This window comes from Lycium ferocissimum, unplaced genomic scaffold, assembly GCF_029784015.1.
Source record: "Lycium ferocissimum isolate CSIRO_LF1 unplaced genomic scaffold, AGI_CSIRO_Lferr_CH_V1 ctg67, whole genome shotgun sequence".
NCBI lineage: Eukaryota > Viridiplantae > Streptophyta > Magnoliopsida > Solanales > Solanaceae > Lycium > Lycium ferocissimum.
Genome location: NW_026726462.1, coordinates 221317 through 293405, shown reverse-complemented (window position 1 = coordinate 293405; position 72089 = coordinate 221317). Strand labels below are relative to the sequence as shown.

General features: G+C 36.2%; 6 protein-coding genes and 1 non-coding gene across 18 annotated transcripts in view; 4 read left to right on the top strand and 3 right to left on the bottom strand.

The window, feature by feature from the left end:
* Window positions 1-4071, top strand: part of LOC132045448 (uncharacterized protein ycf45) — a 21215-nt gene extending 17144 nt beyond the window's left edge. Inside the window, exon 10 of one of the 2 annotated variants that reach the window (XM_059436033.1) lies at window positions 3925-4071. The gene's annotated coding sequence lies outside the window, so the exon portion shown is untranslated. Of the gene's footprint in view, window positions 1-2274; window positions 2559-3924 lie in introns of those variants that run through there. The other variant, XM_059436034.1, reaches the window with a different exon arrangement.
* A 2133-nt stretch (window positions 4072-6204) lies between these two features.
* LOC132045452 (glycerol-3-phosphate acyltransferase RAM2-like) lies at window positions 6205-9029 on the top strand. Its single transcript, XM_059436047.1, is given in 4 exon segments — window positions 6205-7054; window positions 7639-8080; window positions 8083-8118; window positions 8589-9029. Coding segments are annotated over 4 exon segments (1506 nt in total). The 5' UTR covers window positions 6205-6442; the 3' UTR covers window positions 9005-9029.
* Window positions 9030-21502: 12473 nt separating this feature from the next.
* On the bottom strand, window positions 21503-25041 carry LOC132045445 (uncharacterized). The gene is made up of 4 exons (XM_059436025.1): window positions 24614-25041; window positions 22988-24496; window positions 22217-22913; window positions 21503-21715 (listed from the first exon to the last, which is right to left on the bottom strand). The coding sequence occupies exons 1-4, from the start codon at window positions 25039-25041 to the stop codon at window positions 21503-21505; spliced, it is 2847 nt and encodes a 948-aa protein (XP_059292008.1).
* Window positions 25042-25166: 125 nt separating this feature from the next.
* Window positions 25167-25745, bottom strand: LOC132045444 (uncharacterized). Its single transcript, XM_059436022.1, has one exon. It carries the CDS (start codon window positions 25743-25745, stop codon window positions 25167-25169), a length of 579 nt encoding a protein of 192 aa, XP_059292005.1.
* A 2498-nt stretch (window positions 25746-28243) lies between these two features.
* Window positions 28244-45000, top strand: LOC132045450 (DNA mismatch repair protein MSH5). Of its 11 annotated transcripts, none has more exons than XM_059436043.1 (28): window positions 28244-28526; window positions 28659-28760; window positions 28832-28859; window positions 28958-28989; window positions 29079-29136; window positions 29364-29450; window positions 29866-29922; window positions 30480-30581; window positions 30686-30730; window positions 31200-31277; window positions 31379-31429; window positions 31522-31603; window positions 32627-32700; window positions 32787-32886; window positions 33209-33305; window positions 33380-33469; window positions 33576-33640; window positions 33731-33789; window positions 37673-37749; window positions 37949-38035; window positions 38394-38455; window positions 38813-38874; window positions 39870-39923; window positions 40025-40110; window positions 43900-43931; window positions 44003-44026; window positions 44520-44635; window positions 44736-45000. In XM_059436043.1, the coding sequence occupies exons 1-28, from the start codon at window positions 28381-28383 to the stop codon at window positions 44832-44834; spliced, it is 2052 nt and encodes a 683-aa protein (XP_059292026.1). In that variant the 5' UTR covers window positions 28244-28380; the 3' UTR covers window positions 44835-45000. The 11 variants fall into 11 exon arrangements, 8 of the variants coding, with proteins under 8 accessions (XP_059292026.1, XP_059292023.1, XP_059292025.1 ...); XM_059436040.1 differs by having other exon boundaries at window positions 38813-38875; window positions 39856-39923; window positions 40025-40111; window positions 43865-43931; XM_059436042.1 differs by having other exon boundaries at window positions 29839-29922.
* Window positions 45001-47553: 2553 nt separating this feature from the next.
* TRNAF-GAA (transfer RNA phenylalanine (anticodon GAA)) lies at window positions 47554-47626 on the top strand. Its single transcript has one exon. It is a non-coding gene; the product is annotated as a tRNA-Phe (tRNA).
* A 1785-nt stretch (window positions 47627-49411) lies between these two features.
* LOC132045447 (protein transport protein Sec61 subunit beta-like) lies at window positions 49412-53819 on the bottom strand. The gene is made up of 2 exons (XM_059436027.1): window positions 53679-53819; window positions 49412-49845 (listed from the first exon to the last, which is right to left on the bottom strand). Exon 2 carries the CDS (start codon window positions 49841-49843, stop codon window positions 49589-49591), a length of 255 nt encoding a protein of 84 aa, XP_059292010.1. The 5' UTR covers window positions 49844-49845; window positions 53679-53819; the 3' UTR covers window positions 49412-49588.
* Between the last annotated feature and the right edge of the window lie 18270 nt (window positions 53820-72089).

Below are 72089 nucleotides of genomic sequence, written 5' to 3'. Positions count from 1 at the left end.
GATTTTTACGTTGTTATTATTGTTTTGTCTAATAAGCAGGTCACTTACCATGTTATATATAATATATGTAAGTTACTATTGAAGACAGTATTTAAATTAATTATATTAGAGTTAGTTACTGATAGTTAGTTAGTGAATGATTAGGAGTTAGTTAGTTAGTTGATGAATAGTTGTAAGTTGTAAATCCTGTATATAACTTGTAGTCAATGGAAAGAGAACTTTGAGTTCTCATTTTACATTCTCCAGATATTTGCATTCTCCTTCTTCTCTCTCTCTCTCTCTCTCGAACTCCTATCAACTGCAACACCTCCATTATTGTAGTTAAAGCTCATGTTTAAGCTTTCTCGTTTCAAATCATTGTTTTTAATATGGTATCAGAGCTATTCAATCTATAATTCCGCATTTTTGAAGTTTTGTTTCTGGAAAAATTCATCAGAATTTTAGGGTTTCGTCTTTTTCAAATCGATTTATCGCAATTTTTTGTTACAGTGCGATTCAACGGAGATCGTATATGGAATTCTTCTTGTGTCAAATTCACACATCGCTTGTTCGATTTACAGTTTCGATTGTCTTGATTCAAAGTTTTCATTGCCCTAATTTCAAGTTTCAATTCTCAATTGACCTAATTTTACATCGAAAATGGCGCTTAAAGTAAATGCAAGTGAGGGAAACACCTCCACCATAGATACGAGCAGTCTTCTCTACATGCTTCCTTCGGATAGTGCTGGTGTAATGTTAGTTACAGTTCCTTTCGATGGAGTTGGATATAGATCCTGAAGAAGAAGTGTTTTACGAGCCCTGTCCGTGAAGAACAAGCTAGGGTTCATCAATGGTGAGTGCAAGAAACCTGATGCGAATTCATCACAACTCCGTCAATGGGAGAGATGTGATGATATGGTAACTTCGTGGATTTTGAATTCCTTGTCCAAAGAGATATCGGATAGTGTAGAATATGTCAATGATTCTATGGAGTTGTGGAATGAATTGGAAGATAGGTATGACCAAACCAATGGGGCAAAACTGTATCAAATTCAACAGGAAATCAACGACCTTACGCAAGGGGTTTTGGACATTACTACTTACTATACACGAATAAAGAAGCTGTGAGGAGAATTGAGTACCTTAAACACTAAGAATCAGTGCAAATGCAATTGTACATGTGGAGCAAAAGAGAGTTTTCACAAAGCAGAACTGGATCGATGTCTAATTCAATTTCTTATGGGATTAAATGAGGTATATACTGTGGTAAGGGGAAGCATTCTCATGATGAATCCCCTTCCATCCATGGCACGAGCCTTTTCTATTCTAATTCTAGAGGAAAAACAAAGAGGGTTTAAACCTAGTAATCGACTAGGAATGAAGCTTACCTCATTGAATGCTTCAACTATGAACTACAAAAACTAGCCTACAAGGAACTTTAAGACAAATTACTCCACTAACAACTATGTTGGGAATAGCAGTTATACAGGACACAACAATTCATTTAACCATCCATCAAGGAATAATCATCATGTAGGCAGTAGCAGTTACTCGGGGAATAGCAGTAATGGACTGTTTTGTGACTTTTGTAAGAGACCAGGACACACAAGGGACAAGTGTTATAAACTACATGGCTACCCTAATAATACTCACACCTACAATTCACAAGGCAATTACCAAAGTTACCCACGGAACAGTGGCCAGAATCCTAGGATTGACAAGGGAAAGAGGACTGCAGCCAATGTGCACGGTGTGTCTAATGACATGATGTAAAATTATGGAGGGGATAATCTGGCAAGTGACACTCAAAATGGAATTCATCCAAGTGCCAGTATTACAAAGGAACAATATGGACAGATCATGAACATGCTGCAGCACTTCAAAGCAGAAAATGCTGGAGAGGATCAAACAAGTTCTGCTGTTAATACTGGTTCTATGAGTTGTGCAGGTATTGTAGTCTGTACCTCTTCTGTTGACTTTGACAAACCTTCATGCAAGTGTTTTGAATCAAAAGCTGATTTGTGGATCATAGACTCAGGAGCATCTAACCACATGACTTTTAATAAATCCTCCCTAACTAATATCACAACTTTACCCTATCCCTTATTAGTTTCTTTACCAAATGGATATAGAGTTAAAGTAACAGGGTTTGTTGATGTTACAATCACACCTAAGATCATACTGCATAAAGTGTTATATGTAGCTTGTTTCAAGTACAATCTTATTTCAGTTCATTCATTGACATTTTTATTGAAATGCGTGCTTCTCTTCACTAATGCATTTTTTCTATTCCAGGTCCCTTCAGTGAATAGGCCTCAGGTGATTGGTAGTAGCAAGGATGGACTTTACTTCCTTTGCTCCAGATGTTTGAAATGTAAAGCTGGTAGCACTAGCAATTATGTTTACTGTTGTGTTTCAAGTGTCAATTCCTCTCCGGTTGGTCATGAACCTTGTATTATAAATAATGGTAGTAAATGTGTCCATTAGGATTTCTGGCAAACCTTTTCCACATGTTTCATCACCTTCTGTAAATGTTTCCACTTGCCACAATGATAATAATACTGCTGAGTTTGCTGAGAGTTCTTACGTTTTTAATGGGAATGATGTGGACTTGTTGTGGCATAATAGACTTGCCCATGTGCCTTTTGTAAAAATGAAAGGTATTCCTACTCTACCAGTTAAGTTTTCACCCAAACAACCCTTTTTGTGCACTATCTGTCCCATGGCAAGATAGGCCAGACTTGCTTTTAAACAAAGCACCAGTTGTACCACTAAGATTTTTGAACTACTACATATTGACTTGTGGGGACCTTACCATGTCAATACGCATGACAACTACAAATACTTCCTTACTTTAGTAGATGATTACAGTAGATCCACATGGACACACTTACTGAGCACCAAAAGCAATGCTCTCCAAGTTTTGAAATCCTTTGCCACCATGGTGGACAACCAGTTCAATATTTCCATTAAGAGCATCAGGTCAGACAATGGCCTTGAGTTCACTAGTAATGAAGCAACCCAATTCTTTCAAACCAAAGGAATCCTTTATCAGAAAAATGTCCCTATACACCACAACAAAACAGTGTAGTAGAAAGAAAACATGAATACTTGCTTGAAACTGCTAGAGCACTCTTATTTCAATCCAAACCGCCCCTAAAATATTGAGGAGAGTGTATCTTGACAACCACATATGTTATAAACAGATTCCCTCAACTTACTTGAATAACAAATGCCCCTATGAGCTTCTGAACAAGAGAAAACCAAACTATTCCCATCTTAAATCCTTTGGTTGCTTATGCTATCCAATAGTACCTAAAGTCCACAGGGACAAATTTGAACCATGAACCACACCTCACACCTTTGTAGGATATCCATTTGGCACAAAGGGTTACAAGGTGATAAGTCTTGCTACAAAAGAATGCATGTTTTCTAGAGATGTAGTGTTCCACGAAAATATTTTTCCTTTCACTTTTTCTTCTAATAAAGCTTCTTTTCATAATGTTCTTAAGTCTGTAGTTTTTAATGATTCTTTCATAAGTACTGATTTAGTACCACATAATGCTTCAAAGACATGATCCCAGGAATATAGTTGTCACTGAACCTAATTTGGCACTTAACTCTCCATAACCAGCTCCTCTATCTTCCCAATCTACTCCATCTCCACTTACCACACCTGCTCCACCTTTAGTTCCACAAAAATCTTCACACAGACCTCACAAGGCCCCCACACTTCTGAAAGATTACATTTGTTCCATTCCCACATTAAAACCTACTGCATCAACTCTTTCCTTGACTGCTTTGTTTTCCAAACACCACCATATTTCACCTGATGCATTGACACCTGCTAGTCAGCTTCTTGTTCAAAATGTTTGTCATGATTGTGAGCCTTCCTCGTATGAAAAAGCAGTTCTAAATCCTGCTTGGCAAATTGCCATGTCTCAGGAATTTGAAGCTCTATATGCCAACAACATATGGGATCTTGTGCCGTTGCCCTTAAGGAAACAAGCAATTGGTTGTAGGTGGGTTTACAAAGTCAAGCATAAAGCAGATGGTAGTATTTAAGTTCGGGTTGGTAGTGAAGGGGTACACTCAACAAGCAAGGGTTGATTACACTGAGACTTACTCCTCTATGGTGAAGATGACCACTGTTCGAACATTGGTGGCATGTGCAGTTAAGAAGGGTTGGGATATGTTTCAGCTTGATGTCAATAATGCATTTCTTCATGGAGATCTTCATGAAGAAGTGTTTATGCAAGTACCACAAGGCTTGGATGTGATTGAGCCTACTTTGGTATGCAAGCTCAACAAGTCACTGTATAGGTTAAAACAAGTAAGTAGACAGTGTTATGCCAAGTTAAGCAAGCCTTGTCCTCCAGAGGTTATCATGATTACTCTTTGTTCTACAAGAAAAATGGTTCTCTAGTGGTATTTGTAGCTGTATACGTTGATGATGTAATACTCACTGGGACAGACTCAACAGAAATGACAAATCTCAAGTTGTATCTGCACGACACATTTAAGATCAAAGACCCTGGTAAGTTGCATTACTTCTTGGGTTTTGAAATTCTGGACACTGATGGTGGGGTCATCATTTCCCAGAGGAAATCTGTTCTTGATTTGTTGAAAGAGTATTGCTGTGGTGCTTTTGGCCCTTTCTCTTCCCCTCTTGATCTTACTATAAAGCTCAGGGCCAAGGAGGGGAAAGCACTCTCAGATCCCACATACTACAGGAAGCTAATAGGAAAACTCAACTTCATCACAAATACTAGGTTGGATATAGCTTTTAGTGTGCAACAATTGAGTCAGCTCATGCAGGATCCCAGAGAACCACACTTACAAGCAAAGATTTCACCTACTTAGATATTTGAAAAAGGGTCCAACTCTGGGCATGTTAATGTCAAAAGATCCAGATTGCACAGTTAAGGCATTTTGTGACTCTGACTGGGCATCTTGCCCAGACTCTAGAAGATCAGTTAGTGGATACTTAGTTTTGTTAGGAAATAGCCTTGTGAGTTGGAAGTCAAAGAAGCAGGAAACTGTCTATTTGTCCTCAGTAGAAGCAGAGTATAGATCATTGAGGAAAGTTGTAGGTGAACTGGTGTGGTTGCAAAGACTGTTCAATGAACTTACCATCTGCTGCCCATCTCCCATTGCAGTCTACCGTGATAGTCAATCTGCCCTTCATATAGCCAGAAATCCAATTTTCCATGAGCGTACTAAACATATCGAAGTTGATTGTCATTTTGTTAGGGATAAACTGCAGGAGGGGCTCATTTCTTTACATCACATCACAACTACTGATCAGCTAGCAGACATTCTTACAAAAGCCCTCACTGGAATCAAACATTCTATTATGCTGAGCAAGTTGGTTATGAAATCATCACCACCAACTTGAGAAGGGGTATTGAAGATAATATTTAAATTAATTATATTAGAGTTAGTTACTAATAGTTAGTTAGTGAATGATTAGGAGTTAGTTAGTTAGTTGATGAACAACTGTTGACAGCTGTAAGTTGTAAATCCTGTATATAACTTATAGTCAATGGAAAGAGCACTTTAAGTTCTCATTTTACATTCTCCAGATATTTGCATTCTCCTTCTTCTCTCTCTCGAACTCCTATCAACTGCAACACCTCCATTGTTGTAGTTAAAGCTCTTGTTTAAGCTTTCTCAGTTCAATTTCATTGTTTTTAATAGTTACTTATCCATGTTGTAATGGAAAGATACCTATAAATGACCTTTGAGTGGCCTCACAGTATAAAAAACTTTATACCCGCGTGTGGAGAAGTTAAACTTTCTTTTTCTTTGGTAACGTATGTTTGTGCTATATTTGATTACTTTTGTGTTGTCCCGATACTTTGGACCCCTAGTTCATATAAACTAGCAAATATTACAAGGAATAATTGCACAGCGGCCGGTTGTCATTTTGTGCATTATATATTAAAGTTTTATTTTCTAATATTCCATACTTGTATAATTCAAGCTAAGTTTAGAAATTGGCGGTTTGAACAAAGAAGCATTTTAATATGCTCCTAAACAAAGACATTATGTTTTGGGAAATTCAATATGGTTTCGTTGACCTCTACTTTGAATTTGAAGGAACTAAAAGACAAAACACTGCACGCAACATACATTCCTATGACTTAAAAAGTATGAAAATATATTAAGAGGTGAATGCACAAAAACAAGACTGACGATTTGCACTAAGAAAAAATAGGCTTTTCGCCATCCTAGAGAAACAAGAATATGCCAATTTTAGGCAAATTCTATAAGCTTTAATTTCTTCAACGCCAACATTTATGGGCATTGATCTTGGAGACCATCTTCACTATGTTTTCCTCATTTGTCATTTTTCTTAATCAACATGCATATATACACTCAAACTTGGAGAAAGTTAACTTCAAGCAGCTTAACAGAAAAACATAACAGCTATATTTGTTAACTTTAGAAGCTGCAAAAAATGGCAATAACAACGTTCCCAACTGTGGACAAATGTGCATCAATAGGGCGCGAAAAGGACACTGTGGTTGCGGACATGGATGGAACATTGCTTCGAGGTCGAAGCTCTTTCCCTTATTTTGCCTTAATTGCTTTTGAAGTTGGAGGGGTTTTAAGATTACTTTTCCTTCTCTTGGCTTCACCACTCGCCGGACTACTTTACTATTTCTTCTCGGAGTCTGCAGGAATCCAAGTCCTTATTTTTGCGACGTTTGCAGGGATGAAGGTCTCTGATATAGAGTCGGTAGCACGTGCAGTGCTACCGAAATTCTATTCTGGGGATCTTCATCCCCAGTCTTGGAAAGTGTTCTCTTCGTGTGGGACCCGTTGCGTTTTGACGGCGAATCCGAGGGTTATGGTGGAAGCATTTTTGAAGGATTTTTTGGGGGCTGATATGGTTTTAGGGACTGAGATTGGAAGTTATAAAGGTAGGGCTACTGGTTTTGTAAAGAAGCCAGGAGTGCTTGTTGGGAAGAACAAAGCTGATGCTCTTAAAAAGGCATTTGGAGAGACTAAACCTGAGATTGGATTGGGTGATCGTCATACTGATTTTCCTTTCTTGGCTTTGTGTAAGGTTAGTTCTTTGCTACATTTAATCATCAACTAATCGGTTTTCCACTCATATTAATCTATCTCAAAGTAGTTAAACGTAGAAAGAGTATCTCAATTTCTAATGATCACTAATCATAGCAATCAGCTAGTTATAAATAGGGGGCAAAAATCCAATGAGACAAACAATAGCTAGTTATGAAGTTAGTGCAACTATATCACGTTGTGATCCCTTGAACGAGGGGCGGATCCACCATGTAAGTTTTAGGGGTCACGTGAACTCAGTAGCATAACAAAGTCACTAAATGCCTATAAATATTTGACCGTGAACTCAATAATCATTGTATATTAACTTGAGGTCGCAGTAGAAACCATAAACTTCAAATCTTGAATCTATCTCTACCATGAACTAATAAAAATTCTAATGAAAGGAGATTTATTTTAGTTAATTTGAGATGTGGAAACATAGGAAATAAATTTTAATCAACTACAAAGAATGACAGTTTTTTATAGGACAATGAAAAACTCTGTTTGAATTCTGTTATAGACGTGAATTTTCTTGGGTTATCTAAGTTGGAACTCGATGAAGTAACAAAGTTCAGAATGCAGGAAGGTTACATTGTACCACCTAAGCCAGAAGTTAAGGCTGTAACCACAAGCAAACTTCCCAAGCCTATCATCTTCCACGATGGCCGATTAGTCCAAAAGCCAACACCTATTATGGCATTGCTCATCGTTCTATGGATCCCCATCGGTTTCATCCTCGCCTGCTTGCGCATTGCTGCCGGATCACTCCTCCCTATGCCTGTTGTCTACTATGCATTTTGGGCACTTGGTGTTCGTGTCATTGTTAACGGTAACCCTCCACCTCCCGTCAAGAAATCCGATAACAAATCGGGTGTACTCTTCATTTGCTCTCACAGGACTCTCCTTGACCCTATTTTCCTCTCCACTGCACTTGGTCGACCGATCCCGGCTGTTACGTACTCCGTTTCGCGACTTTCTGAGATCATTTCACCGATTAAGACGGTTAGGCTGAATCGTGATCGAGCTACGATGCCTCCATGATCAAGAAACTTCTACAAGAAGGTGATGTTGAGAATTTTTGGGCATGATTGGTTGCTCACAACTTGAACTTTATTATTGCAAAGTGAGGACTAGCTTCGGCCTTACAACTTGATCTTTACACAATTTTTTTTTCACTCACACTAGCAACCATGTTTGTTGCTCTCTATTACTTCTTACTTGCTAGCACACTTCTCACTGGATGACTCAATTCTTACTTGCTTAAGCACTTACTCTTTACTTGAGCAGACATACAACTCAAATGACCACATCTATGTATAAGTAGTGATGGAAGAAAATAGTGGAGGTAATATATTAGAGTTACACCTTCCACTTATGTATGGAAATGAACCTTTTAGAATGCTTCTAGGCTTCTCACGCTAGAATTCTCATTCTAGAGTTCTCCTTTCAATTCTCTACAACTCTTTGAATATTCTAGATTCTTCATTGAAGTATCGTATATATTAATTAAGTTGGGGATGAATTCTTAACAGGTGACCTAGCAATCTGCCCGGAGGGGACTACGTGTAGGGAACCGTTTCTTCTTAGGTTCTCGGCCTTATTTGCTGAGTTAACCGATGAGCTCGTACCTGTGGCCATGGTGAATAAAATGAGCATGTTTCACGGTACGACGGCTAGAGGGTGGAAAGGGATGGACCCATTTTACTTCTTCATGAACCCTAGCCCAGCTTATGAGGTTACATTCTTGAACAAGTTACCCTATGAGCTAACTTGCAAATCAGGGAAATCAAGTCATGAAGTGGCTAATTACATACAAAGGGTTATTGCTGCAACCCTTTCTTATGAGTGTACTACTTTTACTAGGAAGGATAAGTACCGTGCGCTTGCTGGAAATGATGGTACTGTTGTGGAGAAGCCTAAGATAAAAAAAGGTATAATGGGATGTTAATTTAATGTCAGCTATATAATTAGCATTAGAAGATTTCAACTTTTTTAATATTGACCATGTACCCTTCGAAGAATGGCATAACAAGGGTACTCTTTAGAAATAAAAAAGTTACACATCTTTTCTTGTAGTTGCATATCACTGGCAAATTCAAAACGACTTCACTTGTCAATTTATTGGCTTGTTTTACATTTCGCATTTTCTTTTGAGTTGATCCCTTTAATGTAAAAGTTTGCACGGACTACCAAGAACCAAAATTTATGTTAGTTCGATGTTTAAGAAAATCTCAACAAACAATAAAGGAGCTCTATTGCCACGTTTCTTTCGAGAATTTACATCTAACAAAATATATACGTTGACTCAAACTATTATCGAAAGATATTATACCATATTTCGTATAATTCAGGAGAAAATTGATCATTTTTTTGTTATTACATTTTGAACACGTGACAACAAAACATACTAATTAGTTTCGTTAGTCAATAAGGACAAATAGGGCTCACGTTTGTAACTCTAAGGGCACTTGATTGACCCAACTATTGAGAGATAACATATCTAGATCTTTTTGCATAGTTCAGGGACAAATGTGACATTTCTACCAACTTATTACGCTATGCACACAGGTCAATTGTTATACCCCGTATTTTATACGTCGAGTTATTTAGAAAAGAATCGATGCGAGTTAAAGACGAAACCCTTCCCGGACACGGAATATAAATCCTTAATCTTTCCATTTTTATTAGGACATAAATTTGTTTATAAATTTTACTTAGTGTAAATATATTAATGGAGATTAGGGATTAATTAACCATGATTGGATTATTAAGTGGGGATTTAGACTTAAATATTCACAAATTTTGCACTAGTGGCCGTGTGGGCCCCACTAGCACATGACCAAATCAGATTTTTTGCCCATGCTTGAGTGGGGGAACGTGTAAGACCCTCTTGGGCAGCAAAATGGTCTACTTTGTTGACCATGCTTCAACCACACACATTTTCCCAAGTCCATAAATCTGAAAATGGAGAGAGAAGCTTTCATCTTCACAAAGTGAGCTTGAGAGAGAGAGAGTCACGGCCAGCCATGGCAACTCCACCACCAAGCACGGCCAGCCCTTCTTATTTTACACCATTAAACCCCCTAAAGTGTTCTACACATTCACCATTATGTTTCAAGTGAAGGAGAAACCACAAACATGCCATGGATGCTCTTGTGAGCTCACGGCCATGGCTGAACTTGAGCTCTTGATTGTTGATCCAAAAAAAATATATATATATATATTTTTCCAAGGTATTTCAACCCTTTGGAAGGTGCATATCAACGTGGGATTGGTCCTAGGGCAGCAAGAACAATTATTATTTCACTTCACAAATTCTAGTCAAGTTGAGAAGTCAAGTTGCTAAGGTAAGAATTGATCATCTTTTTTTTTACACGTTTTTAGTAAGGATTTGGACGTGTTGTAAATGTGCAAATGTAAATTGAATCCATGCAATTAGGTGTGTTAATGTTGGAGCATGATAATAGCCATGGAATTATATGTGTTGATGTTGAAGTGGTTGTAACTTGGCGAACATGAATTGCAAGTATAAAATCATGAATGTTGGTGTTGAGGCATTGTGGAAGCCGTAGGGGGCTGTTTGGTGTGGAATAATGGACTGATTTTATTTATTAATTGTGGTTGTTGCTATCATAGATTGCATGGTAAAAAGAATGAAAAGAATTGGAAGGTTAAAGGTGAGGTTGTGTTAATTTGAACATGTTGTTATTTTGTTGAATTGTGGCCGTGTAGTGGACTGTTTTGTGTGGAAGATAGTGAACTGATTTTACTTGGTATTTTGATTGTTGTTGTCATGAATTTTATGATGAAAATGAAGGTATTTAATGGTTAGAGTTGGAACTAAAATTGTTTGTGGGTTGTTGTAAGGTTATAGTGATGACAAGGTCGCTTATTTGCGTACGAATTGGTGATATAGTTGTCGTGTGACTGCTGGTCATATTTTACTGAAATTTTATGAAAAGAAGACATGAAATAATGTGTAAGAATCATATGTGGTTTGCTTGGTATGTTCGTAAACGGTTGCAAGAATTTCGGGCACCTTTATGTTGATCGGTTAGGGACTCGTTTTGGATGTGTCGTTGTTGTTCTTATTGAGCTTAGGAAATTGATGATAAATGAGATTATACATTGTATCTATATTGTTTGGGCTGTTATAAAGTTGTTACATGAAAACGTTAAGGCTACGGAGTATTAGGAATAACTTGAGAATGTAGTGGCCGTATGTGAATCGTTATCGAATGTTATGAATAGATGATGTGGTGTCGTGTGGCTGCTGTTGTATTTCCCTGAAATTTGCTGAAAAGATTGCATGAAATAAGGCATAGAAGTGTATATGGGCTGCTTGGTGTATTGTAGGTGTTCGTTAAAATTTCGGGCATCGTTATGTTATAGTTGGGGGCTGTTTTGATATGTAGTTGTTCTTATTGAAATACAAGAATTGAAGATATGGTTGTGTCCATATGTTATTGTTGGTATTTCGTGTCAACGGAGAGCAATTGAAAATTCGGATAGGCGAAAATATAGGGGAAATGCTGCCCAAATTTCTGTAGAATTTAGTGCTAGTTTGGAATTAAATGCTTAAATGCCTATAGCTAATGTTCGGCATATTATGACGTATGTGTAGACCTTGGGGAGCCCGAGGCGTAGGGTGGGATTAGCTTGAGTTTGGGCTAGCTTGGAGTGCGTACGAGGTATGTAAAGCTCCACCCTTCGTTCTTTGGCATGCCTTAGTTTTCAATAGGCTATATCCCGAGCCTCGAGTAAAATTCTAAATTCGAAATCCGAGTACGTTATGATCCTTATATCTATTTCTTGGCATTCTTATGTATGATGTGATGAAATATGAACCATTATGTCTCCCAAAGAATTGATTTCCAAACTTTGTACAAAAAGTTGTTTTAAAGAATTCCGTAATTATGAATATCGTATCCTTCACAGAAAGGCTCGGGTTGTTCCAATATTTTTGTAAGAATTTGTATGGCATATGATAAGTATGTTTTCCATGGGCGGGCCCGACTCGGGTCAACACCGGTCCGCGGGTCTGCGACTTTCCTTTATGTAAATTGGACGACTTTTGAAAGAATTTGGTATGATTTTCATTTCGAATTTCAAGTATGGTCATTTACTTATATTTGGGTCTATGATAATGATTTTATGCATATGGTTACTCATGACTCCGCTCGTGTGTTCTGTTATATCTTTCGCCGGTTCCCGGGCCGGTTCTGTTATCGTGCGCACTTTGATATACTCCGGTGTTATGCTGTGTTTATGGTTCACCGAGCCACTCGCGAGGGCGGGTTCCGCTTATATTTGGTGTTATCTTGTGTATGGCGTTATCTTTGTGTTGTGATGTGTGACGGGGATACGGAGATTTGAAACCTTCTGGTGTTATGCTGTGTTATGGCGCCATCGACGGGTGGGCGACCATATTTTCTGTGCCCTATGCATGACTTATATTTCAAAAGTAAATATTTTGATATTTTGGGCTTGCACTTATTTTCTGTACTTCTGTTTTGTTTATGCTTCAGATTTGTTGTTCGTATCTTCTGCTTTGCATACTCAGTACATATTTCGTACTGACCCCCTTTCTTCGGGGGCTGCGTTTCATGCCCGCAGGTACAGACGCACAGTTTGGTGATCCACCAGTTTAGGACACCCTTTTCTGCCGTTTGGAGTGCTCCTCTTATTCCGGAGCCTACATTTTGGTATATATTTGTCCGTTGCATATGTATATATTTGTTCAGGGGTACGGCGGGGCCCTGTCCCGCCATATGGTTCGGTTGGTCTGTTTAGAGGTCTGTAGACGTATATGTGGGTTTGTGCCTACTTCTGTACAGGCGTGTTTGTATGATATATGTTCTGGGCGATCCCACTCGCCGCGCGGCCTTGTCGGCGTGCATTTGTATACGTTTTGGGTTGCGCCATTTGATAGCCTTGCGGCATCCGATATATATATATATATATATATATATATATATATATATATATATATATATATGGTTGTGTTTGATATGTGTAAGAGGAAACTTGATATAAATTGAGACAACGTGTGATATTTGTGCCCGTATACGCTATCTGTATGTGACTCGGATCGGATGAGTGTGTTCGGGTGCCCAGCTCTGGCACTAGTCGCGGCCTACGGGGTTGGGTCGTGACAAAAGTGGTATCAGAGCGATTCGTCCTCGGAATGTCTACAGGCCGTGTCTAGTAGAGTCTTGTTTATCGGTGTGTTGTGCACCACACCTATAAACGAAGCTACGAGACATTTAGGATGTTACACTTCTTTCATATCTAAGATCGTGCGATAGAGCCCACCATAGGAAATTAAATTCCTTTTACTAACCCTTGATTTCAGCTGAAGAACGGCATCGACAGAAGAAAGTGACTGATAATATTGGAAGTTACATAGTACACAGGTAAGCAATGGTATGAAAGATGTATGTCGGGTAAGGTATTTGAAGTACGATTGAAATATAGAGTTGAAGATTGAAACGGAAAGTAAACAGAAAGTGTAACGGTGTGCGGTTTGAGTTGGACATGTGAGGTAAGTCTCGACATCTTTATACTTTTACTTGAAGTTGGGAGCCCTGTGTGGCTATGATACGATATGATATATGTGTATATATGTTGGCCCTATGAGGCATTGTTGGTATTTCCTGCGTGTAGGTTTTGGGATAGTAAGAAGTACAGAGGAAACTCTGCCCAATTTTCCCAGAAATAGGAAAAAAGAAAGGAGAATGAGACCTAAGCTCATAATATGTTCGGAAGGCTGATACCGGCAAGGTAAGTGTATTATGTTGGACTAAAGCTTTAAGAAATACTCCCTTGTCATCTATAAGAGGCATCATTCTTATTTGGGAGACCTTGTTTGAAGAAGCGTATACGAACAACGAATTCGCAATTCATTTAAACGGACCAGAATACGTTCCAACCCCATTTTGCTTTAGAAAAAGCCTATGTTGAAGGGTAAAAACATCCGGCAATTAAGTTTCACCTTATTGGAAAAATACAAAGCGTACAACAAGCGTGTTGGGAATTAAATGATTCGCTTACGACTTAAGAATAAATATGGAGGTAAACTATGTGAATCAAGCACTAAGAAGTTACGTGGTGCTAGTCGGATTCTAGTTTTCTTCTGCTGGTGGTTGGAGAATGCTTCATAGTAACATTTTATCAGTTCTCATCGACTAATTGGAAACGGAATTTGTGAAGAAAAACTTAAACATGTAGGCTGTTTAGGATCGTATATTTCATGTGTTGTTGGTGAAATACTAGAGATGATCTAGGAGCAGGGGGCAACAAGACAGAACAAATACCAGAAATGACTGGTGTGATAAGGATAAAAAGAGATAAACAAAATATGATTTGAAAAGGAGGAAGGGCTTATGTAGAAGTTGTGTTTTCTGAAAGATACGGGAATAGCATGAGATTGCTCGTGCACAAAAGAAAAATGGACGTAGACTGGAGAAATGAAAGGAATATTAAAGGAAGCGCCCAAGACAGACGTAATTAATTGAGTATGAGTATAGAATAAAAAGGGAATCATATAATTATGGACTTAAAGATGTAGTGCGACGAAACGATGATAAGACAAGACCACTATAAAGACAAATTCGATATGATTTCGAGTAAGTTAGAAGTTAGCATTTGACATACAACAAGAGAGAAAGAGTATGAGGCATAAAAGAGTGTTGTGTATATGCGACTTCACCTCGGGAATAGTGAAATCTTTAGAGGACAAGGATTGTGGGTTTGCGAAACGACTGATGTATTGTGAATTTATTAGAAGAAAGAGACGATATTCGTTGGGAAAAAGATAGTGTTATAAGAAAATCTGGGACATTTACCATTAGAATATAAGTGCTACCTAATGGAGAATTTGAAACGACTATAAGCACTAGCTAATTACTTATCGGAATAAATGGAACGTGACCTCGGATAAATTGCTACATTAATTACAATACTTGAGTACCAACCATCGGTACTATATAATCGAGAGTTCTCATCACCTCGTGATTTTGTTAAGGTCTCGTACGAAGATAATCAAGTTATAAATTATAAAGAAAAGGCATGGATATGGTATAAGTACAACCCCAAAAGGGGGGAAGCGGGTGAAAGTAAAGTAAGTATAAATGGAAACAATTGACACTGCAACACGTTTAATGTGAATTCTCAAACTTTAAGTGAGATCCCTTGCAGAAACAAGTTAGTAAGATTTGAAGGCCAGCGATAAGTGGATGGAAGTCAAGATGGTATGGAATACAGTGCTGAGAATTATTGGTAGAGGTCTTGGATAATATGACAACAGAAAGTAGATGCTTGGAAAAAAAAAAAAAAAAGGGGAAGAATACGACAAGAGAATGATAACGAGTAACTTAAAAGATATTATAAAGGATAGCAAGGCTAAACCGGATTAGAGGTTAAGATGTTGACAACGAAGTTATTGGCTAATAATATTGTGACACATAAGTAAAGGAAAAAGGATAGGAAATCTCTCCTATAACAAGATATAAGAAAACCAAATGGTGAATAGAGGAAGGGGAAGGAGTATGGCGAAATAGACAACAAGTGAGTTTTAGTACAATAAGATATGCAGAGCAGAATAAGCCAGGAGAAGGAAAGACCATGACTAAAAGTGGATGCATTTTGTACAAATTGTTCAAGAATAGTTATGCAACTTACGAATACTTGTATACTAAGAACGAGGCCACGTGAGTACTTGATAAGAAGAGTAAGAATTCAGTAACAACAATGCGGTTGCAATATTTTGGGTACACCCAAGAAGGGTGTAAGATGGGTTGAGGCGAAACTACAGAGATATAATTAGTACTGAGGGCAAAAGCCATAGTTGAGCCTTGATATCAGTTGAAAAACATAAGAGAAGGATATAGAGTCTGCATAAAGACTAGCGAGGCAACACTAAGGTATTTACTAGACTGATTTGAGCACCTACACATACTTGTGTAAAGATTGCAATAGGATGCGTGATAGGAGAGTTAAGAGCAAATTTGAGAAAAGGGGCAATAGAAGAATTTGAGTCAAAAATGGAGAAACGACACGAGATAATATGCCTAAAGTAGTGTCAGTTACGTTAAGGGAAATTACGAAATGATTTAACCGAGACAATTAGAAAGGGTTACTGGCTATTGGAGGCAGTAAAGTTGTGATATGAGGGAACCCTGGCGATATTTGATAAACAGCCCTAAAGATCGAGATTGAGAAGTAAAAACAAATGATAGTTAAAGACCTTTAAAAGCAAGTAAAAAAGTAACACATGATACTGAAGATTCCAAAATACGGGCTATAACAACAAGGTGAAGCAAGGATATTAGAGTGGAAAAATGTCACTTCTGGGAAGTTTTGTTTTACTCGTTGAACTCCGTGAAGAGTCTATAGGTTACCGTGAGGCTTGCAATGCTCCAGGAGTATTAAAGTCTAATGAACCGATGAGGGACGTCTGCGCATTACAAGATCTTGTTTAAAGATAAGGAGGTAAAGTGAAATGAACGATACGTCATCTTAAGGGAATAACAATAGAAAAAGAAAAAGTCGAATCATGACTACATGCACCATGAGTACAAGTCCGAATCAATCGATGACAAAGATAACTAAACAATATGCAAGTAAGAAAGACAAGAACACTTCGACGAACGACCCGAAATGTGGTGATAACCAACGGTGAAACAAAGAGAAGAGCAAAGACAACGACATGGAATAATTACCTCCGAAGCAATAAAAGGAGGAGATATTACGGGAATGACTATGTAAAGACACGGAATGCGTTATTATGAACTAAAGCGAGTCGACAAACGAAAGAGGTATAGAAAGGGCATAATTAGGTAAGAGACCACTTGAGAAGGTATTGGGAGTTAGGATCAGTTCAACATTCGAGGACGAATGTTCTAAAGGGGGGGAGAATGTTATACCCCGTATTTTATACGTCGAGTTATTTAGAAAAGAATCGATGCGAGTTAAAGACGAAACCCTTCCCGGACACGGAATATAAATCCTTAATCTTTCCATTTTTATTAGGACATAAATTTGTTTATAAATTTTACTTAGTGTAAATATATTAATGGAGATTAGGATTAATTAACCATGATTGGATTATTAAGTGGGGATTTAGACTTAAATATTCACAAATTTTGCACTAGTGGCCGTGTGGGCCCCACTAGCACATGACCAAATCAGATTTTTTGCCCATGCTTGAGTGGGGGAACGTGTAAGACCCTCTTGGGCAGAAAAATGGTCTACTTTGTTGACCATGCTTCAACCACACACATTTTCCCAAGTCCATAAATCTGAAAATGGAGAGAAAAGCTTTCATCTTCACAAAGTGAGCTTGAGAGAGAGAGAGTCACGGCCAGCCATGGCAACTCCACCACCAAGCACGGCCAGCCCTTCTTATTTTACACCATTAAACCCCCTAAAGTGTTCTACACATTCACCATTATGTTTCAAGTGAAGGAGAAACCACAAACATGCCATGGATGCTCTTGTGAGCTCACGGCCATGGCTGAACTTGAGCTCTTGATTGTTGATCCAAAAAAAAAAATTTCCAAGGTATTTCAACCCTTTGGAAGGTGCATATCAACGTGGGATTGGTCCTAGGGCAGCAAGAACAATTATTATTTCACTTCACAAATTCTAGTCAAGTTGAGAAGTCAAGTTGCTAAGGTAAGAATTGATCATCTTTTTTACACATTTTTAGTAAGGATTTGGACGTGTTGTAAATGTGCAAATGTAAATTGAATCCATGCAATTAGGTGTGTTAATGTTGGAGCATGATAATAGCCATGGAATTATATGTGTTGATGTTGAAGTGGTTGTAACTTGGCGAACATGAATTGCAAGTATAAAATCATGAATGTTGGTGTTGAGGCATTGTGGAAGCCGTAGGGGGCTGTTTGGTGTGGAATAATGGACTGATTTTATTTATTAATTGTGGTTGTTGCTATCATAGATTGCATGGTAAAAAGAATGAAAAGAATTGGAAGGTTAAAGGTGAGGTTGTGTTAATTTGAACATGTTGTTATTTTGTTGAATTGTGGCCGTGTAGTGGACTGTTTTGTGTGGAAGATAGTGAACTGATTTTACTTGGTATTTTGATTGTTGTTGTCATGAATTTTATGATGAAAATGAAGGTATTTAATGGTTAGAGTTGGAACTAAAATTGTTTGTGGGTTGTTGTAAGGTTATAGTGATGACAAGGTCGCTTATTTGCGTACGAATTGGTGATATAGTTGTCGTGTGACTGCTGGTCATATTTTACTGAAATTTTATGAAAAGAAGACATGAAATAATGTGTAAGAATCATATGTGGTTTGCTTGGTATGTTCGTAAACGGTTGCAAGAATTTCGGGCACCTTTATGTTGATCGGTTAGGGACTGTTTTGGATGTGTCGTTGTTGTTCTTATTGAGCTTAGGAAATTGATGATAAATGAGATTATACATTGTATCTATATTGTTTGGGCTGTTATAAAGTTGTTACATGAAAACGTTAAGGCTACGGAGTATTAGGAATAACTTGAGAATGTAGTGGCCGTATGTGAATCGTTATCGAATGTTATGAATAGATGATGTGGTGTCGTGTGGCTGCTGTTGTATTTCCCTGAAATTTGCTGAAAAGATTGCATGAAATAAGGCATAGAAGTGTATATGGGCTGCTTGGTGTATTGTAGGTGTTCGTTAAAATTTCGGGCATCGTTATGTTATAGTTGGGGGCTGTTTTGATATGTAGTTGTTCTTATTGAAATACAAGAATTGAAGATATGGTTGTGTCCATATGTTATTGTTGGTATTTCTGTGTCAACAGGAGAGCAATTGAAAATTCGGATAGGCGAAAATATAGGGGAAATGCTGCCCAAATTTCTGTAGAATTTAGTGCTAGTTTGGAATTAAATGCTTAAATGCCTATAGCTAATGTTCGGCATATTATGACGTATGTGTAGACCTTGGGGAGCCCGAGGCGTAGGGTGGAATTAGCTTGAGTTTGGGCTAGCTTGGAGTGCGTACGAGGTATGTAAAGCTCCACCCTTCGTTCTTTGGCATGCCTTAGTTTTCAATAGGCTATATCCCGAGCCTCGAGTAAAATTCTAAATTCGAAATCCGAGTACGTTATGATCCTTATATCTATTTCTTGGCATTCTTATGTATGATGTGATGAAATATGAACCATTATGTCTCCCAAAGAATTGATTTCCCAAACTTTGTACAAAAAGTTGTTTTAAAGAATTCCGTAATTATGAATATCGTATCCTTCACAGAAAGGCTCGGGTTGTTCCAATATTTTTGTAAGAATTTGTATGGCATATGATAAGTATGTTTTCCATGGGCGGGCCCGACTCGGGTCAACACCGGTCCGCGGGTCCTGCGACTTTCCTTTATGTAAATTGGACGACTTTTGAAAGAATTTGGTATGATTTTCATTTCGAATTTCAAGTATGGTCATTTACTTATATTTGGGTCTATGATAATGATTTTATGCATATGGTTACTCATGACTCCGCTCGTGCGTTCTGTTATATCTTTCGCCGGTTCTGTTATCGTGCGCACTTTGATATACTCCGGTGTTATGATGTGTTTATGGTTCACCGAGCCACTCGCTAGAGGGCCGGGTTCCGCTTATATTTGGTGTTATGCTGTGTATGGCGTTATGCTGTGTTGTGATGTGTGACGGGGATACGGAGATTTGAAACCTTCTGGTGTTATGCTGTGTTATGGCGCCATCGACGGGTGGGCGACCATATTTTCTGTGCCCTATGCATGACTTATATTTCAAAAGTAAATATTTTGATATTTTGGGCTTGCACTTATTTTCTGTACTTCTGTTTTGTTTATGCTTCAGATTTGTTGTTCGTATCTTCTGCTTTGCATACTCGGTACATATTTCGTATCGACCCCTTTCTTCGGGGGCTGCGTTTCATGCCCGCAGGTACAGACGCACAGTTTGGTGATCCACCAGTTTAGGACACCCTTTTCTGCCGTTTGGAGTGCTCCTCTTATTCCGGAGCCTACATTTTGGTATATATTTGTCCGTTGCATATGTATATATTTGTTCAGGGGTACGGCGGGGCCCTGTCCCGCCATATGGTTCGGTTGGTCTGTTTAGAGGTCTGTAGACGTATATGTGGGTTTGTGCCTACTTCTGTACAGGCGTGTTTGTATGATATATGTTCTGGGCGATCCCACTCGCCATGGCAGCCTTGTCGGCGTGCATTTGTATACGTTTTGGGCCGTTGCGCCATTTGATAGCCTTGCCGGCATCTGATATATATATATATATATATATATATATATATGGTTGTGTTTGATATGTGTCTGAGACAGTTTGATATAAATTGAGACAACGTGTGATATTTGTGCCCGTATACGCTATCTGTATGTGACTCGGATCGGATGAGTGTGTTCGGGTGCCCAGCTCTGGCACTAGTCGCGGCCTACGGGGTTGGGTCGTGACATCAATGAACAAATAGGATCTCATAGAGTAGTTGCCTTGATCGTACCAAGGGTATTATATGGTTAAAATTAATTAGAATCTACACTTGGTTATAAAAGATAAAACTGAATTATTACATATTTAAACTGCAGTGCATCTAAAATCCCAATATTTTGTGTACTTTTTGTAACTAAGAATGCACTATAATAATAGAAACTCACTTCTTTAGATATCAAAAGAACGAAGACTTTGGAACTTAGCTTCCCATTTTTTCAGAAGGGTTAGAGATTAATTTGGAAGAGAAAAGAATTTTCTAAATATTAATTGAAGTACATTATAAAAAGGCTCGACACGTTCCACGCCCAATCCTCCAACCTCTGTTTTTCTTTTTTTTCAGATTTGGCGAGCTACACCGTGCATAAGGAAAAACTTATTGGTATCTAGTGCTTGCACCAACCAAATGAAGTATATCATTTGCTTTATATATAATGTAAGCTTTAGTCACTTTTCTATGATCCAGTGATATGTAATTTTGATTTGTAATTCTGGAATATGTTGAACAATTTTAAACAAATTATTACGTAAAAACATGTTAAAACACATTAAAGTTGCATGTCTTTTTTTACCAAAAGCTAGGAGGAGAAAAAAACAACAAACATTGTTGACAACATTACATTAACATCAACTATGAGTGGTTTACATTTCTTTAGCTAGATACATCAGCAGCAATAAAAGGGGCCATATTAGTCTGGATAAGTTACCAGACCACTCTTAATCTCAACCCTGAAAAACAATTAACTTAAATGCCATCAAGATGCACACAAGCTGGCAAAGGCACTACTGTTATCACAAGAAAAAAGAAAAATCAGTACCTTCACACAAAAAAATATCCACTCAGCAGCATCCTACCAACATCCGTATAAAACTTACTCTGCATATGTCTAGTTTAATTGGTTAAGAGTTGTAAAAGACATCTTTTTACATGGAGTGAACCAACATACATCCCTTCAGGAGCATCTGGATTTGGAACTATGAGCAGAATTCACTAATGAAACATAAATGACAGTTTCCGTTTGATATCCAAAGGATTTCAGTGCTGAATCTAGGAAGTGCTTACTATCAGGTACCCGCAAAGCTCCACCATGAGGCAGTAAAACCTGCACTCGATTACTCTTTTTTGATTCTTCTCCAACTCCTTGGGGCCTAACTTCTTTCTTTTTCTTTACAAATTCAAAGAAATAAGAAACTTGGAGAGCATACCTTCACAAAAGATAACAACGAATAAATAGAACATCAAGAATATATAGTCTTAGTACCAGGAAACAAAAAAACAGACAGAGGGACTTGCGGAGAAACACAACAGTAGTGACATGTACAGCCACACGAGTTTGAAAGGAGCATATCATGTCAGTATATACTGAACTCAGACTGACAAAAATGATTCCGGAATTCATTGAGCCAAAAGTTGAAATAAATGCTTTGTGCTTTTATATATATATATATATATATTAAGTCATCACCATTAGGTTGTGAACCTATGGTATGGGGGATTTGGCTTGACCCCTACCATGTATTATATAAGTAAAGATAATTTACAATGACTAGAGGGGGGCATGGAACCTTGCCTCTAGTCTACAAAAGAGATTGTAAAAATAATCTAAATGGGAGGAGATAGCCAAATGAACAGAATCCTCCCTAGCTATCAAGATATTCTAGCTTACAAAGAAGTTACATTTTTCAAATCTTCTTCTAAAAGTAGGAAGTTGTTGCTTATCAAGTTGAATTAGCCCCTTCACTTCTCTTGGTAAATCCCTTTGAGAAAGATATAAGGTCCTCCTTCTACTTGTTGAAGCCATTTTAGCAAGGAAATCAGCCACCATGTTAGCCTCTCTGTAACAGTGAGAAATTTGCACAGTTGCATCTTTAAGAAAGCCATTTGTGTTGTTGATGATCTGCTTGAGCTTCAAGTTGTCTGTATCTTTGTTGAGCAACATCTTGACTATGATTTGGGAGTCTAGCTCAATTTGCACATTATCAAAGCCATGATTCATGCACCATCTAATGCCATGCTCAGCAGCCAATGCTTCTGCAATATTGTGACTCTCACAGTCCACAGAGATAGAAAAAGCCATTATTAGATCCCCTTCCTCATTTCTTAGAATGCCACCTATACCGGCACTGTTAGTAATATCCACAAAACTGCCATCAGTGTTAAGTTTAAACCATCCCATCTCTGGTTTTCTCCAACATACAGGGATGCATTTTACCACAGGGCTAAGTTTTTCAATCATATCACAACAGTTACACCAGTTGCCTTCTACATTGATGTTGGGATATGCAACAGTTATTGCAGCTTTCATGTTCCAGGTGATTTGCATTTCCATCTTGTATAAATCAAACTTCTTTTGTTCCCCAAATCTGCAAGAACTTCAAGCTTTCCATATGTCCCACAATATCATCATTGGAGCAATTTGCATAGTAAATTTTTGGACCTTGTTTTTGGCTTTTCTATTCCACCATTCTTCAAGTAAACCTCTAAAAGGCATATTGTGATGTTTAAAGCCCAAAGGGGCTCCAATTTTGTTCCACAGATGATGAGCAACGTTTCCTTCAATAAAGCATGTTGAGGTGTTTCATCTTGTGGTGAGATGCAACATATACAGTCTTTGAAGCCTTGTTTACCGAATTTAGCCACAGCATCTTTGAAAGGTAGTTTGTTGTGTAACAGTCTCCAACTAAGGAAAGAGATCTTGAAGGGAACTGCATTGTGCCAGATCCTAGTAATCAAAGGTGCTTTTTGTCTAAGACTTCTAATAATGGTCCAAGCAAATTTATTTGAATATTGACCATTATCAGTAGCCTTCCAAACTGCATAATCCCTGTCATTCACATCCCCAATACCAACAGACCTAATGAAAAGAGCAATGTGATCTGGTATGGTGTTGTAGAGCTTCTGGACATTCCACCTATTATTGTTCATAAAATCTCTCACCTTGATCCTTTGTCCATTACCAATCATGAAGTCAGGACATATTTGAGCTAAAGGGCCCATTCCTGTCCAGTCATCCCACCAAAAATTACAATCTCCAGAGTTGATTTTCCAGTTAATGCACTTTTCACTTTTGTCTCTTGCCCATAGCAAATGTTTCCATGCCTGAGAGTCACCAGGAACCCATTTCTTAGCAATATGATGTTTTCTGATGCAATATTTTGCCTTTAGAAAATCAGCCCACAGTGAATTCATTGATCTAAATCTCCACCATCTCTTAACAGCAAGAGTATTTGAGATATCCATCATATTCCTGATGACAATACCAGATTCATCTTTGGGGAAACAAAGCTTATCCCAATCACACCAGTGGTACTTGTTTTTACCATTATCAGTCCCCCAAAAAAAGTTACACATATGTTTTTCAATAAGTTCCAAAGTTCTTTTTGGAGGATTAATGGCACTGAGAATATAAGTAGGAAGAGCTTGGATCACACTTTTGATTAGAATCTGTCTACCCCCACAAGATAGCATGTTTCCTTGCCAACCATTTAGCCTTTTAAAAACTTTAGTCACCATACTATCAAAGTAGCTAATTTTCTTCTTTCCAATATATATGGGGCACCCAAGGTAAGTAAAAGGGAATTCTTTGTCCATGAAACCAGTACACTTTCTTAATCTGTTGATTCTATAAGCACAAGTTTTTGGACAAGTTAGAAAACAACTTTTATCAGGATTAACCAACTGTCCAGAGACCCTCTCATACTTGACTATTTGCTTCATGACCAGTTTGACAGATTTGGTGTTCCCACTACTGAAGATGACAATGTCATCAGCATAAGCAAGGTGAGTAATTTGGGGTCCATTTCTGTTCATGGTGAAGGGGATGAAATTAGGATTCAAAAGAAGATTATTGAGTGATCTTGACAAAACTTCAACAACTAGCACAAACAGTGAAGGGGAAATAGGGTCTCCCTCTTTTAAACCATGAGAAGAAGTGAAGAAACCATGCCTAGAACCATTTACTATAATGGAATACCACACATTAGAAATACTCCTCCAGATAAGATCAATCCAGATATTATTGAAGCAAAATTTCTTTAAAACATCTTTCAAAAAAGTCTAAGACAGCCTATCATAGGCTTTAGCCATATCCAGCTTAAGAACAACATTCCCCCTTTTGTTATTCTTTGAAATATTGTGGACAATTTCTTGTGTCAACATCACATTATCTGTGATAAGTCTACCAGAAATCAAACCACTTTGGTTCTCAGATATAAGAGCAGGAAGTAAGGGATTTAATCTATTGGCTAAAATTTTGGAAATGATTTTGTTAGAGAAGTTGCTCAAACTTATAGGCCTGAGATCAGAAAAGCTATTAGGCGAGTCTATCTTAGGGATCAGAGCCAAACAAGTATGAGTATAAAATTTGGTGAGGTTCTTTCCCAAGAAAAATTCATTGACAAAAGCATAAATATCATCCTCTATAATGTCCCAACATACCTGAAAGAACTTGCCATTGAAACCATCAGGACCTGCTGAACTCTCACTGCTCATGCCAAAATCGCATTTTTTATTTCCTCTTTGCAAGGTATCCTAGTTAGTCTAGCATTGTGTTCCTCAGTGATGATGTGAGGGATACAATTCAGCATACTATTGGTTCTCTGTTGATGATTAAGGTTTTATTGCTTCTTAAAATGTCTGATAGCAGCTTTAGCAATCTTTTCTTCCCCTTGTATCCATCTGCCCTTGTGATTTTTGATCCTCTGAATCTGAAGCCTTCTTCTTTTGTTCCTTAGCACACTGTGGAAGTACTTGGTGTTTTTATCACCATCTTTGAACCATGTGAGTCGAGTTTTCTGTTTTAAGAGATTATCCTGCAGGTTCAACCACCTTATGTACTCAGCATATCCTTTATTTAACTTCTCCCTACTATGATCAGTATTTTGCAAGATGTCACAGTTTTCCAAAAGTTCCATTTTAGCCTCCCAAGTGCTAACATTTTCATGAATGTCCCCGATACTATTTCTTGACCAGCAGCTGAGTTGTCTGCTCAGATTCTTGAGTTTACACTGTAGTCTCCACATAGCATTGCCCTTAACTGTAATATTCCAGGATTCCTTAACAACTTCCATGAAATCATCTTGACCAGCCCAACAGTTCAGGAACTTAAAGTACTTGATATTGTTGTGTTGGTCACTGTTGCATTTAAAAACCAAAGGTCTGTGATCAGAACCTGTCCTGGGAAGATGTTCCACCATATTGTTTTGGAACTTGATAGCCCATTCATCATTGATTAGAAATATATCCAACCTTCTCCACACTCGTTTGCTTGGCCTCCAATTATTGCACCAGGTATACCATAAGTTCTGTGTGGATTTCCTCCCAACTTCTCATCTTGATCCATGATAACATTGAAGTCACCTTCCATACACCATGGACCATTTATATTGTTACTCATGTTAGTGATGCTCTCCCAAAGATCAATCCTTTCCAAAGCAGTGCACTTAGCATAAACAGAAGTAATGTATGTTCCAGTGTCACCTGGATTCTCTTTAAAGTTGATGGTAATTTGCTGGTCATTATTCTCCACAACCTGAAAATTGTCACAATGTTTCCAGAAACACCAGATTTGGCCATTGGTGTTAGCAACACAGTGATGGAAGCCCAAAAATCTTTTGTACCCCTCAATTTTGCTTTTGTGAGAAAAAGGTTCTGAAATTGCCACAAAAGTGGCTTTGTTGATTCTAATATGCAGTTTCAATCTATGAATTGCCTTTCTACTCCTTACTCCCCTAATATTCCAAAATATTGTACTAATCATGAATAATTTTAGGGGGGGGAGCACTTTGTCTGTGGGACTCTCTATTGTTTTTTATTCCAGTTTTGGACTTCTTTCTATTTGTCTTACTTCTGCTTCTACTTCTTCCCCTAGAATCAGTGGAAAGAAACTTTCCTTGACTCTGATTTGTATCTTGTATGTCCTTGGTAGTAGTTCTTGATTCCTCTGAAACAGTTTGAAGTCTACCTGATCTGGAGTGACTTCTTTTCATTGTGGACTGGTTGGGAACATTGTTGTCAATACTATGCTTGTTGTGATTTCCTTTTCCCTTGTTTTTCTTGCTGCCTTTAAAACTTCCTGGAGCACTTTGTTGACTACTGATACTGTTATTGTTATCCCTTTTGCCTTCAACCACATCTTTCATCTCAAGTTCACAATTAGGATCAACATATGGGAGGCTTGATGTAGAGTTTTCAGCAATTGGAGATAAAATTTCTCCTTCTTCAATAGCTTGATCCTTTTGTTTCTTCCTGTTGATAAAATCTTTCAGTGTTTCATGTTCAGACTGACTGTCTCCAGTGTCACTAACATGTGTTTGATCAGTCTGGGACCCCAAATTCTGGTCTTTATTGTCTTTTTCTCTATTAACAGTGCCATGTTCTTGACTTTTCCCCTTGGTACTTTCAATATCATTCACCAACTCATTCTGTAATGATAAGTTCAAGGGGAATTTAGAAGTTTTATGCTTCTTGTTCCTCTTGCTAGTTTCCAGTAATGATACAGTTTTAAAGAGAACTTTGTTTTTCTTTTTTGGCATTTTCTTGTGTTTCTCTTTCTTCTTCTTCTTCTTCTTTGATCCTTCTAACAGTAGAATCTTGTTGAAACTCCTTTGAAGAGTCCTTTTGCATATCAGTCTTAACACCATCAGATTGCATTTCCTTACCAGCATCTTCAACATTTTGTGACTCAACCACTTCTTTTTTTCGTCCCTCCTTATCTTTTGGATTAACCACACTATCATCCGTCTTCATATCCTTGTTTTTATCCTCTACAATCACCCTGGAGGGTCCTCCTTGCCCAACACCATTCCTAGCCATTTCCCCTTTCTTCAATTTCTTCTCGAGAACTCTACAATCCTCCATATTATGACCCAACTTTCTACAATGTTTACAATATTTTGGCACCCCTTCATATTCAATTTTCTGGTAGAATCCTCTTAGAGGTGCATTAGTATCTTCTAACCCAACCCAAATACTGTCAGGTCTATGTTTCAGCAAATCAAGTTCAATTCTGACCTTAGCCATACTAGGCCTTGTACGACCAGAGGTAGCAGCATCTAGAGTAAGAGGTGTACCAATAGAGCACACCAGTTGTTTGATGTAATGCCAAGAATGTAAATGAAATGGCAAACCTGGTAAGAGCACCCAAGCTAGAGCCAAAGGTAAATCTTCTTCAGGCTTGAAATCCGGTGTCCATTTCCGAAGCCACATTTGCATTCCATCAATTTCAATCGCCCTTCGGTACCAAACATTTTTGAAGTCAGCTTCATTTTTAAGATCAATGAAAACATTAAAATTGTCAAAAGCCCCAATTTGGGAAGATCCCTTTAGAGTAACCATTTCCTGAAAACTTGACCTAATTCGATCAATTTGAGGTCTGGCTTTGAGAAATCGACCCACTAAAGTGTAGCGACATTCATCTGCCACTACACCATAGTATTTTGAAGCTTTGAATATAACAGCAGGAACTCCATTATGTATTGATTGACGTGCATCGGCTTTGTCCCTTTCTCTGCCAAGAGGAAGTTGATTTGAGCTAGATGGAGCTGTAATTGCATTTGCAAAGGTAAGTTTTGCATAATTTCCAGTGTTGGATGGTGTCGCCCCATCAAGAGGAGGAGGATTCACAGTTGGAACTGCCGGAAGGGAGCCTCCCGGCGGCTCCATACCGGTGGAGAGTGAAGTTCACTTGCCAAAATAGAGCCGTTATTAGCTGTTAATTGAGGAGAGAGAAGAGCGGAGAGAGAAAGTTCTAGTTTTTTAGGATGTTGCATTTCTGTTTCAACAAATATCAGTTTAAAGATTTGGCTTTTTCAAACATTGCAGCTAAGTTCTATGATGGACGTCAGTAGTGATGTTCAAGTGCGTGCAAGTGGGGGCCTGTTAGCTGTACTGGAAAATGAGCGGATCATAGACAGTCTCGAACTAAATGAAAGTGGGAGCGCATCAATTGCAATTGACTGCCTCTGTGAAATTTCTCTGTATCTTCTAAGCTATAGTTTTCCTGGAATGGCTTAGCCCTATTTAATTCATCTCTCTCCTCATTCATATTTCTCTGTTTTGGCTGGGGATAAAATTTGTGCAATGATGTGTTCCTTGACTATCACATCAAGTGACAAATTTCTCAAAGTTGATTCAGCTGCTCATGAAGCATTACAAATATTCCAAATAGACAAGCATCCTAGCCATATGGGGATAGGCAGAGCAAAAGAAGGGTCAGTGACGCACCACACTCTCTCTGTTTAGTCAAACATAGAAGTTTTGACTAATCAAAAATTTTATGCAGGTTCTCCGTATTTGGGATGATGAATAAGGTTTGAGGATGGCGGTTTTAAATCTCTAACCATTTGCTTTTGGTGGTTCTTAAGCAGCTGGAAGAAAAATTCAACTAATTTTTGCTTACTTTTCTCAGTGTGTAACCCCAATGGGTAGACGACTCTTGAGGTTAGTTTTGTTTGAAATAGTTTGATGTGGTTCTTGCAAAAATAAAGTGTAATTGATGCCTTCTGGTCTAATAGTTCATCTTTCATCAGGAGCTGGTTTCTGAGGCCTATATTGGATCTTGATAACCTGAATAGGCGTCTTGACACTGTATCCTTACCAAACGTTTTGACATGGAAGCTTTGGTCATTATCATTTCTGCAGCTGAAAAGGCTTTTTTTGTACCAATTCAGGCACTGAATAGATAAGGGTTATACTTTTTGTGGGAGTACTCTCAAAACTTGAAACACCCATAACCATGAAAGATTATGACTTCTTGTGCAACTGATACATTCATAAAACACATGAAAAGGTATTTTTTTCCATGACTTTTGAAGATATCTTTCTTCTTGTCTGCTGAAGAAATTTCGCTCTCTTTACGTGAAACACTGAAGTCTGTAAAAGATATTCCCCGCATTCTCAAGGTTCATATTTCCTTTGTTTTTTTCTTTTTCATGTACTTATTATTCAAGTTTTGTCATTTTGTTTTCTTGTAGTGTCACTCAAAGAAACAGTTTTGGAACAAGTAAGAGGATGGAATTCATAACAGGACAAAACTATCAATGCCTTCTACAATTTGTTCAAAAATTTTAAACTATTTTCTTAGGCCAAATGTATAAAAGTAAATCAAACTAAGCCACAATCTATTTCTTAAATTTGTGTGTGCATAAAATATCTGTAAGATGTCATTTTTGTGCATGCCTCATTCGTGAATATAAACTGATTGTCTGTTTGATGCAAGTTCTTCTCTCTTTCCAATGAATTTTAGCATTGTGTCATTAGTAGTTTTAATTCTCTTTTCTTCTTGTTTAGTTTCTTCCTCCTTTCTTGCTTCCGCAGAAATTCAACTCTCCAAGTTCTATATCTACAAGTGCAGACTGGGCAGCTTTTCTGAAGGTAGATATGTCCGCTGCTTCTATATTACTTTATTGACCCATTCGATCCTAATATATCTTTACGTACGGCCTTTACCTCTAGCTTATCATCCATCAAGATTTCTACTTTAAAGTATTTGAAGTTTACAGTTACATCCAGTTTGAGGAGCTAAAGTAGCACAGCTTTTAGGAACAAACATGGATGTATGCTGGGTCATGGGCCTCATGGCAGTGCCATTGTCTACTTCTCTTTGGAGGTTAACCTAAAAGAAGTTTCATTTTTCTTTTGTTGTTTAGACAAGAAAAGTAGTATTGCATGTTTGTTACCCTTCGTCATTTACCTGAATTTGAGAATTGTATTCTCACTAAGCATTTATCACCTGTTAGATATTTCTACTTTATACAATTACATTTAGTCTTTGACCTCAAACTAGCACAAAAAATGCGATAGGAGTGCCATTCTCGTTTCTGGTGTACCCTTAGGGAAAAAAGTTTTTGCTTCTAAATCTACATTATTACATGCTTTATTAGTCCCCATTAGTATGCTTTACCCAGATTTGAGAATTCAATTGCATGCAGAGTATATGTGCTCTCCTGCATATCAGCAAAATATTTGAAGTAGGCATTTCTGGATCTCTGCTAGAAGAATTGAAGTATTTGGACTTGGATATTGTTGAGCGGGTATCAAATTAATGTTTAAACCTCACCATTGTTATTATGTTTCACTTTAGTTTCTCTAATTTTCAACTATCTTTTTCTACATAAGCAGCTTTCTCTTTATGCAGGCTGGATTTCACATTTCACTCGATCTAGCTTATGTCTGTGAATTGGTTAGTATTGTTATCAGTTTAATACTAGTTCCATATTGTAGGCCTCTCAGAGAGGGACTTGATTGGATATGAACAGTTTCACAGTAGAAGTTTGAAATCTATGTAAAAAATCTTTGTTATTATCATCCAAAACGGTCAGCTTGATTCTATGAAGGAGAAGCCAAAAAGATAAATGAGCATGATTTTCTTCGAGAAAATTCCCACACCTTTGACCTCTATCCCTGCCCATGAATGCGTTTATTTTCTAGTTTTAGGTACGGAAATCTAACTACACTCATATTCTGGAAACATCTTCAATCAGTGACATTTTATATTGGAGATTGAACTATGATCAAGCCAAAATGGTCTTAGATTTTCATCCATAGTCGTTTCTGTCATAAAGAAGTGTCTATTTTCTCATGGGTAGTAACACTACCATTAGTACACTTGCAAGAGTTTTTTCACATGTCTGTGTGCCTCCAATGTGCAGGTAATTGGTGTTATTGATGTTGATAGAAGTAAAGAGAAGGGCTATGAGACAATAGTAAAAGAAGGTTTCTGTGATGAGGTAGGATATACAGCTGCTGTTACTTGTGGGTTTACTATCTTCCCTGCATTGTTTTGGCATTTTTTTCTTTATGGTTTATGAGTGTGATCTTGTTTGTCTAGCTGGATGAGCTGAGGCAGATATATGAGGGATTGCCAGAATTTCTGGAAGAGGTTCTCTAACTTTTGATTTTTCTCAAGGAAACCACTTCCTGTTGAAGTTGAGGCTGCAGGCTATTGAATTTGATATTAGTAGTGGTTTGCAGGTTTCGGCCTTGGAACTTGCACGACTTCCTTGCATGTATGGAGACAAGGGGGTTCCTTCTATCGTTTACATACATCAGATAGGTCTGTTCATCCTTTCATGTTTTCATATTTTTAATAGCTTTGAAGCTACATAGGTGATTCAGCATACTGATAACTGCTGATCCCCAACTAGATCCTTGTGATACTTCCTTTTTCAGATATCAATCTCACTTGTATATTAAGGTGGATCTAGCTTTTAAACCCTTTTCCTTTTTGTAGGAACTTGTCCGTTCTTTAAAAATTTTGACAGCTTTGATTCAGGCAGTTTAATTTCACTTGGTATATACTTTATTGCATTAGGCTTTGACAGGAAAATAGGTACTTAATGTACAAAGCAAAGTCTATTTCTTTTCTCAATCGTACTTAAGTGATCGGAATAAAAGTAAACGGACGGATCTCAATTTGAATACCTATGAATCTGTGTGAACAGGTAGATATTTTAAGCTAGCATACCATTTTTACAGTAAGCTAGATAGCTGACTGTTGACTAGGGACATATTCATTCAGTACCTGATGATCCTTTATACTTGGCTGTCACTTGCTGTACCTGAAAGAAGTCTCTTGACCTGATAATTTTGCATTCTTATGACCAGACATGGAGCTGGAGCATCAATCGTTCTAACTTTAATCATTCTAGAAATTCCCCTACCCTCCCCTTCCATCTCTGTAAAAAAATGTATGTAGTTCAGCCTGGTTGAATAATGCCTTCATATGGATCTTCTGCATAAGCAACAACGATTAAATGCATATTTCTGGTCTGCCAAATATGACACCTATATAAAATACTGAAATCTAATGAAACATAACAACCTACTAAAGTTTCAGAGAGAGATGATAAAGTGGATAACTTCTTGAAAGTAAAATTGTTCTGCATTATTTTCCAGTTCCAAGAGATGTTGTGCATCTTGTCTCACAGCGGGCTTCAATTATACTCACATCTATTAACATTGTTCCTGTCAGTTTCAGAGAATTTCCATATGCTATCTTATTTTTCAAACCTATTAAACCTAGGATAAAACTGTGCATCTTTAGTTGTGATCAATATCTATGCTTTTCCACTTACAGGTTACTTAATGTGCATTTTCAATGAAAAACTTGGTGAAGAAATGCTGGAGAATCTTCAGGACTATGATTTTGCAGTATGTCATTGTCTGATTTGTAAAGCAGTATATGGAATCACTAGATGTCTTCTGATCTATATTAGTAATGGTTATCAAATACCTAGTTTGCTGATGAGGAGGGAGAACATAGGAGGTTCTTTTATCATACTGCCAAGACAAAAGAATTGGATAACCTTCTTGGAGATATATATCATAAAATCCTGGGTACGTATTCTTTGATTCTTATCCTTAGTTTTCACAATTATACTTATCAAAGACTTGACATTTCTTATTCCAAAAAAAATAAAAAAATAAAAGAAAAAAAAATATGGTTCATTCCAACAAGGTTCAATAGTAACAGAGGAACAAGTTTGAGTGCTACCTTAAATCACTATGTATGATGGCTAACACCTTGAAACTTTATCACTACCGATCACCAACTTTTTTATGGCACAAATATTTAGATTCAGTTTCAGTAGAGTTTCTTCCATAGAGTATTTTGGTTTATTTTCCTCCTCCTTTGTTACGCTTTTGAACTTTTCTGAAGATATGGAGAGAGCTATAACAAGAGACCTAGTGTCACATATTCTTCAATTCTCAGTGCATGTGCACAAGGCTGTTAGTTTTGCAGCTGAGCTTGACTGGTGAGCATTTCGATGACACTTCTTCCCTGTTGTCTTCTATTCCCCCTTTACATTTGTCCTCTGCTTCCGTGTAGCATTTTAGCTTTAGCCTTGGTTGCACGTCAGAACAATTATGTAAGGCCAAATTTGACTGCAGAAGATTCGCTTGATATAAGGAGTGGAAGGTAAGAAACATGCCAATAACTGAGACTATCCCTTTATTCCAATGCAGTTAGATTTATCATTAGGGCATCTGTTAAGGGATGCCAGTTTATATAATTCTTTTTCCAGACATGTTTTGCAGGAGATGACTGTAGACACATTTATTCCCAATGACACAAAAATTTCTCATGAAGGTATAGTGGAATGTCCATTGAAGAAGCCATTTTGGACTCACCTATTCTTGCCAAGCATTATATCATGTGGCTGATTAATATGTTTTCCAGGAAGAATTAATATCATCACAGGCCCTAATTATTCGGGAAAAAGCATCTACATCAAGCAGGTCGAACTCTCTCTGTTTTTGTCACTACACACAATGTCAATTTGGTGCTTTGACATGTTTGTGCACCTATGACTGCCTAAGAACCTGCCAGTTTCTCATATCTGTTATACATTACAGACCTTTCTTCAGTATGCTATGTTTTCACCAATAATGTCCTCCAATTATAGTGTTTACTTTTTGGTAAACACAACAAACAACAACAACCACGGCTCATTTCCAAGCTCATCGGGTCAGCTCTATGAATCATGTCTAGCCGTGTCGTTCCATTTAGACCGTATCAGTCCAATATTTACAAGTTTAGGTTCTCTGGCACTAGAAATCCTCTACATTTTTGACTGGCATACAAATCCTAACAGCATCACCTACTTTACACCAAGTCTACATGGATTCCAAGAGATTGTAGATCTCTCAAGACAACTTCCCTGTTTTTGATTTTAGGTCTATCTAGTCTCTTTTTAACACCTTCATTCACTATGTTTTCACACACACGACCTGGTGCATCTGGAAGTCGACGTAGAACATGAGCGAACCATCTCAAAGACCTTTCGTCGCGTTGTCCTCTATGTATACTATGGGTGTACTATCGAATGTGGTCATTTCTAATTTCGTCTGATCTTGTAGGCGTGTAATCCATCTTAACATTCATATTTCACAACACTCACCTTGTGGATATGATGGCTTCTGAGGCCCAATGTTGACTCCCATATAATATTATCGGTTTACGCTTTACGAACATTGTATAAAATTTTCCTTTTACTTTGGTAGGTATTTTCCTATAGTATAGCACTCCACTGGACTTCATTTCAACTATCCTTTTTGATTCTATGTACCATTTTATTGGAGCATCAAGCTTAGGTATATGATTGTTTGTATTTAGACACCACAATATTGTCCAATCTCACTTCTACTTCACTTTTCTTGTGTTGGCTAAACTTACAACACATATATTCAGTCTTACTTCTACTTAAACCCTCACTTTCTAGAGTTCTCTACAGTTCAAGTCACACCTATTGACCGATAAATTGGGAGGTTTACATTGAATATGGCTAAACCATCACAGATGACTCATTTTATGTAGCAATGCTACTTGCATCACCTTTCACATATAATCATTTCTATAATCTTGTCCAATCGTATATCATTGAATATCCATCTTAACATTCCGAAGACGTTTTGATGGCATCTCAACTCCAATCTCCTCCCTCAAAGCTAAATGTCTGCTTTGTTTTTTTAGTTGGGTTAACCCTTGTATTTAGCACTGACGAATTTTTGGATTTCGTTAGCTCCCTAGTCATAGATTGACAATTTGGATAGCGACCTTTTTTCTACTACTTGTAAATTTGTTTCCAACTTTTGTAACTTTGCATCTACTTGATGCCTTTCGAATGAAATACATTACTTCATAAAAAAAAGCATTTCTCATTTCTACAACTTTAGACCAAGGGTGTGGTTGGATGGATAGGACCCCTTTATCCTTAACCTGAGGTTCTGGGTTTGATCCTTGGGAATGGAGAACCCTGGTAGGGAGAGCTGTGCTCTTTAATGGATTAGTCCGGCCAGTGGGTTCCAGATACAGGATGGTTATACAAAAAAAAAAAAAAAAAAAAAAAAAAAAAAAAATTCTACAACTTTCATCTTGTGGGTGTATTAAGTATTCGGCCTCAACATCCCTCCCATATAACATTGCTGGTCTCAGTAACCTCCTATAAACTTGCTTTTCATTGTATTAGGTATCTATCGCATGGACACTCTCATAAAACTCTTCCATTTCAACCATTTTTATTTCAATTATGTGTAATATCTGCATCTGTCATGCCAATTCTTCTGGAAGACTCAGTCTAAATATCTGAGTTTTCTTTATAAGGCACCATAATTCTGTTTGATTTTGGTTTACTCTTATGGTGCTAAACATGCAATGCATATATTCTGTCTTATTTCTACTTATCCCGGAATACTTAATCACCATAATGTTTCTCTATTATTCCAGCTTTTGTTGACTTCTTAGCTAGTTTTATCAATTAATTCAATTACATCCGCATTAACACACAAATGGGAACCTCATCTTTTGTACTATTTGTCAGCCCTTATATAACTAGGACAAAAAAGTACAAATTCAAGATAATCCTTGTTATTAGAAACTCCTATGTATCTTCTTAGTTCACACATTTGTAACGGCTTCTTAATATGTATCTTTTGTGGAAGTCATAGACTAGGCATAAGATTTTTTCTTTCACCCACCAAAAGACTTTTCTTGATACTCTATTATACTCTTCGTCTAAGCCAATGAATATCGTGTGGAGATCCTTCTTTCTCTCCACGTAAATTTTATCCAATCTTCTTAGAAAAACTACTGCATCTGTTGTAGATAGCTGACATGAATTTGAACCAGTTATATTTCACTGTTGTAATATCCCTATATTTATGTTCTATCATTTTCTCTCCAAAAGCTTTATCATATACCACAATCGTCCGTGCAACTTTGAATATCTCTTTTGGAACTAAGGTACTTTCTCTCCACTCGCATAGCATCTTTCTACTTCTTAATATAGTATTGGATAACTTTGTTTAGTTATACACTTATACTACTCTAACCTTTCTAAGGTACTTCCAAACCTCTATATAAGTACCAGTCAAATCATATGCTTTTCTACACTTCATACTTTTTCATTGCATCCCTTACTTAGGCCGATCCACAAATGTATGAAGATTTTTAAGTTATTTTGTGATTTGTATATTGACCATTTTAAAGGTTTTCATCTTCATTTTCAAAGGGTTTGAAACCTTAATAAAGCTTATTACACCTGCTACTTTCCAGACCACTTTGATTGTAAAGAATGCAACAAACAAATTGGTTAGCTCCAATAGGATTGCAATCAAAATTTTGAACTAATGATAAAAATGTTTATTCTCATTGTTAAAATTTCATAAATATGAATTTTCATTTTATTTATTTGATCATTCGACTTCAATTTATTTTATTTACTCTGCTGTGGATAAACCCCTATGTTTTGAAGCCAAACAATTAACTCTCCAGATGTAATGAAAATCCTAAACAAATATGTATCTATGAATCTATTTACCATAGTGAACTCCATTATGTTTGTGTTTGACTTTGAATTTAGAGGTGTATCTAAAAACTGAGTTATATTACAGAGGTAACTAGAGTATTTACTCGTGAACTTATGAATCTGTTTACCATAACAAATTCCAATCTATATGTTCTAGATTAAAAAAGACCTTTTTCTAGTGAATGATTTTGTTGTTTTGATAAAAATTCCATCAGAAGTGATAAACTTGATACATACAATAAAGACACAATTTGTGGAATGACTAAGGTCTAAATAAAAGCCCAAACAACTTTTCTGTCCTTGTTCACCTAATCAAGTAGTCAAGATTTATAAACCCTCTAAACCATTCATAGAATTCATAAACATCCGAAGTGGAAGAGTTACTGCAACTCCCACCTGCAGTCTTGATGTTCTGGTTATAATCAATTTCACTCTCCAAAGTTTGTGTCCTAGTTTCCGAGTAGTATAGAATTCAAAGCTTTATTAACCATAATTCTCTGATCTGAGACAAGATGTTATACTTTGTAGTTTTGAATACTAAATCTCCTTAAACATAATCCATTTGACTAGATGGAATTAGCATGGATAAGGTTCCCTCATTGGTGTTGAATTTTATCCTGATATTTTCTATAACTAATATATTAGACTGGAGTTTAAACATATTCCCAAACTTGTTATGATGTAAACACCAATGAAACAGGTCATCTATTCTCAGTGTTTACTAGTTTTGTTCATCTAAAAAGTGCTTATATTTGTAATGAATGCAATTTCCATATTTGCATTCACTTACGCATTCATTTTAATAATTATTTTAGGTTGCCTTGATAGTTTTCCTTTCCCACATTGGAAGTTATGTACCAGCAGATGCTGCCACAGTGGGTTTAACTGACAGGTTTCTGCGCTTCTACTATAATTAGTTCAATTTAATTTGATGCAGCACCATATTCATCTGTAACAAATTTATATTCAACTGAATTCTTCAGCACGAGAACATAATTCCAAGGAGTGTCAACTTTGCATTGGTGTGTATTTTAGGGCATCTGCTTATTGCTTAATATGTCACAAGAGTGATAATACCACTTGACAAACAGGATATTTTGTGCCATGGGGAGTAAGTTTATGACTGCTGAACAATCGACGTTTATGATTGATCTCCATCAAGTGGGAATTATGTTAAGGTATGCTTAACTAAAACCTAATAAGGCTCAGTGAATTGTTTAATACATACAACATGTTACCTTCTCAAAAAAAAATTAAAAAAAAAATAAGGCTCAGTGAATTGCAGTATACCTATGCTTTCAGAAATTTTGTGCGTTGAAAGACTGCAATATATTCATCTGAACATAATGTCATGGCTGATCAGTAATTTTGAAATTCAAAATGCTGAGTTATGTAATCTATGTTTATTATCTACAATATGTTTTCTGATAGTATGGTATCATACAAGTATATAAAGGGACAAACACATATACGTGATATATACATGTGCAGATCACATAAACCATATGTATTTAATTTCATGATAACCATTTTCAGGCATGCAAGTCCTCGGTCCTTATGTTTAATGGATGAGTTTGGTAAAGGCACCCTTACAGAAGGTTGGTCTTCCATATCTGGCATTTTTTCTCTGATTCTATATCTTTCACAAATTGGACTTTGATATGAAAAATTAGAAAATCTTCTGAAACATGATGCTAACCTAAATAACATGGATTAATATGCTGGGTCATGCTATTCTCCAGCTTTTTCATACTGATTTTTGTAGACATTTAAATACCAATTACCTAGTCATCTAATTTTGTCATTTCTCAAGTGTTAGCGCATAAAGACTTGATGTTTTGTTGTCTCTTTTAGAAGGATTGGACAACCATATAGTGCAGTAACATTCATTTTAGCACAAAGTTATTTCCCTTGTTTTGGGTTGTCTCACAGTAAATTTTTGTTATTCCTTTCAGATGGTATCGGTCTCCTTGGTGGAACCATAAATCACTTTGCATCATGCTATGACCCTCCAAAGGTCTGGTACAACTGCCCTTTGTTAGATAGGAGGGACGACTATAAGTGATTTTCCTATGCTCGTAGAATTTTGATGGTAATGGATAAGCATTGATAGCAAACTTTAGGTACAATAAAATAATATGAGAATTGAAAAGAATGACAATATACTGTCACCTGCATGGGTACTGTATTGACTGAAATGAAGGGACCAGAGCCTTGTTTATTACTTTCTGAAAACTGCATCTTTTGCTTGTCTCATCATTTAATAGAAGACGCACTTATGCATCCCTTTTCTGGTTAGTTTGGCCCCTTTATCGGCAGGCCCTTTTGGCCTTCAAATAGTATTATTTCCCACTGATTTTAACGAGCAGCTATGTCTCTGCTTCCTTTAACAGCACTATTTCTCCTCTTCTGGGCAAACCAGTTAGCGTTGTTTGACATTTTCTTGAGACTACAAGGAAATTGATTGTTTTATGAATGCTAACGATTAAATGTTCAATTCTTGAAAAACCACAAACTATAATTTGCCGACCCAACCTTTTCGACTGTCGCTAGCCTATTTTAGTTGTCAAATTTGACTTGCGCTTCAAGTGGAGCACCTCCTTCTTTCCTTACTCTAGCACTCCAAAACTGCTACTTCTAGGTTAATCGATCACCCTGTCAATTCCCAGCAGCGCCTCCACCAGTACATCCCCTCAACACCAACCGATATGTCCACCGCAAAAGATACACAACCAAAGTGCTAACATCACAATCTTGCAAGAAAGAAGCCAACATTACGAGCTTTTTGATTGTAGTGGTGACCAACAGCCACCAACTCTCGGGAGCTTCAAGCTCGAGTTTCAGTTGCCACTTTACATAATTTTGCTACAGGTCTAGTTATATGTTTAGACACCAAAGGTTCTTGGAACACGGTAACCTAATTTCTTAGAAAAAGTTGTGCCTCACTACATGTCTGCAACTTGTGTACTATTATGTTACTGAAATCTGTAGTCATAAGGGTCTGTTTTGCAGGTCCTGGTTTGTACCCACTTGACAGAGATATTTGATAATAGTTGTTTACTGGAGGTAGTATGTTAATGATTTTGCCTGATGTTTCTTATTTGAAGTCATTTTAAAGCTTTCCGAGTTGTTGGAACCAAGAAAATCCATATTTTGATAAATTTCAGTCAGACAGAATCAAATGTTACACGATGAGTGTGCTTAGCCCTGATAAAGATTGTGCCGATGTTGAAGACATTGTGTTTCTCTATAGGTATGATCATGCTGCACTTTTTACCTGATTCCAAGTAAAAAATCAATTACTGCAGGACAATACGCGTTATTCCCTGTTTTCCATTTTATTTGATCCTGCAGACTTAAAACAAAATGTTCTTTACTATGTTTTTTAAAAATTTATTTTATTTCTTTTTCAATTCCACCATTAGTTATCAGAGATACTTCTATATAATCTATTCATACATATCTCTAATTTTAAAAGTTAGTGACATCTTTCGGAAATAGCCGTCCTACCTTGGTAGGAGTAAGGTCTGCGTACACTCTACCCTCCCCAGACCCCACGTTGTGGGATTTCACTGGGTTGTTGTTGTTGTTGTTGTTAAAAGTTAGTGACAGATAGCAGGTTGATAACATCAAGTCAACCCTTGTAAACTGGATATTATTCATTAATTTGGGTCCATGGTAGCCTCAATTACTATCTCTCATTTCTTGTTTCTTTTTTTTGTTATTTATTTTTCGTAAAAGGTCCAAAAATGCCCCTAAACTATCCCAAAATGTTTAAAAATACCCTTTATCCATCTATTGGGCTAAAAATACCCTTCAACCACCTATTTTGGCTTACTTATACCCTTAAACTTAACAGCCCACTCCTTTTTATTATTTTTTTAATTAATATTTATTACATGGCGCCTACTTATTGGTTGGAAATAAAACCCATCCCACTAGATCTTTTCCTTCGACTCGACCCATGACCCACGACCCAATTCCCATTTTAAAGAAGAAAACCTACGCACATCGCATCATTTAAGTGCACTATACCTCAAGGATAAAACAAATACTGTAATACCAACTATCTACATTTCCAATTCATATCATAATAACATCAAAACTAACAGTATGTGCTACTACTTTTTTGCAGTTCTTTCAAATATTTAAAAAAGGTTTCAGTTACTTCATAGATTTAGCATGGAGAAGCAGGTTATTCAATACAACAACAATTCAAATAGTGCGTAATTTACTGTGAAGGAGATAATGAGTATTTTGGTGGAAAGGAGCCAACTGGAAAATCTATTTATGACTTGTTTACCGTGTAAATGCATTTGTATCAGTGTAAATATGTGAAGAAATGTGTATAAGAAAAAGGAATTTGGGTGTAAAGGATGCGATATAAGGAGTTTTTTTTTTTTTAAAATGGGAATTGGATCATGGGTCAGGTCGAAGGAAAAGATCTGGTGGGGTAGGTTTTTATTTTTGACCAATAAGTAGGCGTCATGTAATAAATATTTAATAAAAAAGGAGTGGGCTGTTAAGTTTAAGGGTGTAAGTGAGCCAAAATGGGTGGATGAAGGGTATTTTTAAACCTTTTGAGATAGTTCAGGGGCATTTTTGGACCTTTATGTAGATCTCATCAGGTCTTGTACCTGTGCTCTTCTGGGGTACCATTAACTCTCAATGTTGATGTAACATCAGGGTTAGTCACAAAACCCGCTGCGTAGTGTACGCGCAGGATCACCCAGGAACAATGTTTCCTGAGATGTATTCCTAGAAACAAACTATTATGTAACCACATTAAGGTATAAAAAAATAAAATAGGGTCATATATGAAGTCTAGTTCTGTCCACTCTTATTGTTCAAAAAGGAGAAGCCTAGATGCCAATCCTTTCCCTTTTACAGACTCCACCTAGAAGTATCACAGAATGACAGTATCTAGGTAGTCTATTGTAGTGATTGATCTTTCCAAGGAACAAAGTCCTCACTATCCATGGTGGTTTATCCGACAAAATAATTATCAGGATTGGGAAGTGGTCAATTAATCCGAAGCCATCAAACTATTTGTTGCAAACTTACTATTCAATAGTGTCTATCATGACTTGATTGTCATAGATGACCATGGCAACGGACAGATGATTAATGCAGGGTGTCAATCGCACGACTTTGGTGCAGAGTTATTGTTGGTCCATCTCTTGTATTGAAATTTGAAAGTACTTTGCACATCATGAATAAGACATTGAAACTTTCATAATTCTCTCTGCTGTGAACCTTTACGAAGCGCTTAACCCCTCAAAGTGGGACTTCTTGGCGCGAATCCAGATTAGTTGCGCCCCAAAGCGTGTACAGACTGAAAAAACAAAAAAGAAAAAACAGCCATAGTCTTAATTCAATGGTATCAGAGTAGGCAGAGGTCTCGGGTTCGGGTCTCACAGCCACCCATTATCAAAAAGAATTTCCACATGCTTGGCCCCTGAAAATGTATCAGGCCCGCATGTGAGGCGTGTGATGAGTTAATTAAGTAAATAAAAGTGTGCTCTCTCTAATAGCTTAAGCTTTTAGTTGAGATGGTCACACACTTCAAATATTTTCAGATCAAGGACCAAAATGAGTTGTGATGTCTCCTAGGCATTGAGCTAGCTCAACATAGATCTGCCTTTGTCAATTGACGACATAAGTATATTCTCGACATCCTTTAGGAGACAGGTATGATAGATTGTACATGTAATGATGCTCCCGTGGATCCAAGCGTTTAGCTTTTACTAGGTTTGGGAGGCTCTTAGTGATTGCAAAAGATAAAGGAGGTTGGTTGACGAGTTGAACTATCGCACTGGTACTTCTGAACTTTTTGCCTTCTGGTTGAGTACTGTAACTTAGTTTTTGGATTCTTCGTGTGGAATCTGCTCTAGGGAAAGGCTTAATTTACAAGGATTATGTACGAGTAGATTTTCGGTATACAGCACAAATTAGGCAAAGTTACCTTCTGATGGACGATGTACTTTTGGGTAGTGTTGTAGTTGGAGATAATATTGGCGTCTTAGAAGAGCAACAAGAAAATGTGATTGTAAAATTTGGTGCAGCAGTTGAATTAACGGTCGTGGTGATGCCTAATAATGAGCTCATATAAATCAAACAACTACTCAAAGAATTAAAGTTCGAGAGATTGATTGGATTAAACTTGTGTAATAATCAAGATACACTTCATATTATATTGTGTCCAAAAATTCATTTAAAGATAAGAGCATAAATATAAACTAACACTGGGTAAAAATTAGAGAATGATGCTCCCAGGAGCATTATTTCAAGTTTTGTATTCAAATGATCAGTTTGCAAATATATTCACCAAGTTCATTACAAGTCCTCCAACTAGCTACATATGTAGCAAGTTTGGCATATGCAACTTGTATGTACTCCCTTGAGGAGAAGTGACCCTTCTGATGGATAACTTAGATGTCACTAGCCAAAATTTCAGTGTTAGTATTTTACATTCAACCTAAGAACCCTTCTGATTTAAGGTTCCTCGATAGTTGAGTGTTGTTTCGCTTATCCTTCCATACTAATAGTCGTAATATCACTTTTGTAGTTTCTTGTTCTTCGGTTTCTATTACTATCTGGTGTTTCTTGTACTTTGATTATCGTATTATTTTGTTGTAGTTACTATTCCTTTTTTCTGAATGCTTTGTCATGTTTTCTTTAGTATTTTGCCATGGCTTCTTCACTTCCGTTATTTCTTTTTTCGAATTACTTTGAAATGCTTTTCCTTGAGCCAAGGGTCTATCGAAACAGCCTCTCTACCTTCCAAGGTAGGGGTAAGGTTTGCGTACACACTACCCTCCCCAGACCCCACTTGTGGGATTACACCGCGTATGTTGTTATTGTTGCCTAAAATACAATTGACTTTTCTGCTATTCATTTCAGTACATTAAGGGCTACACACATCGATTGAAGATCTTTTAACTTTTACCGTGTTCGGTGTCCACATATTATATTTAACTTTTTGTGGTTATTATTTCTTCTCCGGGAAAGATAATATCACCTACTCTTTTATGCCTGACAGGTTGGTCCCTGGACGTGCACTTCTTAGCTATGGTAAGTGCAACTTTTGTACCTCAAAGGAACATGGAAATTATAAACTTCTAATGGACTCTTTTATTCTGCAGGGTTGCATTGTGCCCGGCTGGCTGGTATGTTAAAACATTGCTTGAAAAATTAGTTCCACATGTTGATTGGGCAGTAAATATGCTCCTTTGGCGTAAAGAGCCCCACATATTTGTAGTGTGTTCTTATGGTGTCGACAACATTTATAGCTGCTTAAATTTTTTCATATCCTTGCACTTGGTAAAAGAAGGAAGGTATTTGGTTCAAAACTATATGTGGAAGGTGATATGAAGTTTGATTCTTCTCTTGCATATATGATTTTGATCATCTTTCTCATACTAGCAGAATCAGCAGTATGAACATACGCCTTGAGAAAGAAAATTGAGAATAATTTAGAGTGTGGCATATAATAATCAGATTCAGTCCTATATGGAACCAAACTGCCTCTGCACTTAAATGTTTTGTCACTGTCATGTATTGTCATCCTCTTGTAGCATCTTTGGCATCTTGGAGAGTATTTGTGCATCCTTTATGATCAAAAAGTTTCATTTCATAATTCAAGTGTATTTGTTCCTGCAGGATTACCTCACGAAGTTTTAAATCGAGCAGCATTAATATTGGATACTCTCAAGAATGACATCCAAGTTGAGAGACTTGGCAGTGAGGACATAGTAGCTCAGGATCAGCAGTACAAGGTTTAATGTCATTTTAAACAATTTAATGTCATTTTAAACAATGTGCCAGAGTAGAATAAAACAAAAAAGTTGTATCAGTTTCAACAAGTTTTGGATGCAGGATGCAGTGGAGAAGTTGCTAGCCTTCGATGTTCAAAAAGGTGATTTGCTCCACTTCTTTGAAGGTCTTTTCAAGCCAATCCTAAAAGGAGTATCGTAGTCCTCTGAACTGTCTTTCATATTCACTCGTGATTCAGTTATATTTGATCAATGATGCAACTGTATCCGTTTATCATTTTTCTGGAGTCTTATAAGGCAAAGTCGGTATCTTTTCTCTCATGTCGCTTTGAGCTATGGAAGGCAAATTAATTGGCTCTTTTGATAAAGGATACTCCACTTTCATGATCACACAAGGCAAATTTATGATTTGAAATTTATGGGTTCCTACAATAACTTCAAATTAATATACAATGATAATTGGGTTCACAGTTCATATATTTATAGATATTTAATGAGTTTCTTAACATAAATAGTTGCTTCTTGTGAATGCATATACTATGCTCTAGATCTGCCCTTGCGTGAGCATGGCTCTCGTTTACCTATATAGTGTCTATTATACTAGTAAGTACTATCAAATGCCACTTGCGAACTCTTGAAAAGATGATTAGAATTTGGCAGGTATGGGAAGTGAATTAACGCGACGATAAACGTGTTTTAAGTTTTAACTATTCTGAGGTATAACAATGGTTATAAATTTATGAGGACACATTTATTTCTGGACTGTCATAGTGGTTAAAGAGTGTTTTATATGAGAACACGCAAGACTAGAATTTTTATTTCTATTAATTTTTGACAGGTTATTTTTAATTTGAAAGCTACTTAAAATGTTCCATGCGTCCTAGATTAAACTTAAAACCAGAAAAACATTCAATTGTTGACAATATAGTTCTCGCGATCGGCTGTGCATAAAAATAGCATTGTTTTTTAGCTTATAAACTTATTATTATTCACTTTAAAGGACTTTTCAGACATTTGCATTAGCATGAAGTGCGAGAGAGAGAGACGCACACATCACATATAGATAACAGAAAAAACATATCCTATGACATGTTCCTTTTAAATAAATTTTATTTCATTTAGTCCTGATTACTAATAAATGTGTGTTCTCGTTTTAATTTGTGTCTGTTAAAGTGAAATTGCTTAATTGTGTTCAAACAAATGTAAGGATTTTTTTTTTTCAAATTTTCTTTGTTGGTAGAGCAAAGGCTAAACCAGTGTTTGGTACGATTGATGTCACGAGGAAATACATCGAAACCCTTCGAAAGTTGATACGTTTTTTCAATAAGACAACTAAACTCTGCGGGGGTCTTGTGACTCCCCTAAACAACTTCATATTAATACAGCCTTTTCGGCCACCTGGCATAGTGAGTGTAAGTCATTCTCCTAGAGAGAGTGAGGAACCAAAAAAAGCTTGAAAATTTTATTTTAGATTGATTCTTTTATTAAAAGTATTTTTCTTACTCTTTTCTCTTTTCATTTTGAGTACTTTTTTTCCTTTTTTTTTTTTTTTTAGTTTCTCCCTTCTTCATTATAGAAGGTGGTGGTTTTTCTGATTACTGGCGTTTGCTTTTCCGGCGAGGACCATGAAGAGCAATAGCAAGTGTATAGAATGAGGGGAGAGGGAGATGATCGCTGCCGGCCACCGTTTCACCGCGAAGGGTGTTTTCCGGTGATGAAGAGGTGGTAAATCGGTCGGAGGTGGTGCTTTTTCTTATTTCTGCCAAATTTTTTTTTTTAAACAATGGTAGGAAATTTGTTCTGGTAAGCATTAATAGGGGTTAAACTGTGTTTTACGGGGAAAAAAGGAAGATAGAAGATGATGAACATAAGTCGCCCGGTGGGAGCTTTTTCCGGCGAGTCTTTCGCTTTCAATTTGAGGATGGGGTGGATCGTGGGGCCTTTTGATTTACGATTATATGAGTATTTTCAGTGATTTGAAGGAGAGGAGATGGTAGAGTACTGGTGGTCAGCCGTGGTGGTTTTTTCCGGTCCACATATTTGTTTGTATAATTTTAGGGAGAAAACATTAAGCTAATTATAGTTGATGATAACATTAATCGTGGCGTTCCACTTAGTTTCCATTCTTGAAGCTAAGTACCCACTCCATTTCTGATCATTAGTTCGTTACGGACAGTGGAGAAGGAGGCATGAATATTTATTTTTAATTTATAAAAGATTGTCCTTTTCTTTTCTTTTTTTGTATTTTTTTATATTTGACACGTGTCCATTAGTGATAGGTGTATGAGTTCACTTTCTTTCTCAAAATTAGGATTGATCACAAAAGGGTGTATTAATACCACTTCGAAGTTGTTCAGGGGGTCACAGGACCCCTGTAAAATTTAGGTGTCTTATTGAAAAAACGCCATTCAACTTTCGGGGGGTTTCGATGTATTTCCTCTTTTTGGTAATCGTATTGTGTTTTGATGATACTTTTAAGTCATAAAGGTTAATAATAATATCTAAATGATACTCCCTCTCAATTTATACGATATTTTTCACTTTTCGAGTGTCAAACAAGAAAATCGTTGATCGCGATTTATTCGTATGCCCTTTAAATATTTTTTAATTGTTAATCATTATGACTTATAGTATTTTTTATGTAGTTTCTAAATATGTAAATTATTTTTTAAAGATTGTACATTATCCATCAAAATAAAGAAGTTTGACTCACGAAATTCGAACTGTGTCATTTAAATTGGGAAAGAGGGAGTAGTTGGAATAAGCAATATTAAGTTAAACCTTAAGATAACTATAAGAAAAATGAGTTTTGGCCATGATTGAGGGAAGACGTTTTTATAACCAAGCACTTAAACATGACTTTAGCCATTTTTGGAAAATAACATAACAGTTAGACAGAAAGACAAACACATTGTCAGCAAGCGGGGATAGCTCAGTTGGGAGAGCGTCAGACTGAAGATCTGAAGGTCACGTGTTCGATCCACGTTCACCGCATTTTATATTTTATGTTTTGAAGTCTGTTTATTCATTCTGTTTTACAGAGAAAAATGTAAGCTTTCTCCCATTTCACATGCTCATGAAATAGGCTTAATTATGTCCACTTTTTGCCACAATCCGGTCGGGGGAGCGACTCTGGGACGAATTTTTAACGTGCTCAGGCCTATTCATATGGTACCTAACGTAATTCTATGATACCCGTCACTCACTATTGAATATGAGGGTGGGCCTTGGGACAGTTTGGATTGGATACAAAAATTTCGGGTTGGTATTTTGATTTTCAGAAATTAAAATTAAAATTTAATGCAAATAAGTTTGAATGGGACCGGTTTCCTTAAGTTTGGTTTCCAATTAACCGGTTTGGCTATTTCAAATTTCAGGTTTTCCGATCTTGAGGCTATAAGTTGGGTTTCTTCTTATAAAAATGAATATTCTATGTTGAATTACCTTGATAATTTCTCATTCCCACCGGCCACCATAACATCCAAATAAAATGTTCATCAACTAATGAAACTATTATAAAATATCCTTATAGTTTTTATGTGATTTAAACATCAATTAATATGCTTCCATAAGGAACCAGTGTCACAACTCTTCAAATGACATAAAAACTATAGTCAATAAGCATCTCAATTTGTCCTATTCATTAGCCTAATAGGTATTTTGACTGATATAGTAGGGTACTGAACTTAGTATATGAAGACTTATATCAATCATTAGGCTAAATATAAGATATAAAAAATTTAAATTTTTCGGATATCTGAAAATTTAAAGTTCCAAATCCAAACTCCTATGCGAAATCAGGAATTTTTAAAATTAAATCCAGTATTCAATCCGTAATCCAAAAATAAAAGTTCAAAACATTTGAATTTCAATTTCACCCGAATTATACCTACCCCTAGCTGTATATGAAGGTTGTCAGGGAGAGTGGTGGCACACTGGGAGCGTTCAACTGAGATTCCAGCTGCATCCCTCTTTTTTCTTTATTTTAGTAGTAAAGCTAAGGAACAATGCTTTGATTTATGTTACAAGTTTAGTCAAGGTCTGATTAGAAGTTCAAATAATGAATGCTTTGGCAACTTAACGCGCTGTTTATTTAACAAATTAATCAGGATTCTATCAAATTATATTAGACTTGATGTGGTTTTCTCTATCAGGATTCTATTAAATTATGTTAGACTTGATGTGATTTCTCTGTCGAAACAATAGGAAATGGGTTAGATAGAACGCAGTTCAAATTGTATTGCCATCTGACATCGTCATCAAAGCACACCGTGTTGAACTCAATCAACAGGAAGCAATCATCGGTGTCTCAACTCTTGTTTCTTTATGATCGAGAAACTTCCGCCGATGGTGTACGATTCAAAACTCACATCCCTCTACCAACTTATCTATATCTATTGAAGAACAAACATAAATTCACTATCTGTTTTATGTCAAGCGTTACGGAGTAACTCCCAACATAACAGTAAAAGTAAGACATGCAGGTAGATCGACTCATCCAGTTATCACTGAAATAGCATCACACAAGAAAAAGCACTTACCATCCATTAGTGCGAAGAGACTCAGAGAATGGCGGAGGCAAATTCGAAACTCACATCCCTATATCATTCTCCACTCTATGGTAAAGTCGAACTCATGACGCGTTCCATTATATATGTCTCAGCTCTTTAGAATCGTTCAAAAACTATCGGCTTGTAACTAAGCAAAATCAATCTTCCCACCTAATTCTACCAAGAGCTATACTCAATACAAGTCCATTCAAGGGTAAATGAAGTATAATTTGGTCCGGCAATTCCTTTCTAGATGTTGGAACAACTTACAAAAACCAGTTACTCGAAACGGGAAATTCTGTATAAATCCATTACGGTACAAGGAAAATAAAGAAAGGTAAATCTAATAACTCTGTCTGTCTTAAAGGAATTCTCAATCAGTTGCAACCCAGATATCAAAATTCTCCTATCCTTCTCTGCGGACAAAGTAGAGCTTACCCATGACATGAAGGACAGCAACAAAAGCAATGAAACCAATGCTCATAACAAGCACAACATTAGGAGAAATCTTGAGTCCTGGTGAATCATCAGTATAGAATTGGAGCATAGTACCACCGGCTCCTCCAGCAGCGGCTCCACCACTAGTTGCCCTCCTACGTCGTAGATTGGCAGCGGCTGCTGCATTAGAACCTCTCTGAGGACCACCTCCACCCAATGCCATTTCTAATCATCATTTTTGAATGTAAAAATCAAACTGGGTATAGCACCACAAGAGGATCTTTGAACACAAATTAGCACTGCAAGTGCTCGAGCGCAGTGAACAAACAAAAGACAATACAATCAAATAATAATGTAAATCACATTACTAACGAGAACTAGTGACAATAAATGAACTCATGCATTTTAAAGTTCTTCTTTTATATGTTAGAAAGTATAAAGCTGCCATCGCCCTTTGGATATGCTGCAACTAGCATTCCTTTTTTTTTTTTTTTTTTCCCTCCGAGTTCCTTTTCTCTTTCATATCTGTTACTTACCACATATTAGAATATATTAATCTGTAACTTTACCCATCAATAACTGAAAATCATAAATTAATGAACTAGAAGCTATCTATTTGTCCAAAATTTACTATCTAGTTCCACAATTACGGTCATTACTGTATACCACCTTAGATCAATCTAACTAAATCTTAGATATTTGGTACCACTTCTATAAAGCTTACTACATACCTATAATTTTCAAATTAGGGAAGGAGAAGGTAGAAGATTACGATGGATTACTCGGATATTATCCACAATAGTAGACTCCAATCCAATAAACGATTAAGTGGGTATTGGTTCTACATTGAAACCAAATACATTCCTACAAGAGTTTCAGTAACAAAGTTCTGAGCCATCTCCTTTGCTAATGGTTAAAAGGGAATTCAGTATTTCTGTCCCCAAATGGGTATTTCCCAGTACACCTGGTATAGGAGGTCTCTTCAGATTAACTATGATCATACTGATCACAATTTCATCTACAATGGTTAATGAAATGGACATGCTTTTCCTAGAAAGATTACAGTTTCTGTTATACTTTATAAAAGGCCCCAAGGAGATGTTGTAACGTGGGGTTCAGAGACAGGACTTCTTCGCTCCAAGAAAACAATGGGTTCTGTTACGAACTAAGGCTCAAGTCTAAGCTAATTTTAGTATCAAAGTAGGTACCCAAAAACAAATCAGGACTCATATCCATATACAAATGGCTTTTCTAAACACATAACCTAGCGCTTCTACACCATATGTCACATCCCCTTTTTTCCCCGTTCTAAGTAAGAAAAGGTTTTTCCAATTTAAAGTGACTATTTATTTATTCAGAGTAGCCACTTGAAATTGAGTTTTGGTGTTCCAAGTCGCCTTATTAAATCCCTAATCAAAAGAAATTTTGTTGACCGGGGAAGGTGTTCGGCACCCCGTGGTTTTAGCCTAAGTTGCGCGGACTCTCCATTTTTGGTGCCCTTCCCGTCTCGATACGGGGGGATACGGGAGCGGGATATGGTCAAGCAACTTCGGATACTTTGACTGGAGTCCATCGACAAATTTGGGGAAAAATTGAGATTTTGATTTCTCAAAATTAAAGATTAAACGGATTTAAGATAAGGGAAATGGCATGCCTTCAATATTATAGTACTTTTGTTTCATTTTTTCTGCTTTGTGTTTCAGAGAAGCCAAAAATTCAAGGTCGTGTTTCTGAGTTCGGATGGTAAACAATAGCAACGATATAGATAGAGAGTTGCTGGAAGGCCTTGAATGGCTTTATTTTTCTCTTTTGAAGGAAGAACGAAGACGTGATCTATTTTTTATAATTTTGAATTTTCTTAGCCGAATCCCGGCACCCGTATTGCCGAATCCATACAACTTAGGTTTTAGCACAATTGCTTTATTCTTGGCTTAAACTAACTTTTAGGTTACATTACGAGTGCTTAGTTCCCATCTTCTTTGATATTGTTTTAAACTCGTCCAAAATTGTCTCTATTTTATTAATGTGTGGTGTACTAGTAGAAAGACTTTCTAGCCTTTACCATCAATTTTTATCTTGAGGCATTTATGGATCGTTTACAATGCTAACTCAAGTTGATTCCGTACACTTACTCGATCATTCATCAATTGGTTCCTCTCTGCATCAAAAGCGAATTCTTTCTTTATCAAACTTTGCTTGTTGTCAAGCATGTGATGCCATGAATTGGGCTCTCTCATCTTCAAATCAGGCTTTCTCCCCTTCAAAGTGGTCTCTCTTCTCATCAAATTCCCTTTGATGCTGACCTATGGCTTCTGTGACAATCCTCATATAAAGTCTGAATGGTGGAGCGATATTCCCTCTCAGCCTTTTTTCGGGCTAACCTAACTCTAGCCGGACAAATCTCCTCTGACGCTCATAATTTAGAAGAGGCAGAGTGGACTGATAATTTCCTTCAACCTCGACCCCAGCTTGCTTGATTCTGACCTTTCTCTACTTCTCGATTGACTCTGAAGCCATATTAAATATGCGGTTTACCTCACCTCTTTCACGATCCTCCACCATGTTGTGGAAACTTGAGAGTATGCATCTGCCTACCCCAGCATCCCTCTCAGGAATTCTGACATCTTTAAGGTTTGGGGCAGATGTACACTCTCGAATTCACGACATGGTGGAGGGCCGTGGCGAGTGCGGTGAGCCCCATATGTTGCTATGGTTTCTGTTAACCCCCCCCCCAACAACCCGAGTCATGCCAGAAAATCGGTAAAGGGGGCAGTAGACTGAGAAGTAGAGACTAAGGTCAGAATCAAGCAAGCTCGGCTCGAGGTTGAAGAAAATTATTAGCCCCACTCTGCAGGTTCTAAACTAAGATCTAAAGCGTGTCAGAGGAGATTTGGCCTAACAGGAGGCTAGAATTAGGTTAGCCCAAAAAAAAGTTGAGAGGGAACATCACTCCACCATTCAGACATTATATGAGAATTAAGGCATTGTTACAAAAGCCGTGGATCGGCAGCAGAGGGAATTTGATGAGAAGAGAGACCACTTTGATAGCTTTCACTTTGATAGGGAGAAAGCTTGATTTGAAGATGAGAGAGCCAAGTTCTTGGCATTACAGGCTCGACAACAAGCAGAGTTTTATAAAAAAGAATTCAGTTTGATGTAGAGAGGGACCAATTGATGAATGATCGGGCAAAGGTTCGAAATCAGCTTGAATTAGCATTGAGAATGATGCATAAATCCCTCAAAAGGCGTGAGATACAAATCAAATTTGTAGTAAAGACTGAAAAGCACTGTTACCAATACACCACACATTAATAAAATAGCGACAGTTTTGAACAAGTTTAAAAAAAAATCAAAGAAGGTGGGAAATAAGCATCCTTAAGCTCATAGGCATAATGTATCCTAGGAAATTAATTTAAGCCAAGCATAAGTCGATAAAGAGACCGTGCTAAAACCATAGGACTCGGGGGTGCCAAACACCTGCCCCGGTCAACAGAATTCTAGGTGTTTTTGCAGACCAAAAATAAAGAACCAAATTTCTTTTGATTAGAGATTCAATTAGGTGACTTGGAACACCAAAACTCAATTCCAAGTAACGACTCTAAATAAATAAATATCTATGTTCAAAAGTCACTTCAATTGAGCCCTTCTCCATCTACAAATATCATACAATTGCAGAATAAACACATAATACTGCAAATCGATAAGCAAAGATCGGAAAATACGGTTACAAAAAAATGAGAAAACCGGCTTCACATAGCATCAAATCAGAATATATCTTAAAACCCTAACCGATCCAAAATTATCAATTCAACATTTCAGATCTCAATACATGCAGATGTGATTTAATGTCAATTAAAATTAAAATTAAAATTAAACTCAATTTTGTTCCAATTATATAAAAAGTAGCTCTATCCACGCACAGATAAGCAGATATAGATTAAAAAAAAAAAAAGGAAAAAAGAAGAAGGTAAATTTGCATGGCAAAAACACAAATTGAATCGTTGAATAGAACAATTGATCAATGAAGGAAAAAGAAATAGAAGATTAAAGAAACTTACTTTAGAATATTTTTGAGATAATTAGGAAAAGAGGCACTTAGATCTTAGTCTCTGATATTTATTTATAAGAATTGGTGATGGAAGGAATTTGTATTTTTGTAGAGAGAGATGAAAATGAAAAGAAAACTTTGCCTCTGTCTCCTTTTTATGTTAAGAGGAAAGTAGCCACGGAGGCTTTGCCAATCATCTTTTGACACGTAATCCCATCACTGGTATTTTGGGCTTGCTAGGTTGTACAGAAGATATAACGGACTTTTGCTTTCTACAGACGTCCATTAAAATAACAGCGGTTAAATATATAATTTTTGTATATTAATGTGTGTGGGTGTATATATACACACACACATATCTTATGGAGTATATAACTAGTGTATAATTTTTTTCTATATATGACTAACAGTTGTAATTAATTTTACCGAACGGTCAAATGTATAACTTTTCCTTAACCGAAAGACATACCTAGCTTTTTTTTTAATTAGTATTATTTGTTTAACTCATTCACCAAATTTTCACCTTCAGTGGTGTATGACATTGACCCCTACCTTATTTATTAGTAATACACAAAGAAAAAGTATATGGTAGGGGTACTTCATACACCACTGGAGGTGAATCCACAAAAAAAAAGTACATTAACTTTTTTAATTAATATTATTTGTTTAACTCATTCACCAGATTTTCACCTCCAGTGGTTTATGACATTGACCCCTACCTTATTTATTAGTAATACACAGTACAAAAAACATGTATAATATTAATCTCTGAGAACTATAAAAACGTTTGTGCATTACTCAATGATAGTCTAGATAAAAAAAACCTCTAGTCCATTTTGTAAGCAGCTAATCAAGCTGACACTACAACAACAACCTTCAAGTCTTGTGATCAAACTCTTGCATCAAATCCTGAAGAAACAAAACAATAATATTACTCGTCTATACATAAGGGAGATCTATATTGTGATTTGGGCCTATATAGAAAAGAACGGTGATGAAATTATTACCTAAAAATGATACTTCTGTTTCAATTTTTTAGTGTAGCATCTCATCAGTGCAAACAATATTGAGAAAGACGTATACATGTTTGCTCATTCGCTAATCAATGGTCCACCGCTACCTTCATCGTCTCCAGTGCAATTGTTAAGATTAGCATATCTATGCATTTGTTCAAAGGCGGGATATAATGTCACACCCCAACTTTTGATAGGGCATGATGGGCACCCGACCATTACTTAGGGCCGAGCGAACCCGCTGATCCTCGCGATACTCCTAATCTTACGGGACTTTTAAATCATGAAATGAACACATAATGTAAGCTCAAGAAAAAAATTGCTTTTCGTCCTTCCCAAATCAAGCAAAATCAGAATCATGTAAATCAGTGAACATAACGCATAATGATACCGGCTTACGAGCCGCTACAAGACCCGACATCTATATACGTGACTGCGTCACACAAAGTCTCTAACATAACTCAAGATGCCATAAATATAGATACTCGACTCCAAGAAAGACTCGGGAGGAAATGGAGCTCGCCAATCCAAATTCGGAACATCTTCTACTAATATCCTCACTATGCCCGTATACACTTGCGTGGCATGAAACGCGCCCCCGAAGAAAGGGGTCGAAGACGAAATATGTCTTGAGTATGCAAGCATGAAATACGAAAAACAAGGTCATAAATCAAGTAAGGAGTACGTAAAGTGAGAATAATAACCATAATACCAAAATGCTTACTCTTGAAATACCAATCATGCATATTAATATCATATCCAACCACATTATGGGACTTAGTGACACAATCAGACAATCATTCTGCACATGTGTATACATATAACGTGTCTCGGCCCTCTGGTGAGGGGCTCGGTAAATAAGAGCATATCACCATCATACATATACATATAACGTGTCCCGGCCCTCTAGTGAGGGACTCGGTGAATAACGTGTCCCGGCCTGCCGGTGAGGGACTCGGTGGATATGTGTCCCGGCCCAGCGAGGGACTCGGTGGAGGAGATCTGTCTCCATCATGTGTACATCATACTCGGCCCGTCACACCGGCGGGTGCGCTATCATCACATCATCATATATAACGTGTCCCGACCTACTAACGAGAGACTCGGTGAATAATACGGTAGGCGTGCACGAAAACATGTCTGGCCGGGACTCAGTGAAAGATGTAACAACCATACGCACGAGCAGAGTAGTAAGTAACCACATACACATAAATCATCCTTGCGACTCAATAGATAAGTAGACAATCAACGCTCGAGTATCAGGATCATAGTCACACTCACTACTCTTTGAACATCATTACGAACTATGTCAAATACGTCTCGGGATCATAAACACGTATCAAACCAATCGCCCGCCTATGAAAGTTGCGGACATTATTCGTTATAGAATCCTTGCGAACATATCAAAGCAATCCGAGCCCGTTTATGAAAGTTAGGGACATCATACATTATAGAACACTTTTTGGAAGGATTTCTTTATGCATCATTTACTATCCAAACATACAAAAGACTCAAGGGCAGTAGCTCGACTATATTAAGAATGCGAATATCAAGAAGTGAATAAGAATCGTAGACATGCTCGGATCGTAGGAATAGAGTTACCCCAAGGCTCGTATCGTATCATACTTACATCTAAGACATGCCAAAAGAAAGAAAGGGTAAGCTTTACATACCTGTTCCACCTCTTATTGGTTACGCTTATTCGTCCAAGATCGCAAGTCTACATTTAAGAGGATATACACAATCATTAGACTCATTATTACATGCTTGTCTTAGTCCTTCAAGTAAATTCATTTATAGTACTTTGAAATTTGAGCTGACACATCCCCCTTGTTTATATGCCTAGCCCGAAATTCCAATTCAATAACCAACAACATCAACAACAATACCAATAGTAATAACATCATTTCCAACACAACATATGCCATAAAACACCACACACTTGTTTTCCCATTTTCTCAACCAACCAACTTGCGATACGACTAATTAATATCTTTATTTAGTAAAGAAATAAATTAATACCAACAACATCGATAACAACATCTTCAATATCCTACAAAATAAATACATATATTTTTATCCAAATTTCTCTTCAAGCCTAAATTCATAATCCAACAACACCAACAAACGAATTTATCACACTATTCCCTCCGTTCTAATCCGTTAAAACTACCGAATAAACTTGTTAACGATGAAAAAGGAACCTTAATCTTACCTCAAGTGTGCAGCCACCACGTCCACCCTCTTCTTCTTGGTTGATTTTTAGCTCGGAATTGAAGGCAACGCGACGTACGACACTTTTCTCTTCATAGAAGCCGGGTTCGGGGCTCAAATTTTGGTCAAAATTGATTTTTTCTCTCTAGGCTCTCCTCTCTCTTTTTCTCCAGAATTTTATGGGTGTTTTGTTATGAAAAATGAGGAGAAAAGGCTGAAATTGTACTTAAAAAGGTGTGGGTAATGGGCCTGACCCGGTTGGGCTCGGGTTGGGCTTTATTGCCCACCGACCTTCGCCTTAAAACGTTCATATCTCCTTATCCCGATGTCGCCCAGTGGAACCCACGACCTATGGTTGGAAAAGCTATTTCAATTATCTACAACTTTAATTCTGGGAGTTTTCCCCAAATTCCAAACTCATAATACCGTTTGGCCCCTCGAAATCGAGATCACCGGAAACGTTTTCTTAAATCGTCCTTTTGGAGGGCTTACACTCATTTTTGGCTTATGGGTCCTTCTTAGGACTTGCTGTTTCACATGTACTACCCATATATCTCTTCATATGTCCTTTATAAAATCCCGACATGTGGGCCCCACCTTAACTTATGGTTACGAGGGCTATCATCGGGTAACTTGTTAAGCGATTACTCCATACGATCTCCAATGTCATATGTACACTCTTATACGCAGATAATATAATCTTCATCCCTAATTCTTGTATAACTCTGCTCTCCCTTGAGCTCGTACTAAGCCATCGACAGTCTTGGTAACGCAAACTTTCCGGGGTGTAACATATAACCCCTTGTTAATATTTCATCTAAACATTTGGTAGTCTCATTGGTAAGATAAAATAGAAAATGAGTTAGTTAGACTAATTTAATATGTATAACCATATTATTTGTAATAAATAATCAATACAGACCATGAAATTGATTTGGAACCTTCTGTGTAGGCATGTAAATATTTTTTGACCAACCGTCATTTTTTTTTATTTTTTATTTTATCTCCCTTTATCTAGTAAATAACCCCCATTTATGTCCTAATTGAGTAACATTTCCTCATTCATAAATGTGGATATACAATTTATATTATATATCCATTCATCTGGGTATAATGGATTTGAAAAACTTTTAGGTATTATTCTATATCTAAATACAAAGATAAATAACAATTACTAATCAACCTCTCCAAAATGTTGTATCATGAATACCTGAAACACAAAATCAAGAAAAAGAGTGCAAGGAACATGTTAATAACAGAGTTGTTGAACATCATAAATTTAAAAATTAGCAGAATAAACCTCTAATATTTGATGCTAGCTTGTGAAACAATTTCTCAATCACTGAATTTGATAAAATCACTAAAGTTTAATATTGTCACCAAATTTGTACAACCTGCATCGTTTGAAATTACAAACTTACCTTAAACACCAAATACCAATTCGGACAACATAGTTCATATATGAAATTCTTAATAATATTCTAATTATGGGTATCAAGAACAAAAAAACTAAAAAAAAAAGTTCGAAAGAAACAACATTACTAGTAAATTCAAAGTATCCGATATCCTGCAAGCGAAAAAGAAATAAATAACAACTATTAGTAATAGTCTAATAAAGAAATCAAACAAAATAAAATAAAATTAAAAAGCATAAACTTACAACATTTTTGCACGAGCTATTGATGTGAACTGAAGTGGGAGAAATCATAAGTTGGCTGAGATATTTATAGAGATTGGAAGGAGTAATTTTTGAAATTTATTACAAATATAAAAGATCTTATTACAAATATAGCATTGTGGTATTACCATGTATAATTGCAATCACGCTTTTAATGTTTTAATCAAAACGGAAGTTCCCAGTAATTAAGGGATCACGTTGCCATATTCACAGGATAAATAATGTAAACAATTCTTTTACTTTTTTCTCTTCCATAATCAAACATTGCTGAAGCTAGTAATCAGTTTTCTTTCTTTTCTTGCTTTATTCCTTTTTGCTAGCACAAATTAATCTCATAATATTATATCTTACCATTTAAAGGAGTATTCTTGACTATAAATTAGATCCAAAAATATCAATTAATTATATTTCTCCAACCAAATCCATCGGATTAGGTGAGTACACTATTATGTCAATCATGATTTTTTTGAAAACTAACTATTTTCAACCATTTTCAATTCTGAATTCAATGTTTTCTTCTTTCACTTTGAAACTATATCACATTTACCTTAGCAATACGTGTGCAGTCCAATACTTCATTTTTTTTTTTAATTCTATCATGTAATATTATATCTTACCATTTAAAGGAGTATTCTTGACTATAAATTAGATTCAAGAATATCAATTAATTATATTTCTCCAATCAAATCAACCAAATAATTAGGTGAGTACATTTAATAATGTCAATTAGTTTCTTTTAATACTCATTTAATAATGTCAATTAATTTCTTTTAAAATTAAAGCAAATAGAATTTGTTGCCAAGTGGCTTGTTCATATTACGCCACTTGGCTTAATATCAAGCTAGACTACCCTCCTTTTAATATAATATAGATATAGATTATTATTATTATTATTATTATTATTATTATTATTATTATTATTATTATTATTATTATTATTATTATTATTATTATCCTAGTACTCCTTATATGATAACATAAATTGAAAATGTTCTAATTTCCTTATATGAAAAAGTATTGTTCCGCATATTCTTTGTCATATAATATTATTTCTTATATGGTAATTTTTTAATTGCAAATATTCTAAAGTCCATATAAGGAATAATATTATATGAATATTTTTTAAATTATATGACTTGATTCTTCATATGGTAATATTTAGAGTGTAATTAATAATCTCTTTTAAAGTTTAATGCAAATAGAATTTTGTTGCTAAATGGCTTGTTCATATTACGCCACTTGACTTAATATTAAGATAGAGTACCCTCCTTTATATATATATATATATATATATATATATATATATATATATAGATGTGTGTGTGTGTGTGTATATATACACATCTTATGGAGTATATAACTAGTGTATAATTTTTTGTATTTATGACTAGCGGTTGTAATTAATTTTACCGAACGGTCAAATGTATAACTTTTCCTTAATCGAAAGACATACCTAACTTTTTTTTAATTAGTATTATTTGTTTAACTCGTTCACCAGATTTTCACCTTCAGTGGTGTATGACATTGACCCCTACCTTATTTATTAGTAATACACAAAGAAAAAGTACAAGTAAGGGATTTCTAAACCTTCCATTTAAGGTTGTAACCTTTTCTTTTCTCTCTCTCTCTTTCTTTTTGAATTTCTATTAATGTTATGAATAGTATCCTATGTTTTTTAAAAAAAAAAAAGAAACTAAATAGTATCATATGTGGCAGTGTTAAAGATGATCTAAGTGGAGTTAGATTCACATTATAATCACAAAAGAAATTGCAAATATTTTAACTCTTCCAAATTCAGTAAAATAAAGATACTCCTTTCTCGTCCAAATCTCCCCGGTTTGTATTTTCTCTCATCTAAATTCTTGTTCTTTATCATAAATCTCAAATTCGATCGCACCAAACTAAGCCCAGAAAAGGTGTTAAACGCCCAGAAAAAAATGATGAAGAGAGGATACCACAAAAACGAAGTCAAGAAAAAAAAAAGGTTAAATTTCACATAATGTAAACTTTGTAAAGAAGTCAATGTCCTTAATTTAGCATCAGTTGTTAACCCATCCCCTTTTACCTCCCCCCCCCCCCCAAATCCCAAATAAAGAGACTAAGAGTTAATGCAAAGGTTGAATCTCATACCTCCATTCACTATTCTGGAAGCGGAGAGAAAGTAATGCACGTCTCCGATGATGAGAACAACAATAAAGAAAGCAATTCAAGGCTTCCATTTTGAGAACTGTGATAATGAAGACAGTGAAATTCAAGCCTTCAATCCTAAGAATTGTAATATCGAAGAGAATGAAATTCAAACCTCCGATAAGAATAGTGTAAATGGAGAGAAATCAAATAAAGTATCCGATGATATGAAAACGAAGGTGAGAGCCACTGGCGGAAAATCAAAAAAATAGATTTTGGCGGGACAGAGAAAAATTTAAAACGCACGGTTGCAAAAAAAAAAAAACCATTAAAGTATGTTAGGGTTGATTTGTGTTGATTAATCAATTAGATGGTTGTGCCCGTGCGATGCACGGTCTTATGCCCAACAGTATTATTTATGTTATTTGCATATTTGCAAGATTAATAAAAAAAAAGTTCCAACAATATATATTCATACTTGTTTCAAATGATAAATAGGATCACTGAAAAATGAAGCACTATGGTCAACTTGATTTAATGTTTTACAACATATTAAAACTTCATCGTTTTTCTCATACATTGAGGGACAAAGTTCTACGGGATATTAGACATTATGATGTGTTGTTTGCAACTATCCTAAATTTCGATGGCCATTTCGAACCTCCTGGACTATTTTTTTTTTCAAGCTCTGAGAGATCATTATTCACCTTGCCTGGCTGGAGACACTAATTCTAACAATTACATGTATGACATTGGCATATTTTTGCAAAATTCAAAAAGAAACAAATTCTTAACATCCCCGTCTTGCCGTCTCATGGATTGGATGTTCCTCTGTCCATTGAAAATTAAATGAGACGGCAAGACAGGGGTGTTAAGAATTTTATTCAATGAGACAGAAAGAACAACATGGATTGAATGTTTGACAAAAAGCTTAATATTTATAAATATAATGTGATAACATAATTGTTACACCCCGTATTTTCTTGATAGAATGTGTCATAAGTGAATCAATATGAGCCGGAGAGGTTAAGGACCTTTACAAAGATAATGATGGGTTAAAACAAGTGTTAAGAAAGTATCGTGAGGGTTGGAGGTTAAACGAATCAAGGATGTTATAACCCGCACTTTCGGGGTAAAACTAGGAGTGCTTAATATTCTAAGGAGGTCGTGTTTTAAGTTATTTGAATCGTATAATATTCATATGTCAAGTTTTGAAGTCAAGCCAGCGAAAGCTATCGCAAGTTACGTTCATAATTTTATTTAAATTTGGGTCTAATGTCACAGAGCTTTTCTCCCAATATACTTAAAGTTACGGGGTGATTCACCCACTAAATTGAAGATCTACAATTCTAGTTTCAACGCATTAAACAGTTCGTTGATACAACGTCAGACTAGGGAGATATTCGTGTTTTTGCGAGACGGCACAGGAAGCCCCTTTGGGACCCACTTGAGGAGGTGGAAGGTTCCTTTTTGTATAAAATCGGTGGAGCTTCACTTTAACGTTATTTTTCATCTCTCCCTCATCCCATACACACAAAAATACTCTTTCAACGTTTTTATATCACCCCAAAGTAAAATCAAGGAGAATTAACGTGAATCTAACGTCGGGGATCTCGTGGTGCTTGTGAGATTGTTATTCTTCTTCTTGTGCTTTGATTTGGAGAATTCTTCAAAGTGAAGTAACCTGAGATTTGGAGTTGTTCTTGTGGTTTAAGGTAAGAATATGTCCCTTCTACATGTATTTGAGCTTGAAGAAGTCATAGCTAGCTTGTACGGTTGAAAAACGGTGAAATAAAAATCGGAAATCGTAGTTTTGTTGTTGTTTCTTGTTGAGTTGTTTTGAGGTTGTTCTTATGGTATTTTATGGCTGGAAATTGATGGGATTACATGAGTATGTTTTTGTTGTTGACCTGTATTTGAAAGAAAAAAGGGTTTGAAGGTATAGCTTTATTAGTCGTAAATCGAGCTTGCCGCTCGTTGTATCATTGCTTTTTATGTGAAACGGGCTCGAGTATCCAAAGAAATTGAAGATGAGTTCTTCAACCCCACATGAACACAAGAAACAATTAAAGAAAGCAATAAAGATAATAAGATTAAGATAATTGTTAGGATAAATACACACCTAAGTAATTAATTACCTAGACATATAAAAATGCAACCAATAATCTTAAATCTATGATATGAAGAAAGAAAGGATATTTCTAGAATTGAAATGTAATCAATTAACCCAAAGAAACAATTAATAGAATCTAAGAACTAATTAAATTAACATTCAAATAAGAGATATAATCCAAAGGAAGAAGGGAGTGAACTCATACATGAATTACCTACTTGTAGTAATTCAAGAGAGGTTCAAGAGGAGGTATGGGACAATTTCCCAACTCTCAAAAGAGAAATCTACACTCATAATCCAACATAATCTATCCTCCAAAAGAAAGACATAATAGCCTATTTGTACTAAGGTTTATTAAGCAAAAATACTAAAACACCACTTATCTTATGGGCCTTCAATTTAAGACTAAAAATATGGGTCTTCTTTCTTCTGTTGGGCTTCTAAAAGTCTTGGGCTTTGTTTTCCATTCTTTAAATATCCATCCACATAAGAATTTTATGGATCTTGAAGTTCGAGATGAGGCCTCCGATTTTATGATGTCCACCTCGTATCCCATCATTCCCTAATTCTTTAAAGAAATTTGTCCTCAAATTTAAACCTTGAAACATAAGAAAAGGAGAATGCATCAACTTAAGATCACCATGGGCATAACCAAGCCTCAAAAGTAACCACACAATCAATGTGTACAGATTTATGATAAACCCAATCATCCAAGAACTCAACAAAGACAAGTTTGCCACACAAATCAATGATTAAAGAGATCAAAGGACAAGAATTAGCATGAAAACCACTAAGACCTATTCCAAAATTACACACAAAGTGGGCCTCGTTATAAGAGTTTTCAAATAAATTAACTCTCCTAGCTTTATCAAGCCCAAGCATAAGCCATGTATACAAACCATTCTTGACTTTATGAAACTTAGAAACATCATTGGATAGGATACCCCCAAATAAAAGCTCAAGGTTTCCATTTTTCTTGTAAACCTTCTTTTGTTGATCTTTCACAAATAAATCAATAAAGTTAGAATTGTTAGGCTCACAACATCCATTCCAAATATCAAATAAAGCATTCTTATCCCTTTCCGTAGAAGCATTAGCATAATCAATGAAGAATGTTATTTTCAAATTAAAAATTGAGTACGTAAAGAAATTGACACTAATGGTAGCATCAATCACTTTAACTTCCTTTTTGTACAAGTATTTATGAACTTTAAGAAACTCTCCAAAATCTTTCTTTTCACTATCACACTCTCCAACATCCTCAATTTCAACTCCACATAAAGGATTATCATACACTTTGAAGTCATGAGAAGAAGTCATATCATTATAATACAAAATATTATAGTCAAAACTCCAATCACTATTAACATCACCTATATCATCAAATGAAGTAAAAGTAGTTATAAATGAATCATGACTTTCTTCATCCCATAAAGGAGGACCATCACATGAGTCAACATTAAACTCATCCTCAGTAGTCAAAGACTCACAATCAAATTGATTCACACAATGATCTTCAATAAAGACGCAATCTTTATGGTCAAACACATTAGCAACACATGGCTCTCCAAATTCATCAATGTTAACATCACTAGTTTCCAACTTACTATTAAGTTCACAAGAATAATCAACTTGATCTCCACAACTCAATTCAACTAATAGATGCTCACAACAAATTATAAAATCATCATCACAAGCTAAAGAATCATTATGCTAAAAAATGCTATGACCAACTTCTAAACTCAAACTTCCATCAAAGTCATTCGAAGTACTTAGAGTAGACAGTTTAGTCATTTTACCTTGAAACTTTTCAAATAATTTCTTTACCATGATCTTGCTCAATTAAGCCCATAGATTCTCTTGAAAAAGTACCTTGTTCTTCCACGTTCTCCAAAGATGAATTTTCTCCTTTTGATTGCTCCTTCAAGTGCTCCTCTCCAAGAGTTCCTTGACAAGACAAACGAATTAGAGAAAGTAGAAAAGTTAGTAATATTAGAATAAGGAAGATCCTTACTCTCAATAATTTGTTTTCCCTCTTTCTTTTCTCTTTCATCCTCACTTTTTCTTGTAGTATTTTTCAATGATGACCTCAAATTCACTTGCTCTTTCAACACTTCATTTGGCTCCAATGGTTAAAGTTTGATCATGTTTTCTTCCATCCTCAATGTCTAATGATTCTTCCTCCCATTATGCACAACATACCTATCATACATCCAAAGTCTCCTAAGAATAATATGACAAGCATGTAATTGCACCACACCACAAGTTACTTCATCTTTATAGTCTCCAATCATGAAAGGAATTTTCACCATTCTATTCATTTTAAGTTCACCACATTCATTCAACCATTCCAACCTAGATGGCCTAGGATGATTAAAAGTCTTTAACTTTAATTTCTTCACCAAGGTAGCACTGACCAAGATATCACAACTAGCACCATTCACTACTAAAGTGCACATCCTATCCAAAATAAGACATCTAGTGTAGAAAATGTTATACCTTTGTGTACATTCTTCTTCATTTAAACAAGTAAATAAGGATCTCCTTACTAGAAAATCTTCATTCACAAGCACAACTTCATCGTTTGCATTTTCACTAAAGAAGCACTACTTTCAACAACTTCATCAAAGACACAATTTTTAGACCCCACAACATTTTCAACACAAGTATCACTTTTATCACAAGTAGACAATTCAACACTTTTCTCAAGAGGTGACACAATTTCACCTGTAGAAGTAGGAGTAAGCTCCTTTAAAGAACATGATTTTCATTCAAATTCTTTAAACAATTTCTAGCTTGCAAAGATTTATCACAAGTCACACTTGTTGACACCTAATTTTCACCTCATAAGACGCGTATTTTAATTTTTAAATTTCCCCCCCCCCCCCCCCCCCCCCCCCCCCCCCTTTAGTCAAAGACGGAGCAAGGATGCACCCTTAAAAATTAAAATTTTAAAAGTCCCGAGGAAATTGCAAAAATTGACATTTAATTATTATTTTATGAAAATTGACAATTACAAGAAATTACGAGTTATTTACTTTCACAAATATGTTTTGAAATAAAGATAAATATCTCGCTCCGTCTAAATCGAAAAAATTATTAATTAAAACGACGTATGAATTACGGCTCATTTTTTATCGCATTTTTCACATTTTTAAATATTGCTCGGAACTATGTCAATATTAGGCTCGTTTTAAAGCTCGTGTCTTAACTTTATGAGTTTAATTTTTATTTAGCCAAAATAATTATTACGTTTAGCAATATAGGCCTTTATATTATTAGTCAATATTTAATTAAATAAGGGGGGGGGGGGGGGGTTCATTTAAATGTTTTAAGAATAAGAGGGGTATTGTTTTAAAAAACAAGAGGGGGGGGGGGGGGGAGTTTATTAAAATAAACTTCCCATCCCCCATTTTCATTTCCCCTCCCCAACCCTTTCACCTCTTTGAGAGGCGATTTCAGGCAAGTCTAGGGTTCCGCATTTGGCGGCTGTTCCACGGTGATTCACGATCATTTTTGGCTGGATTTGAGAGGGCTTTCATGCCCAGTCACGAGTTTTCGTGATTCCCAGGTATAATTTCATTCGAATTTTATTTTTTAGGCCTGAATTGAGTAATTTTTGGGATGTTACTTGGGTTCTCTCAAGTATATGGTTGCCATGGGCGGGGCCTAGAGCCCTTAGCCAACTTGTGCACCATATGCACTCAATGAGAGAACCTAGGGAAATTTCGTAGAAGGTTCTTCGGTTGAGTACTAATGTTGGGGATTTTATCTTGTTTGTACGATTTTGGTACTATTATACCATTGGAATGTGATAAATTTGTTATTTGATGATGAGGCGTACCATCCTAGTATTTTCTGTTTTTTTTTTTTTTTGTATTTTTTGGGTACAATTAGTAGGCATTTTAGTTATCTTATGTGATTATTGTGAGATTTTATTTGGATAAGGTAGGTATTGGTACAATTTGCTGAAATTCGTTTCGTCCTTTACTAAATTTGAATTTGTTTAGGATAGGGTTTTGGAATTGGGGGGAAATTCGGTAAAATGACCTAAAATCTTTCCATTTCTATCCCTAGCATCATTTTGTGCTATAAATAGAAGAGTTTATTGTCATTTTAGGGGAGCTTTTTTTCTGAAAATTTTCTAAGAATTGAAAAGGGTTCTAAACTCTCATTACTAAAATCCTATTAAGATGTCAAGTATACTATTGATATACTACTGAAATTACTACAATATATCAATACTATACATATATTATCCACAAATATACTACAATATATTAGAAAAATTCAAAAACAAAGGCTGCTTTTAAAGGATCTTGGGTGTTGGCGTTGAAGTTGTGATCCAATTTCTCCCATTTGATCTTTTGGTTGCCCAATAAAAAGTTATTATCCTATTCTAGTGCCATTTTTCCTGTTTCAACTTATTTGATGTATTATCTTGCCTATGTTTGATGTTAAAGCTATTTCAAGTTTGCTATTTGAAGAACCTAGTGTTATACATATTTTAAGATTATTCATGTTGATAGAAACCCTGTTTGGCTACTGTTTCTTTAAAGCTTTAAGGCTGTTATGATATAATGAACGTATAATGAATTTTAAAATAGAGCCTTAAGCATTTCTTATTAGGTTTAAGACTAAAAAATAAAGATTTAAGAGAAGTATGTTGGTTTCTTTCTTTTTTTCCTATTAGCTTATTGTTTCATTGAAGTTTTAAGGCTGCTGTGAGGGGCCTTAAGTGTTAATTAGTAGGTTTAATGTAAAAATGAAGTAGGTATTAGTTTGGTTTTTGGTTTACTGTTTCATTTGTGGTTTTAAGGGTCGGTGTCATCTTGTCATTTTGGAACTATTTGGGCATTTGTTATGTAATTCTTGTACACCTATAGTCTTGTTTTGTTTGCATTAAGTCCATTTCAAGTTTGTTGATTGGTTCTAGACCACTTGACTTGATTTACAGGTAGTTATCTTTGATTATCATCTAAAAACTATGTGAAATCTTGAAGACCAGCTTGTGTCCTCATGTTTTATTGATAATAGTTGGGACTTAGTCTAAAAAACATCTTAAAAGGACCCTAGAAAATGGTAAATGATCTTTTGAATGAGAACTGGCCCTGAAAATGACTTCGAAACCTCCCTAAATTTCCTATCTTGCACCTAAAATGATTGATAATGTAGTAAGAAAAGGATTCTGCATAATCTAGTGACTGTTTTGCTTATTTTTTGTGCATTTGTATTTTTAATCTGGCTGGACATCTAAAAAATGTAAAAATGGTTCATTTGACTTATTTTCTGAACTCTGAGATTGCTGAGTATGGTTTAGACCTCTAAGAATTGAAGAATTTGTTTAAAAATGGGAATTTGATAAGTTTGTGACCTGTCTAGTTGATTTATTGAGCACAATTTGAGTTTTATTTGAATTTGTGAGTACGCTAGTCATTTGTTTAAGTTCTGTTGAGTTTGCCTTGATTAGGTGAGTTTCTAGGCACCCCTTTTGCTTGCTAAACCATGTAGCAAACAAGATGGACTAAAGTATTAGCCAAGAAGTGAGACTTTGAAACTAAGTATCATACTAAGGTCATGATCTTCCTGCTTTGTTTGCTTATGGATGAGCCTACAACCTGCATATGCCATCCTTTATATACTGTTTAACCATAATACTCTTGAACATCCTATTTTGTGACCTATGACAGTAGTATGAACAACTTTTAAGACTTGAGACTGTTTCCATATACATCCTCCCACCATCTGTGACTTGCTAATGATCCTACTTGATTCATGATTACTCTTGAAAGTAGTTTTCTGATTCTTGTGGATTTGCTGGTCCTAACCTGATTACCTCTTACATCTTAGTTGAACTCTATCTTAACCCTACATTTTGTGATTGACTCTATATGTGCCAACCCTGCAATAAGGTAGAGAAAGTAATAGCTTAAGATCCTATTAGTGTTCCTATGAAACTTCTTGAACATTGAGATGATCTTTTGTGATTAGCTGGACCTTTATGATTTATAAATAAGCCTAAGCTGCAATATAAAGGCCTGAGGGATTATGGTAAATCTGCATTCTCTTTAGACACCATATGGGCATTTGGCCATTTCTGTGCATTATCTTTAGTTGCATACGTACTATAAACTTGTTAAAATTGGAATTTGTCATGCCTAATGTAAAGGACAAAAACTAAAAATCAAAACTGCCACACAAAAAGTAAAATGCAAAGACTTGCATACTTGTGCCCATCTTGTAGTTTCTGAGGTTCTCCTATATGTGATTCCTACTCTTACCTACCTGTTTGAGCTAAAACTTGCTTGACACCCTTTTGCTTGACCTAATATAGGTGGTATGAGCCTTTTTTAGTTATGATTTAGATTTCCATGGACCTATAACTGTTCTTATATATGTTTCATGACATTAGTGACTTGATATGACTGTATTTGAATCATATTTGCACCTAGGGTAGTATCATGTTCCCTTCATCCTATTGTGGACTTGTTGATTACCCACTGCAATCTCTGTCTGGTCCCATACTTATATAAGGCCTCTGTGTTTAAACTTTGAGAGTAAGATTATGTGTATGCTATCATTTTGAAGTTCTGATAATGCCCTCCCATGAGGCTTCTTACTGAGACAATCTCTTTGTGATTAACTGAACCCTTTTGACCTATGAGTGAACCTTAAACTAGTGTTTGAGAACCTGTGGATCATCTGCAAAACCTGCACTCTGAATATGCTTGATACTTAGACTATTTTGAGTTAAAATTGACTCAAAAATGGTCTTGGATCCTGAAACTTGCTCCTGTGACCCTTGGTGAGTAGTGAATGGGTTAGAAATGTTTTCTAGCACTGGTTTCAATCTCCTCTTAGTCCTAAAAAATGAATTCTTGATTAGATAATGCATCACTCTGCTTTCTTTAGTTACTAACTCTCTTAAAACAACTAGAAAATAAATTCTTGGGTATGTTGATTGTGACTTTTGCCTTTGTCTTTCTCTGCTTTACCCTTGATTCTGTATTGCTTTGTTCTCCTTATTCTCCCATTGTGGTTGTTGTTTGCTTAGCCATTTGAGACCTGCTATGTTCCTTTTGATTGTGCTATGGTTGTGCTTTGTACCACTTTGCTTATAATCTATAGAATCACTAATTGTTTCTATTAGTTTTCTCTGAAGTTTTAAGTATGTTAAAACCAGTAAGAAATCAAAGTTTAGCTAAAAAAAAAAAGAGATGTTGAGGGATGTTGGTCACAGTTTTGGTTCTTTTTGAAGTAAGGATTAATTGAGAATAAGTATATATATATATATATATATATATATTAGGTATATTTGAGGGTATACAAGAAATGTTGACTTACCTTTCCATTAGGTGGATAAAGGGTATTCCCTTCATGGGGTTTTGCTCTTTTTCTTGGTAGGTATATTGGCGGTATATCATGTATACCACAGTTTTGACACTTAGAAAATTTGAAGAGAGATTAAGTGGTATACTAGTGGTATATCATGTATATCGCAGCTTTGACACTAAGAAAAAACTTGAGAAGAAGAATAGTCTTGGGCCTATTGCTCAGGCCTATTACTCATTATTTTTTGCACCTGAGCTGTTAGCATTATTGTTTAGGGCCTATCTCACATCTGGGCCATCTAGTTACCTGTTGTTGCTAGTTATAATATATGGGCTTGGCCCAATAATGTTGAAATTCATTTTTGGCTATGTAATAATTATTGTAGGCTTGTATTAGCTTAATTTGTGAAAGTATTCTAATGTCTTGCATACCCGTTTGAATTTTTGTCCACCCAAACCGGTTGGTGGAACGAGGCCCACTAACTTTCCTAGATCGAGTCGACTTCAACCATGGGCGGGCTAAACAATTGGAGCAGATTTGGAGCGGATAAGTTTAAAATTGCAGTTATTTCTATTGGGCTTGGTAGGCCCAACCCCCTTTACCTCGTATTATTTACTTAGCGAAATTGATAAAATGTGTTTATTGAAACTCTTTTAAAAATTGTCATGAATTTAGAGTTGCCAAAAACCATTTTAAGTTATAAAATTGATTTTTGATAAATGTCAACGTGTAAATGATTTTTTGAGACTAAAACTGCCTTATGGATAAAAAAATGGACATTCTTTAAATGCAAATCATGATTTTGGACAGAAATGACTTGACAAATTTTATAGACATTTGAGACAAAAAATGATTATGGACCGTGCATATGGAAGTTTTGGACAAAAATTGGACTTGGACTATTTTTGGGTTAATTTGGAATAAAGGATAAAAATCTAAAAACATAAAATATGGTTAAAATATGGATAATAATAGTATGCCAAAAAATGATTTTATAGAACTTAAACTAAAAACCTTTTCCAAACTCGGGTGGGCTTACTTAGTATTCTACTTAGGTTAACGCCTTCGGGTTTTAACCTAGGTGTTCTAGTCCGAAACCCAAAACGCCCAATTTTGGGCAAAACTTTACCATTTTTATTTCTTGAAAAATGAATATTTCTTGCATAAATGACCTACCTTGATTTGCGGACATATAGACAAAAGCAGTTTTTTCATCAAAAACAACTTATATCTACAAGGCATACTATTAGAACCCGTAGGTCAACCGTATTTTACGGATCCGTAATACCGGGGTGCCTAACACCTTCCCCGGGGGACTATCAGAACCCTTACCCAAACTTTGGTATAGATTAGTTTCTTTTAAAATTTAAACATTTTAAATGAACCCTTTGAATTGGTTTTCCTAACTTACCTATAAGTTAGGTGACGACTCTAATATCAATGTCCATTTAGAGCACCATCCACGTAGAAGTTTATTTTTTCCTTTTTTCCGGTACGATTGACAACCGTACTTTCCCGGGACACTTTTCTTTTTAAATGAGGCAAGTGCAAATACGAATCGGAAAAAATACGAACCGCTACAACACTTTTATCATTACTAGCACAAGAAGGGTAATTAAGTATAGCCAAGTTACCTTGCACTCCACTTGAATGCTCATTGTTAGAAGTAGCAAATGATTTTTCTTCTTTAGGTATGTGATATGCTCCAAGGACTTCATTTGACTTGTAGAAACGGCTCTTAACTTCAAGTTTATAATTGACATCATAAGAAGCATCACTTGAAGTTTCAAAGACTCTACTTGAATTGTTGGAATGACTTTGTACATCAAATTTCAAGTTAGTAGTCTCCACTTTCACTTTCTTGACTTCCTCATTTGTTATTAAAGATTCCTTAATAGCCATAGGAGTTAAGACATGCTTTCGTTCCATCCAATCTACAACCAC

Excerpts from the sequence above, each read along its gene's own strand:
- LOC132045450 (XM_059436038.1), top strand. The coding sequence starts at position 28,381 with ATGATGGACGTCAGTAGTGATGTTCAAGTGCGTGCAAGTGGGGGCCTG. Across the intron at positions 28,990-29,078 it reads ATGGGTAGACGACTCTTGAG|GAGCTGGTTTCTGAGGCCTA; the intron begins GTTAGTTTTGTT and ends ATCTTTCATCAG. Across the intron at positions 29,451-29,838 it reads ATATTCCCCGCATTCTCAAG|TTTCTTCCTCCTTTCTTGCT; the intron begins GTTCATATTTCC and ends CTTCTTGTTTAG.
- LOC132045447 (XM_059436027.1), bottom strand. The coding sequence starts at position 49,843 with ATGGCATTGGGTGGAGGTGGTCCTCAGAGAGGTTCTAATGCAGCAGCC.
- LOC132045445 (XM_059436025.1), bottom strand. The coding sequence starts at position 25,041 with ATGAGCAGTGAGAGTTCAGCAGGTCCTGATGGTTTCAATGGCAAGTTC. Across the intron at positions 24,497-24,613 it reads GCTAAAGCCTATGATAGGCT|GCATGGTTTCTTCACTTCTT; the intron begins GTCTTAGACTTT and ends AAATGGTTCTAG. Across the intron at positions 22,914-22,987 it reads ATAGAAAAGCCAAAAACAAG|ATTTGGGGAACAAAAGAAGT; the intron begins GTCCAAAAATTT and ends AAGTTCTTGCAG.
- LOC132045444 (XM_059436022.1), bottom strand. The coding sequence starts at position 25,745 with ATGGTGGAACATCTTCCCAGGACAGGTTCTGATCACAGACCTTTGGTT.